Here is a 72,089-nt window from a genome sequence, read left to right on the forward strand (position 1 = left end):
CTAGGTTTTCCTTTGTAAGTGGTTACCAGTTGGAGATAGCTTCTGGGTTAGAGTTGGGGCTTGTGTCCACTTTCGGTCTCAGACCCTACGTGACCTAGACCCATGCAGGCCCTGGAATGCTGCCACACTGTGAGTTCATATGTCCACCACTCATGTTATATGTAAAAGGTCTTTTATCCTTAGTGTCCTCCATCCCCTCTTGTTCTTACAGTCTATGTGCCTCCTTTTCCACAGAATTCCCTGAGCCCTGAGTAGAGGTATTTGATGGAGACATCCCATTAAGAACGGAGTGTTCCAAGCTCTCACTCTTTGCGTATTGCCTAGCTATGGGGCCTTGTTTTTGTGCCCATCTGCTAGAGGAGGGAGCTTCTTTGATGTAGCCGGTCAAGGCTCTGCTCTATAAGTACAGTGGAATATAATTAGGTGTTATTTTGTTATGTTCTTTTAGCGGAAGAGTAGTATTTGATTTTCTCCCAGGTTTCTGGCCTATATAGTCTCAGGATCTTGGTCACTTTAGTAGTGATGGGGCGGGTTCTATCTCTTAGAGTAGGGGTTAGGTCCAGTTGGATATTGTTTGGTTGCTCCCACAAGCTTTGTGCCACGGTTATTCCAGCATACCTTGAGGTATGTCATCATTATAGATAGAAGGGTTTTTAGTTAGGTTGGTGCTTACACTTCTCCTCTGGTAGCATGCAATGCACCTTCGAGTACCATGAACACTAGTTAGTAGGTATGAAAGCTTTAGTCACACACCAGCTTGAATTTTCCTGTTCAGTAAGTCGTGTAGGCATTGTCTTCAGCAATAGCCTTACCATCAGTTTGTGAAGAACAACCAGTAGCCTTGGCAATAGCCTGGGTTTTTGGGGATTGTCAGGGGCCCCTTTGGTCAAGAACTCTATTAAATGTAACATATTCCCAGAATGCAAGCTTCGTTTGGTAATGAGAGATGTCCACATCCAGATGGACTTTACCCTCACCTCCGTGTTTACACAGAGTGTAGGCTGTTTATAGAAGACTTAACCACTAACATCCGTATATAAGTGAATACATACCATATTTGTTTTGAGGAGGGAGGGCTACCTCACTTGATATTTTTTTTAGCTCCAACCATTTACATGAAATTTTCATTTTTTTAAGCAGCTGGGTAATATTACATGGTGTAAATGTACCATGTTTTCTTTATCCATTCATCTGTCAATGAACAGATGTCTGTTTCCAATTTCTGACTATTATGAATGTAGCAACAGTGAACATGGTTGAACAAGTTCTCTGTATATATCCCAAGTATGGTGTAGCTGGATCTTAAGGTGAGAGAAAAGGGGACTTTTGATCATGGCTTTAATTTATTAATTTTGTTATGGGTATTCTGTATAGTTCAGAGAATGATCTGTGATTATTCAGATCATTTTGAATGAGTGAGCTCATTAAACCTACAGTAAGCAAAGGCAAAACAGCAAACAGCAAGTAACAAAAGGAGCAGGTGGAGAGGAAAACACCATCAAATTGGTCCTTACAACATCCAACAGAGATGAATGGAGTAGTGTGACTGAAAGAGCAAACAAGAGAAAATGTCATCAAGTCAGGGGCTTACAAACATTCTGCAGAAACTGAAGCATCCTGGGGAGTTCCTGATTGAGCTTTTCTGCACAGATGAGCTTCCAGTGGCTGAGTTTTCTGCTTTCTGTTCCCACTATGGGCATCTCTATGTCAGGGGATGGACAATAGTGATGGTTTACTGCTAGCTGCTTTTAAGGAAACAACATTTTCATCCAAGGTGTTTTCTTTTTCCTCCTGCTATAAAGTTTGGGGGCTTATCCCAATACCCATACAAGGGTATTGGAGAGCACTTAGAGACAAGTGCAACTGGGTCTGAAACAAGGGAAAGGGACAACACTGTTTCCAGGACCATGTGCATGGTGAGATCAAGCAGCACACGGTAACTTACCAATGTAATGTATGTTAGAATACAGTTGGGCTTTCTATATCTTTTCAATCAATATTAGTAATTTACATTTCTTAACATAAATTGTCATTTCTGCCTTTCTTTTGCCAATAATTTCCTGAGAAATGCTTTTTCTGACTCAAGATTTAAACATTTTGTGTCACTTTGAAGTAGCTTGTGAATTATATACAATTAAGTAAACACAACTCAATCTAAGAATACTAACCTTAAAATATTATTTGTGTGCATATGTATTTGTGTGTTCACATGTGCATGTGTGTTCACACGTGTGTGTTGTGTGTGTGTGTGTGTGTGTGTGTGTGTGTGTTTGCCACAGCATATCTGTGGAGGTTAGAGGTCAATTTTCAGAAGTTACTTCTCTCTATCTTTCACTGTGTATTCCAAGTCATTGGGTCTGTGTGACAAGTGCTTTTTCTTACCAAAGCCATCTTGGTAGCACCAAACATTTTATTTTTCTTTGTGACTTCAGGCATCTCATCCAAGAGACCTAAGAGCTTGTATGGAGTGATCATCCTACTTTATCTAATCTGAGAGCTCCTGTGGTGTGATCCTCTCATGTTGTCTGTCCTGGGAGCTTCTATGGTGTAATTTTCTTCACTTTATCCTTTTGTGACTTCTGGCAAGTAGGTGTACATGTTGTCCTTAAGAAAGCATTCTAGCATCACCTTCTTTGGGTCGATATTTAACCAAGCAAAATTCTTTATTGTCTAGATGAAGAACATTTCTCCATTTTTTCTTTTTTTAATCATTTTAAATTATTTAAAACAATTTTAAAATTTAAGCATAAATTGATCATAATCTTCCACTCTCCCAAGTGCTTCTAGATCCTCTTCCCATCCCTACCCACCCAACTTCAAGTTCTATCTCAAAAAAAAAAAGAAAACCACCAAAATCCTAATACAACACCAAAGCCTCCCAAACCAAGAAAACAAAACAAAACAAAAATTATACCAAAAGTTAAAACAAAACACAAAACTGTAACCAAACAATAGCATATACAAAAAAATGTGGAGTCCATTATATATTGGTTAACTACTCCTAAACATGAGGCCTACCACTCTATTGTCACTCTATTGAACAGGTATAAGTGACAGTTGTTAACCTTTTCCTTTCTTCCTTCCTTCCTTCCTTCCTTCCTTCCTTCCTTCTTTCCTTCCTTCCTTTCTTCCTTCCTATTTTCCTTTCTAAAACTATAACAAAATAAAACATAATAAGATAAAACAAAAACTATCACATTGAAGTTGGACAAGACAAGCCAACAGAAGGAGAAGAGACCAAGAGAAGGCACAAAATAGAGCCACACTCAGAAATACCATAAAAACTAAAGTAGACGTCTTATTATATACACTGAGGACCTGGTGCTGACCCTTGCAGGCCCTGTGCATGTTGCCTCAATCTCTGAGAGTTTATATCACTTTGTTTGGTTGATTTATAGAGCCTTGTTGTCCTGGTACCCTCCATCCCCTCTGGCTCTTATATTCTTTCTGCCTCCTTTTCTATGGGGTTCCCTGAACTCTGAGGGGAGGGATTTGATGGAGACATCTCCTCCATCAAAGGTATCTCACTGTCTGCATATTTGACTGTGTTTGATCTCAATGTTTGATCCAATCTGCTGTAGGAGAAAGCTTCTCTGATGATGGCTGAACAGCACACTGATTTATTTATAAGTATAGCAGAATATTATTGGGAGTCATTATTACTTTTCTTTAAGTATTATTTGGTTTTTAGTGTAGGTCCCTGAGCTATCTAGTCTCTGGTTCTTGGTTACTCAAGCAGAGTCAGGTATAGGTTCCATCTCATGGAGTAGTCTTATGTCAGGTAAGTTGTTGGTTGGGCACTCCCACAAGCTCTATGCTATCATTGTCCTCGTATTTTACAGGTGAACACCGTTGTAAAAAAGGGTTTGGAGCTGGATTGCTGTTTACATTTTTCTTTTGAAAGCATCAAGAGTACCTTCCTGTACCAAAGATGCTGAAGCATAAGGATGAAGGCTCTGTGTAGACACTAGCTTGACATCTTCCTCTTCAATTATTCTGTTAGTGTTTTAAATAACTTTGCCAATCCACTTTCACACTCTTCTATTTATTATTATTATTATCTTTTCCCTATCTTTCCATATTTTGAACCTATCAACTAAAAATCTAACTATCAACTAAAAAAACTAACAGTTGCTCTTAAAAGCCTTTAAATTTCGATGTTACTAATTCAACTTCAGTATTATAACAGGACACTTAAATTTGTATTTGTCTATGATAACTAAATTTATTTTTTTCCCACATGTGGTACATTTTAACTTTTGTCTGAATTCCTAGTCCCACTTCTGACTATCAGGAACTAAAGGTGCTCAGGCTTAACACAGTTTCATTGGGTCTAGCTGAAGACAGGTGAAGGGTGAGAAATTTGCATTCATTGTAATAATAATAGTGTAGGGGGTTGGATTCCTTTCCTACTTCCTGGAACTTAATTTTCAAAGAGTGACATAGAGAAGTCTTGATGATATTTGGAAATATAAATTGTCACTTCATAGGATAAGATACTGAACTGAGAGATTCTGAATCCCTTATAATGGACATTAAGTGTTGTGGTTCTTAGTGTTGTTTGTCAACTGACTGGACATGGATGATGAAGAGATTGGTTTGGGGGAACATATTAGATTATATGGATTATGTTAAACTCTGAAATTATCTTGTTTACATTAATTGATGTGGCAGAATACATCCTAATTTGGACAGGACCATTTTCTGGGCATGGGATACTGGGCCATATAAAATGGAGGGAGTAGACAGAGCATTAGCTAGTCCGCAGTTCATGCACAATGTGGATGTCCTCTAACCAGCTGTTTCAAGTCCCCTCTGTCTTGATTTCCTAACCAGAATAAGAACTTCCCCCTTATCTGTTGTGTTTTTTTTTCCAAAGAATTTTATCACAGCTTAAGAAGAAATTAAGACAAGTGTGGGTGATCTCTACTTGAAAAAAGGTCTTCTGTTTTCAAGACTATAAGAAAACTGCCCTTTCCTTCAGCAGACAGTCTATAAGGTGATCTCTATGTCTGCTTATAAGATATGCAGAAATATGGCTGCTTTAAAAAATGTTCTAATACCAACACTATCTTCTTATCTATAATATTGCTAGTTATGATGGTTAATTTCCATGGTTGATGTAATTGGATTATGAAATATCTTGGGCTCTACTGAGGCACTGATTACCAGTGAGAATTAAATGAATTTGGAAGAAATGCCCTGAATCTGGGCAGTACTATGTCACAGATTGGGGTCTTAGACTGAATAAAAATAGTAAGAAAAAAGGCCCAGTTGAGTTACAATTCTCCCTTTGCAACTTCCTGAGCCATAGATTGTGCACAGGCAGCTTTCTGTTCTTAGGCCATGCCTTCCTCTTGTTATGGACTACACTCTCCAACACTGAGCAAAAACAAGCCTTTCAACCCTTACATTGTTTTTTTTTTTTTGTTGTTGTTGTTGTTAGTAGTGGTGGTGGTGGTATTATTTTCATTAGATATTTGATCACAACAAGGAAAAGAATAACTAATACAGTTATTTAAAACATTGATTATTATCAAACTCACAAAATCATTACTAAGTCGTCTGCATCTGATTCTGTCACAGTGTTCTAATTATGTTTATTGCTTTAGCAGTTTCATCTGAAGGAGTCTGAAATTTGTGAGCTTTCTAGATGCCTTCTTTAAAAAGAACTTATTGATTTGTGTTTTGATTGCATATAAAATTCTAGACTAATAGTTATATTCACTTAGCATTGTTTCTTTGGGTATCCACCATGGCTTACATAGCTCTGCTGTCTGTTCTGTTATTGAGGTTGCTTTTTTTCTGCAGCCTTTTCAAAGTTTTCTTTCAACTGATAATATATAATTTTACTACAACTAATGGAGTGCATCTTTTGTTTTTGCTTGCTTTATTTTGTTTGTAGTGATGAATTTTGGATCCTGGCTTTTAAGTGTTCTGTCACACAGCTACATCCCCAGTCTAGCTTGTTTTCATGGGGTTTTGTTTTCTTTCTTACTGTCTTCCTTCCCTCCTTCCTTCCTTTCTGCCTTCCTTCCTTCTTTCCTTTTACCCATCCATCCATTCATCCATCTATCTATCTACCTATCTATCTATCTATCTATCTATGAAAGACACTCTAAGGCCTAAGTTAGGATTGAAGTCTTCTTATTTAAGGCTCTTAAATGCTGGCTAGAATTGTAAACTTGAATTATGTCTGGCTTAGAGCTTGCCCTGACGGCTTGCCTTAAAAACATAAATGCTTCATTCAGTTTCTCCTGGATATTAAATCTAGGAGAAACCAATCTCTCTCCAGTTCTGTAGAATTTTTAGTCACTGTCTATTTCACTATCACTCTTTTCTGTGTTCTTTTTCTGTTCCTTATTTCAAGACAGATCAAAAATACTTTACCTCTTTGTTTTCTGTTCTTACAATCTCCATTTTTGTCTTTGTGATATCATGGGAAGCATTCTTTTTATAATTTTTATTTTTTATATTAATTATAGGTTATTTACTTTGTATCCCAGCTGTAGTCCCCTCTCTCATTCCCTCCCAATCCCACCCTCCCTCTCTCATTTCCTCCCTGCCCCTCTCTAAGTCTGCTGATATGGAAGGTCCTCCTCTCCATTCATCTCTCCCTAGTTTATCAGGTCTCATCAGGACTGGCTGCAATGTTCTCCTCTGTGGCCTAGCAAGGCTGTGCCTCCCTCAGCGGTGGAGGGGATGGGAGGCATTCTTAATTTTATGTTTCAATTCAATTCCACTTAACCTACATAAATTCACCATCTCACCTATGTGTGATCTTCATTTTAAATTATAATATTTATTTATGTAATAACTGTATTTTATAGCTAAGTCCTCATCTTTATAATTTACTTTACAAGTTCTGACATCTAAAAATAAAAACAAAAATAGCTAAAAGAATTATTTCAGAAAAAAATCTCTTATTATTATTCTCTAGCTACCTTTACTTGGAGTCTTTTGCTCTAATGTGCCTGTCAGTTGTCATTTATAATAGTGAACTACTTCTGTTTTTTCATTTGTTGCCTATTTTCATCTTTAAGCCTTGGTGCTCATGTGCATTCAGCTCCACCTAAGCCTATCAGTTGTTTAAGCCTTCTGATTTGCTCAGTACCTCACATCTGCAGCTGATGGGTAGTAGTTTCATTTTTCAAGAGATGTTTTGTTTCATTCTTCACCTCTGTGGACTCTTCTGGTTTTAATGCTACTTGAAAACTTCACTTTGGGTTTTGGGATAGAAATGAGTATTTGGGGGTTTTAAATTTCTCTTTGTCTATGACTTTGGGTTTTGAAGGAAGACTATCACTGTTTTTAATGGGTATTTGATCAGCCATATTTAGCTTATACTATTCCTTAAAGAAGATTTACAATGGAAGTATATGCGATTAATGAATATTAATATCAGTGAAAAATAACAAGGGATTGTCTAGGGGGAAACTCACAAGTATTTGTAGATAGAGAGATGACAACACCAGAGAAAAGCAATGTGACAAAAGAAAATGCAGGAAGAGTGTCATGGATATAATCTAAGTGGGATTTATATTGTATTTGAAAGATACAAATAGAGATATGAGGACAATGAAGTATCCTGAATCCCAAGGCATCTGTTTAGGGAGCTCAGGGTTGGCCATGTTGAAGTTATCAAATATGAAGAGGCGGAACCTTATGTTGATGCTCTTATACAGAACTAATTCCTCAAGGAAGAACCATTCAACTCACAAGATTGATGTATATACCAGAATACCAAGTGTTTATAATATTACACATACATTTAAGAAGGTGTTCTGTTTTGATTTATAAGACAGACATTTAAAAGTCCAATTATATAAATAGCACATTGGCTGATGAGTAATGAGTTCAAATTACAAAAATAGACTTTGGTGATTTTAATGGTTCTTGAGATACAGTAGTTCAAAGAAATATGTAAGGTTGATATCTATCAAGAGTAGATAATTTAGACTCATTCAGGGAACAGCAGCAGCATAATGAGTCATAAGTGCCCTTTGACATCATTTTTTCTTGTGCTTTGCTTGTTATTCTGACATATGTATTGAAACTGACAATATTATTATGGTTTGTATCTTAAGCACTTCTCAACAGCTCATGTAGTGAAGGCTTAACCTGTAGTTGGCGATGGTATTATTAGAGTATATGTATACACATGTGCAAACAGTGAAAGTTGGACCTTGTTAGAAGTAAGTTACTGGGTATGTGATTCCGGTACCTCCTTCTCTTTCATTTTTTCTTCTTGGGTACTGTGGTGTAAACAGCTTGCTCCACAGAGAATTGGAACCTTGGAGACCATAAGCCAAAATAAACTTCCTTTTTCCTTTTTAGATCATTTGACATACTTTGCTAGAGCAATGACAAATATAACATAAGCATAATGATTACTACCATAACTATTACTATTTCCACAGTTAGAATTATAGCCACCACCTATTGTTAATACTACTATTAGGTTATGGATAAAATCTCTCATTTAATTTTTATAATTACATAAAGTAAGTCCCACTAACGTACTTCACAGATGAGAAAAATGAAGCAGAGAAAAGTTAGAGAAATTGAACAAAGTTATGAAAAATTACTTTACCCAGCCCTTAAACCTGGTTTATTAACCACAGTCCTGGACAGACACAGTTCTCGAGAGGTCACTGAGAGCAGAGTTTGATGTTCCCGGGGAATAGTTTTGTACTTGCACAGGTGACTGGTTTCATTAATTACATTTCTATCTCATTCTCAAATGAAAGCTTCAAGTTTTGAAATACTTCATTGACACCCCAATCTGGTTTTCAGGAATATTTCCAAGAGCAAAGGAAATCTGTATACTTCTAAAACAATCATCATGATGGAAGGAAGGGGAAACAGAGTTGAAATTGGAGAGAGAAAAAGAGGGAAGCAAAGGAAGTTTAGGTGTCGTCATGCCTGTTTCCTGAGATGCAGTCAGTACAGTCATCTTTTTGTTCTGACCATAACGTTTTTGTCTTTAAGTAATTTTAATAACAGTTGATAACTAATTGCTACTAAAAGAAATAGAAAATACATACTTAGAAAGACTGCACAGAATGCAAAAGAGCTTGCCAGGCAAGCATGAGGACTTGAATTCAGATTGTCACTACCATGCACAAAGCCTGTTGCATTAGCCTGAATCTGCAATACTAGCATTGGGAAGATGGGCACAGGAGCACAGTTGGAATTGGTAAAGATGCAGTGAGTTACTGTCTTAAAAACTAATATGGAGAGTAATTGAGTAAGTCAGATAATATTCACACACGGGGACACACACACACACACACAAATCCATGTACACACAAACAAATGCACACAGATGCATGCATGCTCCCACACATATACACAGGCATGTTCACACACGCACTCACACACATGCACACAAATAAAGTACAGGTGAAAATAAATTTGTAGCAATTTATGAAGCACAGCTGCAGAACTGTTTTTAGTTACTGTTTGACTTCTAAGAAAGTAGGCAAATGAGCATGAGATGCTGGATTCTCACTTGTGTTATGTATCTCCCTCATAAAAGATATGTTGGAATTCTAGAATTCTAGCATCTGAGAACTGACCTTATTTATAAATCAGTTCTTTAGATAAAAGCAAATTGCAGTCATTTGGGCAATCCCTAATCCAGTCTCCCTACTGTCTTTATAAGGAGAAGAAAATAGCATGTCAACACAGGGGCATGAGAAGTCATGTGATAACAAAGGCAGAGAGAGGCTGGATTGAGGTAGTTTGAAATTGTGGACTGACAAAATTGGCAACTGTCTTGTGTTTCTATTACTGTGATAAAATACCATGACCAAAAGTGTTTATTTCAGCTAACAGTATATAATTCATCATGGAGGGAGGTTGGGGCAAGAACTCCAGGCAGAGACTATGAATGGATGCTGTTTACTGGCTTGCTCACTCATGGCTTACTCAGGCTTTTTTTCTTAACTGTTCAGGACCACCTGACAAGAGTTGATTCCACCTATAGCTATCTAGGCTCTTCCACACCAATCAAGAAAAATGCCTAATAGACTTGCCTATAGGCCTTTCTTACAGAGACATTTTCTTAATTGAGAGTCCGTCTTTCCAATGACCCTAGCTTGTGTCAAGTTAACATAAAAGCTAACCAACATGACACCTTTGCCCAGAATCTGGGAAGAGGTGAGAAAATGTTCCCACCACCACCACCAGCAGCATTAGTCAGCACTGTGCTGACAGTTGATTCTGAGCTTCTGGGCTCTGAGCTGTGACACTGCAGCTTTCTGCTGTTCTAAGCCACTTGCTTTGTGGTACATACTTCCAATAACCTTAGGAAACAAGTATGTGTTTTGTTTTTTGTTTGTTTGTTTGTTTTTAGCAGTTATATTTTCCTTGAAATGAGTTTTAGATGCCCTTTAAGGCCTTTACGTGTGGTGAAGAACTCAAAGTTGTTATTGAGAGCAAGGATTTTTAAAGAGTGTATTAGCTTCTATTGTCCCCCCCCCACACACACACACAGCTGAGCACCTTTGCATAGACTACAAACATGAATATTGGTAATCTACAGGAAAGAAGACATGATTTTTTTCACTATGAGTGGCACACTGCTGAGGAGAGACTGTAGTTTACTGCCCCATTTACCATGCTTGACTTCCCTATCCCCAGTTCCCAGAAGAAAATTATGGGATTGTGTTAAAAATATTATTTTATTTTTTGCATTTTTTATTAAATTTTATTTTTTGTATTGAAAAAAATAAAGCTACATGGGAGAGTTGTATATTAAGAAGGGTATCTGATGAGGAAACCCTTCTGGAAATGGATCTCATTCACTAAGACGGTCATTCCATCACATCCCTCCAACACTTGTTAAATGAACTGCTGCTTTACACTGCAATAAAAACGACAGGTCAGAGTGAAAGGAGGCTTCAGCATTTTCACTAGTCCTTGTATTAGAATTTCTGTTGGGATCACAGTTATCTGTTTTTCTTTCAAAATACTTGTGACAATAAAGCAGTCTTGTAATGTTGTACTGAACTAAAAAAATAAAAAAAAAAAGTGAACCAATTTTTTATTTTGTTTCTTGTCTTCTCCTTGCCGCTCTATTAATGCCATATCTTCAAAGAGTTGAACAAGAGTGAACACTTAATTTTCTTTAGATTCTACCACCCCTTTACATATACATACATATACACATGTACATGTGTGTGTATGTGTGTATGTATATGTAAAGGTATAATCTAACCATCAGTAAATTTTCCGTGTAGATAATAGCTCTATATCATCTCTCTTCTCTCTGGGAAAGTAAACTCTTGGACTGCTTTAAAATGGCTTTGAGTGGGAGAAAGCAAAATCATCCTGCCCTTTTTACAAAGCACAAAATGAGTGACTGCTTAGAATGATCACATTTATTTTACTTAGTCATTTTTCCCAAGAGAGTGCAAACATAGTTCTGATTTTTTTTCCATTGACCCCCACCCACATCCAACCTGTACTCTTAGTTATTTCTCTCAGCTGCTGGCCCACCTACTTAGCTCTAATCAATTTTCAAAAGAAAACTTTGCATAAAGGAAGTGCTTACATGTGATGTCACTATGAATTGCAGATGATGGGCAGTGTGGCAGGAAATAGAAAGTGTTTGTTGAATAGACTTTAGGGAGTAAAGAGAGCTGAGGCAGAGAAAAATGTCCCCTGATGTCATGTCCAGGCCTCCTGCTTTAGGTTCTTGCCACTCAGTGCAATGGTTGGGCTACAGGACTCAAGATTAAAAGTTACAATTAGGCCCCTGCTCAAATCCTCCTCTAGGTCACTTTGTTTTCCCTGTCCTTTCGGGAAGTTCACATTAACCTTTATGACATGCTGAGTTTGCCAAGTTTGCCAAGTGTCTTTGGTTTAATTTCTGATTGCTTTTTGAAATTTCTTAACTTCTTTCAGCCCTGATCAGTTTATCTACAGTAAGAATGATAATAATCATAACAAGAATATCTACCTTGCTGAGTCACTGAAAAGATTATATGATACAAATTTCCTTCATGTCCTTGAACAAACACTCACTAAAAGGGTAACTGCCATTATTGTGTGTAAGATCTATCTTTGTGTGTGATGTTTAGCTTTTGTCAACTTGATATGAGCTAGGGTCATCTGGGAAGAGAGAATCTCAATTGAGAAAATGCTTTTATAAGATGTAGGCAAGTCGTTGGGGCATTTTCTTAATTAATGATTGATCACCCATTCTGGGTGGTGGAACTGTGGACAGGTGAACCTGTGCCATATAAGAAAGCAGACTGAGCACAACTAGGAGCAATGGTTAGAAAGCCAATATGCTACATTCCTCCATGGCCTCTGTTTTAATTTCTGACTCAAGGCTCCTTCCTTGAGATTCTACCCTGACTTCCCTTCCTGATAAATGATAACCAGTATGTTGGTATAATGTTCTTTTGAAATGTATACACCTTACCCTTGTTCATTCAAATGCTGATTTCTCCTCCCCCCTCCCCACTCTCTGGTTTCAATCCAGATATTGCATTGTGATACTTATTCTAAGCATACTGTCTCAACTTTGTGTAAATAGGCCAAAATAAAGCAACTGGCCACAATGTTGAGCAATGGGAGGAGCCAGAGGACAGGAAAGAGGGGAGGAGCCAGGGGGTAGGAAATGAGTGGGAGGAGAAAGGAGGAGGAGAGAGAGCTAGGGGGCAGAGCTAGAGGATAGATATTGGAACGTCCTGGAGAATGAACTAGCCCTAAGATTTCACAAAAAGCAAGTAGGATGGGTAAAATCTAAATGTTAGGAAACTATGAGGGCTTGGAGGTTTAAGAGGGAGAAACTAATCTTGCATATATACCACAGGCAAACCAAGGAGACCAACACCAGAAGGCCTGCTAACGCTCCCATGCCCGCCCATTCCTTCAGATGATTCATGGCTGCAGCAATCCATGTTGATAATCCTGTGGCTAGTCCTGCGTCCACTCTGGTAGAATTTACTGTGACAATGGCCACTCTCAGCTGCTCCATCGTAGTATCGAATTCTCCAGTCCAATTTCCTAAAATATAGCTCGACAATTGTTTAGACAGATTTGCAGCACAGGAAAAATTCTCATGTTGTATGCTAGTGACACAAAGTCCAGCATACTTTCATTGACAGCCAGGTTGAGCGATTTGTGCAGCCATGATCATTCAGGCCTTTACAGCCATTGAAGCAGGACATTCTCCCCAAGCATGGTTGGATACCATAAAAAGCTAAAATGATACGTTCAGGATGCGAGGCTAAGCACTGCACTCAAGGTCAGCCGCTTTCGACCCAGAGAAGAGCATGTGTGATTGCATGCGGGTTGATGCCCCAGGTCCCGCCTCTGAGAAAAAGGTATTGGACGGGTCTGATGCTCTTTGGGTGGATGACACCTAAATGAACATCGGTACAAAGTCCCAATTTATTTCTAATATCAGAGATCAGACCTCTACTCTTGCCTGATGCGTCTAAAACAAAAAGGGGGAACTGTAGAGAGCTGCGGAATGCTATGCCTTAAAGATGGAGCTGGTTTCCGCCTTCCACCTTCCTGATGGTGAGTGCTCTCTGTCACGAACAATTCCACATTTGGCTAAGGCCGAGGATCTGGCTTGCTTCCATGTATGTGGACCTATCTACATTGCCCACGTGGCACGCCTGGGTTGGCTACCCAGAGGCTATTTAAGCTGTGGGCTGGCTTTCCCCGGGGTCCGAGGATTGTTCAAGGTTCCTGAATAAACTGCATTAAAAAAAAAAAAGAGAGAGAGAAAAAAAAAAAAAAGAGGGAGAAACTATTGCCCAGCATTGTGTTCTAGGTTAACTAAATAAACCCAGTCCCTGTGTGGTGATTTTGTTATACAGCTGCTTTGATTAACAGCAGTTTTACTTAAAGATAATTAGTAGTAAATATTAATTGTCACCTACAATTAAGATGAAATAACCACTAAGATGAAATAACCTTTTTCTTCCCCATGCTGTTCTTGGTCCTGGTCCTTAGCTCAGCAACAGAAAGGAAACATAGACACCACTGTACTTAATTAGATGTGATTAGTAGCATTCTAGCTTAGGACAGGTTCTTAGAGATGTAATTAAAAAATACTATTTTTCTGCACATCAGGAAACGGTAACACTGTGTACATGCGAACAATTTTGTTATTTATTCTGTGGACTTGGGGGGGGTACCTTTCCCTTTCAAGTGGTAACATCATAGGCAGGCAAGTAGCACAGCCCTCCCTGCCTCTTGCTCTGCCAGGAGCCCTTGCTGAGGTTAGAAGTGCAGAAAACAGTGGCAGAGGGACAAGGTTAAGGCTGGAGCTGGGACTAGAGAGCAATGAGGCTGTGGCCACAAGGAGACCTTGCTGAGGAACTTTAAGTGCCCAGCTACACAAGGACCTAGGAAGTAGCTGCTTGATGCCAAGTTTCCTACTGCTTAAATGCTTATTATGCATGTCTCAGTAAGCCTCTATGAAGTTGCTATAGTAACTGTATAGATGGAGACACACTTTGCTCAGCTTTCTCCCTCCATAGCCAGCCAGCCAGCTAGATAGAATGAAAAACAACAGCTGAAGAATTTCTTCCAGGTCCCTCCATAAGGACAGCGTGCTAAAGGTGCTTTGATCAATGACCCTTTCTCTGTAGCTCTAAAATCGATTTAAAATTACACAGAAATGAATATGATCTGCATTTACACAGAGATGGAGGAAAGTTTTTTACCTTTAAATGAAAAATTTTGAAAATGATAGTTATAAAGTATTATATTAGATTTTTATAGTTGGTGAGGAATGACACTTCAGTTGGTTTTGATGGCTTGTGGTTTACCACCATTTTCAGATTTCCTTATCCTTTTCTATGTCTCTTAGTAGGTTTCTGCAAAACCAAAGCTTTCTCCCATTCCTTTCACAGCACTGTTTTTTTTTTTAAATAAATAACAGGAAGCAGCAGAGGGATTTTATTTTCAGATGTTAATTTTTTTCTGTCTCTTCAATCAGTGGTTTGCTGATCTGTTAACTTCACCTTATCACAGATAAAAGTGGAGTGAATCTTTATAATATATACTGCCATTTAATTCAACTCTTAAAATTAACCATTAAAATTAATATAGGGCTTAAAGAAACAGCCTGTAAGCAAGAGACTGGATTTAATCCCTACTCGTGTTTTTAGATTTATTTTATCTATACTTTTGTGTGTGTCTGTATGTATCATATATATATATATATATATATATATATATATATATATATATATATATATATATATGCAGGTACCTACAGAGGCCAAATGACAATGTAAGAACCTATGGAGCAGGAGTTATAGGCAGTTTTAGCTGCCTGATGTGGGTTCAGAGAACAAAACCTGGGTTCTCTTCCCCAGCCTCCCAATATAAGGCAACCACTGACTGGCTTTTAGTCATTATCTGTTCAATTTTCTTACATTAATACAAAGTGAACATAGTCTCTGTAGTTGGCCTTTCCTACCTACTTCCTTCTGAGAATTTTCTGTATTATTTTACGTAGCTATCCATTGCTGCTTTTTCATTGATGAGTAGAACTCTGCTGTAGAATTGCTCCCATGTTTTCTAGCCTTGTATCAGATGACGCTCATCTCCTTTGTATTTGTGAACACATGTTTGCTTTATTTTTTGGAGCTGAAGGGTCATAAAGTGAGCATGTTTGCCTTTGTAAGAGGTGACCAAACTGCTCTCCAGAGTGGTGTGAAGAATGCACTCTTATGTTCAGTGTCCGAGGGTGAGGCTGCCTTAGTGTTTTTAAACGTTTGGCAATTTCAGCTTTTTACATTTTAGCCATGTTAGAGCAGGGTTTTAGTAATACAATGATTTTAATTTGCATTTTCTTAATGGTTAATCACATTGCTTATCTTACATTTATTTTTCATATGGATATATTTGCTGAGTTGCTCTTCAAATCTTTTTTAAGTAAGTTTTTGTTGTTGTTGTTAAGTTGTACATGGTTCTTTGTAGGCTTAGATTTTTCACCATACCTACTTTATTTAGGGTGCTTAAGCACCTTTACCTCCCTTCCTACCTCACACAACCTTAGGTAGGTGATTAGTAAGGAAAAGGGGTTTAGTTCTCTTTTATCTACTTCCTGTTGATTAGGGTTGGGTCGATGGGTCTTTAGGGGATTACCAGACTCAGTCATCAGGATACCAGAGTCTAGTCCAAAGGTCAATACAGAGTAGCAACACGAAGTCAGAGAAAGCTGCAAGACTCAGTTGGATTGCCCAGAGAAGCTCTCTGGAATATTTCTCTTTGTAAAGTCAAGTGTGGAAGCACAGAAGACAAGCACAGCCATGTCGACCCAAAAAAGCAATGTCTCATTGTACATGAGCCCATAATATATGTCCTCTCCTCAGAGTCCATTCATGGATGTTCTCAACAGGCCAAAATCATGCCTATCACACATGAGAGCTCACAGGAAAATATCATGTGCCCTCTCACAAGCCAACCTGGGCAAAAATATCACATGCCCAGCTTGCAACAAAAGATCATCACATGACAAAACTCAGTCTTCAAGGAAAACAGGTATTTCCACTTCAGTTCTTCATGTATTCTAGATGAAGATCATTTAATAGATATATTCCATATTTTTCTCCTTTTACTGTATGTATGTATGTCTTGACTTTATTAGAAAACATTTTGAAAAAAAATTATTTTAGGAGGGCCAATTTATTAGTGCTTGTGCTGTTTCTGTCTTATTTATGAAATAAGACCTGACTCATGAGGTTTACATCTCTATTTGCTTCCTAGAAGTTTTATTAGACTTGGTATTACATTTGTAGGTCTGTAACCATTTTAGTTATATTTTATATATGGTATAAAACAAATCAAGGTCTGGTTGTTTTTACTCTGTGTTTGTAGTTATCAAAGAAATGTTTATTAGAAAGAATATTTCCCAACTGAATTACCTTGGCACCATTGCCATTGTTGTTTCTCAACTAAGCTGTTTCTGCATCATTGTTGAAAATCAGTTGGCTATGTGTGTAGGGGGGAGGGGTGTATTCCTAACTTTTATTTATTTCTGTTTATTTGAACACCTATTTTCATACCACACTATGTGACTTTGATTGCTAAAATGAAATGAGTTTTAAAATCAACTTGAGTGAGCTAGCCTGGCATGAGTACCACACCAAAAGAAACAAGAAAGACCCAGACTCAAAACAAAATGGTCAAGAACAAACTCCTGAAAAATTGTTCTCTGATTTCTACATGTACACTATACATGCACATACTTGTATGAACACACACAACATATACTAAACAATGATCTTAAGAAATATGGACTCTTTTTATCAGGCAGAGTCACTATGAATTTCCAGTTCCATGAGTTTTATTATAATATGTTTCAAATTCAACAAACTATTTTATATATCCATTGAAATGTGCATATTTTAATATATTTTAAGTAGTAAATTATATCACATAATTTGTGAATGTTGAAGTAATCTTGCATTTTTGGAATACATTATTTGACTATGCTATATGTATTGTAACTAACATTCTTTTTTATATTATTGGATTCAACCTATATTATGCAAAGACTTCTGCATCAGTTATGAAAGATATATTGGTTTCCTTGATATTTGGCAAATATTCCACCTGCATTTGAAATGAAAGTATAGCTTCTTGTTTGCTCTATTGACTTTATTTGTGTTATATGATTTAGTGTTTTTGTGTCTTCAAGATTGCTGCCAGTTCAGTGCTTTTTTTCCCTCTATCAAATATTGATGTAGATATATTGAAATATTAAATTGTGATTGTAGATTTCTTTCAGTTCTATTTAGGTGCACATATATCTGTGTCATTTTAATGAATCAAAAAATCTTACAATTTGTGATAGAACAATTGTTTGTCTTAATAAAATCTCTCTGAAATGCACTATTTGTATAGTATTTCTTCTATTACTGTGTTTTATTCTTAAAGTAAACTTTTAAGGTTTATGACTTAGTTATATATGACTGTGGTTTTACTTCTTTATTAAATTAATATACGACTTTTAATTAGAACATCTAAACTATTCGGAATGCACACAAACATTGTTAGTATTTTGATCAGCTATACTATGTTGATATTTATTTTTTATTTTATGTATTTTTTTGTTAAATTTCTTCCAATTTTCTTGTCTTCCTGTAGATTTTTTGAGCATTTTCTTTTTTCTAATTGATTTTTTAAAATTTTTTGTTAATTACACTTTATTCACTTTGTATCCCCCCATAAGCCCCTCCCTCCTCCCCTTCCGATCCCACCCTCCTTCCTCCTTCTTCGGCATGCCCCTCCCCAAGTCCACTGATAGGGGAGGTCCTCTTCTCCTTTCTTCTGATCTTAGTCTATCAGATCACATCAGGAGTGGCTGCATTGTCATCTTCTGTGGCCTGGTAAGGCTGCTCCCCCCTCAGGGGGAGGTGATCAAAGAGCAGGCCAATCAGATTATGTCAGAGGCAGTTCCTCTTCCCATTACTATTTAACCCACTTGGATACTAAACTGCCGTGGGCTACATCTGTGCAGGGGTTCTAGGTTATCTCCATGAATAGTCCTTGGTTGGAGTATGAGTCTCTGGGAAGTTCCCTGTGTTCAAGTTTTCTGGTTCTGTTGCTCTCCTTGTGGGGTTCCCGTCCTCTCCAGCTCTTACTAAAAACCCACATCTTATATAAGATTCCATGCACTCTGCCCCACAGTTGGCCATAAGTCTCAACATCTGCCTTGATAGTCTGCAGGGAAGAGGCTTTCAGAGGCCCTCTGTGGCCGGTTCCTAGGTTGTTTCCTGTTTTCTTCTTCTTCTGATGTCCATCCTCTTTGCCTTTCAGGATGGGGATTGAGCATTTTAGTCAAGGTCCTCTCTCTTGATTAGTTTTTTTAGATGTACAGATTTTACTAGGTTTATCCAATGTTATATGTCTATATGAGTGAGTATATACCATGTGTATCTTTCTGCTTCTGGGGCAGCTCACTCAGGATGATCCTTTTCAGGTTCCACCATTTACCTGCAAATTTCATGATTTCCTTATTTTTCATTGCTGAGTAATATTCCATTGTGTAGATGTACCATAATTTTTGCATCCATTCTTCAGTTGAGGGGCATCTGGGCTGTTTCCAGCTTCTGGCTATTACAAATAAAGCTGCTACAAACATGTGAGCGAATGTCCTTATTGTGTACTTGAGCCTCTTTTGGGTATATGCCTAGGAGTGGTATGGCTGGATCTTGAGGAAGCGCTATTCCTAGTTGTCTGAGAAAGCACCAGATTGATTTCCAGAGTGGTTGTACAGGTTTATATTCCCACCAGCAATGGAGGAGGGTTCCCCTTTCTCCACAACCTCTCCAGCATGTGTTGTCACTTGAGTTTTTCATCTTGGCCATTCTGATGGGTGTAAGGTGAAATCTCAGGGTCGTTTTGATTTGCATTTCCCTAATGGCTAATGACGTTGAGCATTTCTTTAAGTGGTTTTTTTTTTTTTTTTGAGCATTTTCAAATGGACTTACTTTTTACTTGATTGTTGGCTTAACAGCTACATAGCTTTAAATAGTTTAAAATTAATATTAGTTTAATAGTTAAATAATTTAAAATAAGTTATTATCATCTATGTTAAATTGGTAATATAGCGCTTTGCACATTATAAAGAAACTTAAAGTCAAAACACTTTTGTTCTAGTATTATTCCTGTTACTATGATAAAAATACCCTGATAAAAGCATCTTTGGCTAATATCTGTGCATATAAGTGAGTATATACCATGCATGTCTTTCTGGTTCTGGGTTACCTCACTCAGGATGATCTTTTCTAGTTCCATCCATTTCCCTGCAAATTTCATGGTTTCCTTGTTTTTAATAGCTGAATGATATTTCATTGTGTAAGCGTACCACTATTTATCCATTTTTCAGTGGAGGTCATCTAGGTTGTTTACAGATTCTAGCTATTACAAATAAAACTGCAATGAACATAGTTGTATAACCATACTGAAATCCACAGACCTAAAGAAGCTAATTAACAAAGAGAACTCTAGGGAGGGTGCTTAATTCTCATTCAGAAGGCAAGTAGGATAGACACTGGCAGTGGCTGAAGAGAGGAACAGAGCCTATACATAGATGTCCTCTGAAAGAGCCCACCCAGGGGATCAAAACAGATGCAGAGACTCATAGACAAATTTTGGGGAGAGCATAGGGAGTCTTATGGAAGAATAGGGCTATAGAAGGACCTGTAGGGTACAGGAGCTCCACAAGGAGACCAAGAAATCTGGGCCCAGGGGTCCCTGCAGAGACTGACACACCAACCAAGAACCATGCATGGGATTCAAATCTACCATCTTCAATAAAGGATCTGTGATCTTAGCTCTCTGGGATTTATATTCCTTTTTATTTAAAGAAATAATTAATATGATGCTTTCTGGATTGCCTCCTTGTGACTCTAGCTATTCCCAAAGAGAACTCTCATTCTACAATGCACATGGTACAGGTCCCCAGACCACACATTTGAGAGTCAGGATAGGCCATATAATGGCTGATGTTGATCACCCCTATTGAAGACACAGAGCCAGTTTCAAAGTCATGACTTTTGCTTTACTAATCTGGATAAAGGCTAGATATATGAAGGTGATAAGTTTTTCATGATCGACTAACTACAATAGATGAATGATATTCACATTAAAATTTGTGTGTGTTTTGTTTCCTGGTACTCTGAGGGGTAACCTCACTGTGGTACATGGCAGATCTAGAAATATACCCTTTTGTCAGGCAAAATCTTTATTGAGCTGGTCAGTGTTTGGGTTCACAAATGCTTGGGTTCACAGCTGCCTTCCTTCTCAATAGTTCCCTAAGATCATAGTCTCCTGTTTCCTGTGAAATATTTGCCATAGTCAAATGGGTCTTTGCTTTGGCATTAAAATTTGAATGAGCATTCTTTAGACGGACTCAGGGAAGAAACTGTATACTCTCTGGAGATATGGAACATTGTGTAATACTATCCCAGGCCCTAGAACTATATTTCAGAGATTTGGATTTTGGCTGTCATTTTAGAGCTATGACTTTATCTCTTCTTTGCCTCAGTTTCCTCACCTAAAATATGAGTATAAAATAGTACTTTCATTAAAACCTGTTATATGGAATAAACAAAATAAATACATTGAAGAATGATATAGTAAATATGTAAAATAAGTCAGGACATGAAGACTTGGGAGACTATCTCTTACTGAGAAAATGTTCTAATTTTGGCCATTTAAAAGTTATCTGTCTTCCAATGTCCTTCCTGTTTGTCTTTCTAAGTGAGGATTGATCCTCTTACCCCACGTCCTCCTTCTTGTTTAGCTTTTTTAGGAGTAAAGATTTTAGTATGTTTATCTTATCTAGGACAGGAGCCTACCATTGAGGGCCTCTGAATGACTCAACCTAGCAATGTATCAAAGCAGATGCTGAGACTCATAACTAAACTTTGGGCAGAGTGCAAGGAATCTTATGAAAGAAGGGGGAGTTAGTAAGACATGGTGGGGACAGGAACTCCACAAGGAGAGCAACAGAACCAAAATATCTGGGCTCAGGAGTACTCCAACCAAGGTATATTCATGGATATAAACTAGAACCCCTGCTCAGATGTAGCCCATGACAGCTCAGTATCCAAGTGGGTTCCCTAGTAAGGGAAAGAGGGACTGTCTCTGACATGAACTCAGTGTCTGGCTCTTTGACCACCCTCCCCCAAGGGAGGAGCAGCCTTGCCAGGACACAGAGGAGGACATTGCAGCCAGTTCTGATGAACCCTCATAAGTGACGGTCAGATGGAAGGGGATGTGGACCTGCCCTATCTGTGGACTTAGAGAGGGGCATGGGAGGAGATAAAGGAAGGAGGGTAGGATTGGGAGGGAATGAGAGAGGGGGCTACAGTTGGGATGCAAAGTGAATAAAATATAATTAATGTAAAAAAATTAAAATTTAATTAAAAATTTACACAGAAAAAAGTTATCTATATGGCTGATACTCTGTTAGATAGGTGTCATAAACTTTTAGAAGTAAGGTGTTATTTTCTTGATTATATCTCTCTCTGTTCCTTTAGCATCCAGCACCTGTGCCCTATCCTAGAGAGGTTGGCTGTCGGCCTAACTTCTGAACCACAAATTGAATTGACAGACTAATTCCCCAGTGACTTAAAATATTTCTCCTTCCAGAAATGTTACATTTTCTGGAGGACTCTAGAAGACACTTAGTGCTAATAGCTAATTGTTTGCTCAGGACATTTAGCAGACTACTGTGGAGTGAAGTACTTGGCAGACAAACTGTTTAGCAATGTCCAGTCTTGTCCATTGAAACTTTTGGGATTATAGAAAGGTCAAAAGAGAGAGCTCAAATTGCTATCGTGTGCTCTTTTATCCAATTTCCATCTTGGTTATTGGTCTACTTTTTAAAAGAAGATTGAAAATTCACAATATATTCACTAAACCAGTACATATTTATGTCTGAGGAATGTCTTCATAAGGTACATGGAAAAGATATTCTTCTCCATATGTCTCTGGTTCTGAATGAGCTAGCCTGGTTTAGGAAGATTCACAGGATCCTTATGATCAAATAGCCAGCCATTTCCTCTTACACAGGATTTTGGGGGGAGGAGTCAGGAGATTTGAACCCCATAAAGCACAATCAAAGCCGATGGCATTTTGTGATTTACACAGTGATAGTTGGAGACAAGTGAATTCCTCTAGTGAATTTCCAACTGCAGATATATTTATGTAGCAAATCAAAACCAAATTCACATAAAGCCATTTTTTCCAATTTTAAAACAAATAAAAGATAATCCTTCACAGTCTTCATCCTCAGCTTAGTTTTGGTATTATACTTTCCAGTTTTCTTTTCTGCATTTACATAGCATGCATACTCTTAAATATTTAAACATTGATGTTTACTGTCACAACTGGAGGACACCTCACAAAGTCTAGCTTGAGCACCTGTTATCCAGGAAGAGTTTCCGCCGAGTCCTACATTATAAAAATGCTAGAAATGGAAACTTGTTGTAAGATCTCTGTAAAACCCTGAGCACAGCCTATACAGACTGCATCTAAAATCACCGGAGGTAAGTTACATAAAGTGCCTAAGGTGGTATACTGTGAAGCCTGGATTTTCAAGTGAAAGTGACAGTATATTAGTGGTGGAACTGCTATGTGGAAAATACACCTGTGGTGCCAGGCATTTTCTTCCTTGATCAAAAATCTTATTTTTCCATCTGTGACTATGCTTAACCCATTTCTACTTTTCCAATAAATCCAAGAATGTTCATTACATCTTACATTTTCTCTGGTCCCTAGTCATAAATCCTCAATACAGAATGCATGTGCTTGGTTAATTCATATGGCTGCACAAAAGACCCAAGTAGGTTCTTGGTTGTACTTTCATGGATGAAAGATAGCAGGACCTGCTTACAATTAGCCCCTTAAAATCATCCCAAAGGGGAGGTGAACAGAGAGTAGTGAAATAGACTAGAATACTCATGAACAATAAAAAGGGAACTAAAATTAGTTATGCTGCATCTTTCAAAGTTGAATTTTTGTGTCTCTTACCTCGCATATACATTGGTACAGCAGGCTAAGATGACCTAGTTAGCCCATAAGAACCATCATGTGGAGCAATGGCCCCTTGAATTAGAGGTGGTCCTGGACTCATGTTAATAAGTTAAATCTGGTGTAACAAATCAAGAATAATAACTTACATGTATATCTGAAGTCTTTACTTACTCTATTGACCTTTAAATAATGGTGATCTGAGTAATCCTTACCTTTCAACCAAGACAGATCTCTTCCCAGGTGGCATAAGGCTTGAATATATCTAAGGACTGAATCATGAACCAAACATAAATTAAGTGTGTGTTCATAGCAGGACTTGGGTAACAGAAAAGCAATAAACTTTTTATACTTGCCCTTCCCTGGCTTGTTTTGTGTACAAATCCCTTTTCCATCTGCCTTTCAGATATCTTTATAAATGCCAGTCTCCCCTCTTGCTCCTCAGTTCTCTTAGCTTGAGCCAATGTCTCAGCTTTTATTGTACCTTTGCAAGTAGACCTTGTCGTGGTGTTGACACTCAGAGATGGCCTGTCTATTTTGGCAGGCTTTTAAAAGAGAATTTGATAAAATATCATTTGTTTAAAGTTGTTAGTTCATATATTAAAAAAGAAGACTGCATGTTCAAAAAGCTGTATGTTAGAACTAGATATTTATAGAGACATGTAAGTTTCCTTATAGTTTTTCAAACATCCTTGGTGTTATTTCTCCCCTCCATCTCCTTCTCTTTTAACCTCTCACTCCCCTCCCTAGTGAAATCCCACCTTTCCTGTCTTTCCCTCTTTAATGAACCTTTGCCATGCTAGCTTCTTCTCTATAGCTCCCTCTTCCCTTCTGTGTTGGTTCTATTGTGTCCTTGGCCTCTGTGAATATTTCTGTTTTTATACTCGACCTAAAGATTTAGAGCTACGGTCCACAAATAAGAGAGACTATGTACTATTTGTCTTCCTGGGTTTCTTTACTCAGTGTAACATTTTCCACTTCCATCCATTCACCTGAAAGTTTAATTATTTCATTTTTTGTTATAGCTGAAATGTACCACATTTTCATTATCCATTTACCGGTTGATGGAAATACAAGCTGTTTCCACTTCCTAGATCTTGTGAATACAATAGCAGTGAACATGACTGAGTAGGTATCTGTGGATAAGTATCAAATCTTTGGGGGATATAACAAAACTTGGTATCATTAGGACAAATTGTAAATTTATTTTCAAGCTTATTGATTGTTTTCCATACTGATTTCCAGAGTGCCTGCACCTTCTTGTAACCTCCCAAAAGTGAATGCATGTTCTTCTGTCTTCCGACGACTTTGCAGTCTTATGTTGTTACTTGTTTTTATTTTTTTTATTTTTTAATCTTAACTAATGAAAGATGAAATCTCAAAATGGTTTTCATTTGTATTTTCCTGATTACTAAGGATGTTGAACACTTTTAAAATATTTCTTAGCCATTTTTATTTCTTCTTTTGAGAACTCTCAGTTCAGATATTTAGGCCATATTTACTTATAAATTGGACCATTTATATACAACAACACATAAATGAATTAATAAATCAATAATAAGTGGCAAAAAACCCACAACTCATCTTCCACAAACTTAACAATGAGGAAGAGAAGGAAGCAGAAAAGAAAAGAAAGGAAGGAGGTAAAAAGAAAGAGGAGGAGGAGAAGGACAGCAAGGAGGCAATTTTATTGATCGTAACTGGGAATACCAAGGAGACTATGACTTCCAGGATGCTGCCGTGAATCCAACAAGGCATGTCATCTTTTTTCTTTCTCATTTTTGACACAATTCTAAACCCGGCTATGCTAGGTCCATAAGTTTTCTAAATTGTGGGTGGCTTTTTACTGCCCCACAGGGTGAAGTTGGTCTTGTGACACAGTAAATTACACATACATAGAGATATCAAGATTAATTCCATATCACTTCCTTGGTCTTCTTGGCAAAATGCTTTTCCCAACCTGGAATAGATATATTAGACCAGGAATATATACATAAAGCCACAGAGCAGACATACATTTGCCTGCTCTGAGTGTAGTTTCAACCTGGTACGATCTAAACTATACCTTGTGTGACTAGGGGAGTGTGAGTTGGATTTGTCAAGTCTTGGTTTCAAGGCTGCCCTCTGTCTCCAGAGAGTGGAGTCAGCTTGTTATAATTGATGACTCCACCAGGATAGATAGAGAAGACAAAGGAAACTCATTAACACAAGTGGGGTAGGAATGCTTTGCATATTAAAGATACCTCTCTGAGAATATTTATACATTGGAATCACCCAACCTTAGATATCCACAAAATATTGATTTCTGCGTCTCAAGTTTTGGGAGATGATGTGAAACACATACTGGCTGTGTGAGAGTAACTGGGCCAGTGCTAGAGTTAGAAAAAGTGACCACAGAGTGTTGGCCTATTTTTCTTTTTTTTTTTTTTTTTGGCTTGGAAGCAAAAATAATTGTAGTTTTTGGAAGTACTAATGATTTTTATTGAAGTAAATGAGGGAAGGGGCTCTCCTCTCCAGATATACTTGAACACTTCTTGAGAACGCCTGGCAATTGTCCTGGTAAAGTAGTTATGAATTCATCCTTCCTCACACTTTTATTCCAGAATTAGTCTGTGAAATGATGAACTGTCATTTCCTAAATCTTGTGCAGATGTTACTGTTGCCGGAGAAATGTCACTGTTAAAGATAAAGGACTATTATTCTACAGAGTGTTTCAGACTGACTGAATCAGGTCTGAAACATTATTGAAATGGTAAGATAAACTCAACTGCTTTCAGGTAAAATAAAACTTATTTTTAAAAATGTAGTCTCTGCTGAATCATGGGCAAATGTCACTGACTCATTTTCAATGGTATTTTATCTGTTAATGGGGAGAAGATGGGACGGGGCCCTGAGCCTCTCTTGGGAGCCCTGCAGCTGAGGCTTGCTTCCCCTGAGATCTCCCATGATAGTAGCAGCTGAAGCAGAGGTCATTAACATTTTGAGAACACTGCAAACTGACACTGTGTAATGTTATGACATTTCATCTCAAGACATTTAATCTCTTTTAATCAGTGTTTATGTTGGTGATACTTCACAGCTATTTGCTTTCAAATGAAAATGGAACACTTCAGGCATGCCATTAACAAGACTGATTTATTATTCATTGAGAATGTTTTCAGTTCTTTTTTTTTCTCCTTTTATCCATTTCTCTTCCTCCTCTTCTAGGGCCCTCCCTCCTTTCTTTTCTTCTTTCTTTCTTTCTTTCTTTCTTTCTTTCTTTCTTTCTTTCTTTCTTTCTTTCTTTCATTTCTGCTCTTTTCCAAAATTGTCCCTTTGATGATATTATCCCTGGCCAATTAGTGGCTTGCTTTATTATGCCATTGTCTTAGGAGACTTCAAATGTAGAGTTTGGGGAAAAAATAAAGAAAGGAAAGAAGAAAAAAGAAACTGTTTCTCTTGATCTAACTGTTCGCGGGTCCCATTGCCCTGGCTTAGAGACGACCTCCCTTGAAAGTCATCCCATGTGGCTTAGCTTGCAGATGTCACTCCCGATCCTCTGTGCCATCTCCCCTTAGGACTCTTTTAAGTGTCTCTCACCTTTCTTCATGTTTTCTTTTCCATTTCCTTCTCAATAGTGGATGCTTCGTAATACTATCAAGCCTATTATGCTTCCCTTCTCCCCCCCCCAAAAAAAAAGTTATATTAAGTGCAAAACTGACTCGTGATTATTTTAAACTACAGAAATAAGATTCAGTTGTCTCTGAATAATGTCTTTTCTAAAGATTTGTTAGTGAGTGCTCTGTCTGTATGTGAGCCTCCATGCTAGAGAAGGCATCAGATTTCATTATAGATTGTTGCGAGTCACCATATGCTTTGCGTGGAATTGAACTGAACCTCTGGAAGAGCAGTCAATACTCTTAAATGCTGAGCCATCTCTATAACCCACGAAGGATGTCTTGGGACAGTGTGAAAGGAACACACTCAGCAGTTGTATTTCAGATTTTGAGTTACACATCTGTTCCAGAGTATCAATGTGATTGCTCCTCTTTTGATGCAAGGAAGAAGCAGTTAAGGCTGCAGCCCCTCATCAGTCAGCAGATCCCAGGGTGGAAGGCTGCTGACGGACAGTATGCCATGCTGCTAAGCTCTGATCCTCAGCATGTTGCATGCTGCATGGATGAAGTGCACTGATGACTTCATACTGTTTTCAGTTTGTTATGTGGGATGTGACCTGGTGTAAGTGTGCAACACCTCTGTTCCTGCCCTTAAGAAAAAGAAAGTTACTGTAGATATCCTCTATCTACAAGATAGGGTTTTCTTTATTTTTAAAAATAGCTATAATTTCTTTTACAGATTTCTTGCTTTATCAACAGTCAAAAATCACTCAGTGTTGGCCATAGTTTCTCAAACTCGATCAGGCTGACATTTGAGTCTGGATAATTATTTAAAGGGAACAATCCTATACATTGTAGAATTACCTATTATAGACTTATCAACATCTTTGATATCTACCTGCCAGATTGAATTTTGTCTTCCATTCCTAAGAAATAATTCTGTCTCCAGACATGTCTAAATGTCTCCTGTAAATTAAAGAATTTCATGTTGTGATGTCCTATATTTGCAGAATGCACTCTGTTTTCAAGGAGCCTCCCTAAGCTCTGAGCAGAAACAGAGAAAAGAGGGAGATGATCAGTACTTGACATGCTTCTACACTGACACTGAGGCTTTTGATTCTGCTGCATCTACCATAATCAGACTTCACTGACAGGTTTAAATAATCCATCCAAGTGTAGAGATTATCATTGTATAGCATGGAGTGAAGTTATAGTGCTGACAGATTTAAACAATCCACTGAAATAGAGCCTGTTCTTGTACTGTAGCTCCGATGGCTGTCATTGTAGTATCTGTTCTGCTAGTAGTCCACATAGATGAGTTGCTGTAAAGTTATGCATGAGGGACAAAACTATCATTTGTCCCTTTTATAGTCTAGTTTTTCATTGTTGTTTATACAAATCATTCTAAACTTTGGTTTTTTTTTTTTTTTTTTTTTTTTTTTTTTTTTTTTTTTTTGCTGTGTGTTTAATACTGTGTAGATGACCAAAATTAATTTGGTTTTGTTTTGGTTAGTTTTACTGTCCAAGCCAGAAGAGCATCTGGGCTTGAAAGGAGTCCTTGCCTTCACTATCCATTTTCATTTTATTTTATTTTTTAAACACCTATTTCACTTGTTGAGAATGAATCAAAGGCAATGTTAGACCATGGCTTACCTTGCAATTCCACTCTGTATTAACCCATTTTTGGCAAATGTACACTTTTTAGAGCACACCCAATGGGGTCTCCATGGCTTTTCTGAACAGGAGGATGGGTGATTTCCTAGAAAGGTAAAGGTAAGTGGGATGACTGGGACTTGGCTGATCTGACAGGAAAAGGGTAAAAAATCTTGTTCCTTTTACTCCCTCTTTGCTTCCAACTATGGTTACTGAAAATTGAATATTGAAAAAGAATAATGCTTTAAAATTCAGCTATTATAAAAACACTAAGGCAGAGCTTGACAAAGACATGCTTGTGATTTTAGCTCGCACAGGGTTTGTGCATGCTGTCATAGCTGCTGTGAGTTTGTATGTGCTGCTACCTTTCTTCTTTCAGAAGACACTGTATTCTTTTAGTCATCTACTGCCTCTGGCTCTCTTTCTGTCCTTTAGTCCACAGTGATCCCTCAGCCTTGAAAGGAGGGGGTATGATATAGATAGGTCATTTAGGGATTTAGGAATAAGGACTCTTCAGGCTCTTATTCTCTGTACCTTGACTGGTTGTGGGTCTCACCACCTACTGCAAGAACAACTTTCTTTGATGTAAGCTGAGAACTGCATTAATGAGTGGACATGATGATAAATTATTAGGACTTGCTTTAATATGATGTTTATTTAGCAAAATAATGGTTCTAGATTCTCCCCTAGGGCCTAGGGCCTGTCTAGTCATAGTTTCTTAGTGTGGAAATGGTACCAGGTATAAATTTCATTTTGAGGAATGGATACTAAATCTCTGAAATCCAATTGGAAAGTGACTGGTTACACACACACGCACATACACACTAGTCACTTTCCAATTGAATATATTTGTATATATGTATGTGTGTGTGTGTGAATGGACTCAGCAAGAGGCCTGTGTGTGTGTGTGTATGTATATGTGTGTGTGTGCGTGGTGTGTATGTGTGTTTGTGTGTGAGAATGCTTAGAGAACAGGAGGCCATGAATTTGAGAGTGAGTCACTGGGGCATGGTGGAATTGGAGAAGGAAAATGAGGGGTAAATGATGTAAGTAAGAGAATACATATATGAACTGTTTTTGAAGTAACTAGAATAAACCATTTATGATGAAAGTACAATGAGCCTTCTAGAAATCATCATTGGCTACTTCCATGATGTTCTTGCCACAATAGCAGAGTGTTACTCTCAGAATTTACAGCTGAGTGAAATGGATGATTACTCTCTTCCTCTGGGAGTGTGCATAACATCTTTGAGCATTATGAAAAATTGTCATCAAAGATAAAAATTTCATGCCGGTGCCAGGATGTATATTTCACCATGTTCTGTGACTCATGTGGTACTTCTACAATAGAGTCTTACAATCAAGTTCTGAAGGACAACAAAGAACATTGACAGTAACCTGTAATGTTTGTGTAAGACCTCATTATCCAACAACTCCAAAAGAGGCAACTTAGTCCTACCACTGAGATTTTTATTCATTAAACTATGATGTCTAGTTGAGGTATTGTTACATACAGGATAGCTCTAGTTTAATTCCTTTTATGTATGTGCATGTATATATATATATATATATATATATACATACACACACATGTATATATAATATGTATGTATTTTTATTATATATATGAAAGCTTCTCTGGTACTACAATAACTTTCTAGTATCATAGAATAACTTTTAGAAAGCTTTTTAGTGTTGTTTATCCCCAAATAAAACTGATTTAAGATTTATTTTCTTAACTAGAAGCCTAAAACATTGACTTAGCCACATTTTAAAAAGGATTGTTATTGATTTAAAAAGCCAATAAGTCATTCTCACAATTATTAGATGTTTTAGGAGTAGGAGAGCCTAGATAATCATCTCCCCATGTGGCCGATATCCATGAGGATGACACTGTATCCTGGACCAGAAGCTACTGCTTTTTGAGAACCAGTCTAAACAATAGGACTATCTTAAAACACCCGTCAGATCAAGACTGAGGCAGTGATTAATCAAGTAACATTTGATCAAGACTGTATGAATGACTATTTTTTAAAGATTTTAATTATAGTATAAATTAAAAGGAATTTGAGCTAAATTGAAAGATTTAATTAATATGACCATCTAATTATAAGTTAATTTTTACTATGTCAACAACATAAAAACGCAAGCACATTTTATGTATATATACATTTAATAAATATATATGTTCACACATAGTCATAAACAAAGATTAAATTTTAAATGAATTTTAAAATAAAATCTGTTGTGTGCCAGCCTGTGTAAAACTGTATGTCTTTAAGATCCCAGGTCTTGTAGTTCATGTTTTTAGAAATATACATTTTAGATTAAATATTGCTTATGCTGTTAAAATGTGATCTGAGCAACAGTCTGATTTTCATCTGTCAAGTGATACAAAATTTTTGGCAAGTGTCATATGAAGTGACCCAAGCCCAGGGAGCTAGAGCACACTTTCTCACTCCTATGGGGATCCTAGTCTGTAGAGCGTGAGTGTGTGGGGAAGAACAGCAGATTTCAAATTTTGGTGGATCCTGTCGTAATTAGTGTTTCTAGTTCTGTGAAGAGACATTATGACCACAGTCACTCTTAATAAGGAAAACATTTAATAGGGACTGGCTTACAGTTTCAGAGGTTTAGCCCATTATCATCATGGCCAACAAGAAAGTGGCATGCAGGAAGACATGGTGCTGGAGAAGGTGAATCAACACAGACCCAAAAGGGGGAAAACAAAATGTAAAAATAAGTAATGAGAAAAGACGGGAGGGAGCTGAACGAAGGGTACATGGGACAGAAAGGAGGAAAAGAGAGGTATTACAGAGGAATCAGGAAGAGCGGGCCTGGAGCAGATGAGCGGGGCTGGAGCAGATGAGCAGGGCTGGAGCATATGTGAGGAAAATAGAACCCACCGAAACGCTTTGCTTGACAATTACACCTAATACCTGCGTGCTCATTTCTTTGAAGTTAATCAGCTCACACAAGCTTCATTCTTCCCAAGGGACCATGTGTATTGCTGCTTTTGTCCCTCCTGACTTTGGTCTCCTGCTTCTTCTGCCTTCCGGAATGAGTCCTACCAGGAAGTTTCTAGGACTTCAGTGTCAGAGTAGGACAATATCTTTGACTCCCTTGTTTAGAGGCTTCTGGCTTCTTGGATTGAGGAGTTAAAAAGCAGTCTCAACAGATAACCATTTTTGGACTACCCAGCCTGCTATGCTGTAAGCCAGTCTAGCAAATCAGCAATATATACTGTTTTTTCCCCTCTAGATCAGTTGTTCTTAACCTGTGGATCATGATCCTTCTGTGAGTCAAACAACCCTTTCACAAGGGTCACATATCAGATAGCCTGCATATCAGATGTTTATGTTATGATTCATAACAGCAGCAACATTTCATTTATGAAGTAGCAATGAAAAACAATTTTATGGTTGGGGAGGGGTCACCACAACATGAGAAACTGTATTAAGGGGACACAGCATTAGGTAAAGGGTTGAGAACCACTGCTCTAAATAATCCAGAGTAGCACAGCTGAGTAGGATTTTTGAGGACCTTAGGAACTCAAAAGAAAACAAAGAGGTTGGGTGATAGTAGGCTTCCACGACCTACTATCTATAGGTAGGATTCCTCTGAGAGAGGCAGGAATCCAGGATGAATTGAGGACTCTTATTTGTGGTCTGTGTATTATGGTTTGTTCTGTGTTAATGAGCTAAAGCTTTCTTAGCCATCTGGTGCAATGTTGGTCAATTATCAGCCATTTGTCTCTGCAAAGCCCCTTGATTGCTCCTTTCTCCCAATTCCCTAACACATACTTTGTGCCTTACTCTGGGGTAAAACATTGAACTATGCATACACGATACTATGTTTTCTTAGTTTTTTGTTTTTTGTTTTTTTTGTTGTTGTTGTTGTTGTTTTCACTGAATATTCTTTTTAGGATCTGGTAGGTCTAACATGACATTATCTTTGTTTCAAAATTACATTTCTCGGATTACTAATGATTTAATCATCTGTTTACATATTTTTGTGAAGCTTTTGGGTTTATTTAGCTGCAAATTGACCCAAACATCTTTTTCCATACTTAAATGTTGGGATTTCTTTTTCATGTGAGCAAATTTTAAGTATAGTCTGGACAATATTTTTCTTATAGTTTTTGACATGTAAAATATCTCTGACATGTTTCTGTATATTTTACCCTCAAAAATATTTCCTAATTTTGGTGTGACTGAATCTAGTAACTGATGCTTTGTGATAATTATTTGAAAGTTCTTCTTTAGCCCTAAGGCATAATATCTTTGGTCTTTATGGGTTTCCTTGATTTATTTCCTTAATATTTCTGCATACCATTTTGGCATGTAATAATGTAGGTGTAGGTTTTCTCATTTATGAGCAGTTTTCCTATCACCATTTGCTAAGCAGGATGATGAGTATTGCCATCTTTGTTAGGAATTAAATTCTGAGATATGGCTATTTCACAGGTCTCATGGTATGCAAGTCAACAGTTCCTTTTAAAATAAACATCAGGCTATTTTTCATACCACCATCTTGTGGTTCCTCTTGCAGTTGTTAGGGTAAGTATCCATGTCCTTTATAAAGCATGGTGATGTTATCTGGAGTTATAATTCGAAAATGCTTTGAGATTAACAAGTGTGGACTATTTCTAAAATCACAGCTCAGTCTTTGGGGGATGGGTAAATCAATGGAGATAGAAATATCAGATGTATTTAGTCTATTGCACTTCAAAGCAGGGCACTGACATTTGGTAAAATTAACATTAAATGAAGAAAGACACTTTAATTTTGTGTTATAAGGATTTAAAGCCACATGATTAAGAAAGTACTAACTTTTAGAAATCCTAGGACTAAATACTGTAATTAATGAATTTGAAGCTTAATGAAGTTGTTATATAGGTTAAAACGCAACTAAATTGGGGAAATAGGCTGATGAACATGGAAATGGAATGATATTGGCCAATATTTATCTAATCAGAATCCCAAAAGGGTGAATTTACCCATGGGCTGGCAGCAAGGTGACAAACAACTACATGAAGCAACAGCTGCACACTGGCAGGAAGAGAGCAGGAATAAACAGCGAGGGTGCTTGTATTGTCAGGCTTTATATTCCCTCATAAGCACATTGAAGACAGAAATGGCCACCAAGCCTCTAACCAGGGACATTCCAATGATAATCATTATCCAAAGATAATCATTGGATCATCTTTGGTATCTTTCTGTGTCCATCTATGAAAGCCCATATTTTTCTCCAAACCTCTTCTCACTCTGAGTACTGCCTGAACCATGAATCATTTCCTATTCTAATAAGGTCTGTTAAATTTATTTTATCTAAGATATTTAAAAAATATATTTTGGGACAAAGAGAAAGTACAAAGAAAGGCAAAGGAAGCATACACGACTATTCTGGGAAACAATGTAAAGCAGCATGGATCATCTGAGCATGCGCCCTGAAAACTACACTATTTGTAAGAGAAATCCCTAATATGAAACTACTCAGAGAACAAGGGGAGAAAAACAATAAGCCATCGGATCAAACCAGGTAAACCTACTGACTTTTGAGCTACAAAACTAACAGTTTCATTCAATTCTAGTCATATATACTACCAGACAATATAGGCAGGAAACGTTCAACATGAGGATCACTTATTAGTACAGTCTCAAATCTACCAGGATAATAGACACATTCAGGATGCAATAGCAAAGACTAAAAATATAAAAAGTAAAATTGAGCAAAATTCCAGGGGCAAACAGAAATACCCAGTCTCATCAGCTTCTGCCATTGTCCCTTTGACATTTGATGTGGCAGTAGCTATTTCCTGTTGCCAGACGTGAGGTGACATAAGCTCCATTATTTATTTCCTAAACATTTGCTGACATAACTAAGTACCTTTTCATTGGAATAATTTTATTTGAACCATCTGGGACAAAATTTTTATTCCTGCCAAAATTTTGTTATGCATTTATTCTGTGGCACTCATAGCTGTTTCCCAACATCTAGAATAATGCTTTACACATTAGAAATAAGTCAGAAGCAAACACAAGCATCCTTGATCACTAAGTATTTAAAATTTTCATAAAAACTTAAGAGTTGGAAAGATCTTGAGAAGTACATAATAATTCCCATATAGATGTGGAAATGGGGATGTAAGAAAGTCAAGTTTTCAGGAGAAGAAATCTGGACCCTCAGTCTAATCTCTAATAGTGGTAGATAGCTTCTTATGCTGGAATGGGCAGGTAGAGGGGGTTCCCCTTCTCCGAGGAGTGTGGGGGAAGAGGAAACATGAAGGGAAAGTGAGACCAAGAGAAGGGGAGAAAGAGGAATGTAAAATGAATATATAGGTAGAGATAGATAGATAGATAGATAGATAGATAGATAGATAGATAGATACTAGAGGGGAGGAGAAGAACAGCATTAAGGCATTAAGAAAGTAGAATTTGCTGGGTGCAGTAGCACATGCCTGCAATTCTAGCACTCAGGGAGGCAGAGGTAGGCAGATTTCTATGAGTTCAAGGCCAGCCTGGTCTACAGAGTGAGTCCAGAACAGTCAAGGCTACACAGAGGAACCTGGTCTCAAAAATAAGAGAGAGAGAGAGAGAGAGAGAGAGAGAGAGAGAGAGAGAGAGAGAGAATAGAATAGAGTAGAGTAGAATAGAATAGAATAGAATAGAATAGAATAGAATAGAATAGAATAGAATAGAATAGAATAGAATTTGTTTCTGATCACTGCTCATGGCACCCAAATGGCTTGACGCATCACTGAGACTCCAAGCTGGTTACTTAGTATCCTCTATGAGAGTATAAATTATTTGGAACTGCTCTCCTGTTTTGATGTTTTTCTTCCTCAAGTTTACTGATACCTTCATGTCTATTTATGTTTCTCTGGCCATAGTTCATGATGGTTCCTTAAAAATATCATGCCTGTTTCCAATGCAAGACTTTGGCATTACCTGCCTGCTTGGAATATATGGAGTTTATTATTTTTACTTACTGGACCTAGAGCACTCAAAAGTCACAATAATAATGTTTAATTTTAATTATTTTTTTTTCACAATTTATTCATTATATATCCTTATTGAAGTTCCCTTCCTCAACTCCTTCCAGCCCCACAATCCCTCCATCTTCCCACCATCTCTTTCCCTAGCACTCTGAAAAGTGGAGTTTTTGATAAGTCTTAATGCCCCAGAGCTAGGCAGATATTAACTCTAAGCTATCTTGTCTATCTTCCAGTCCAAAACCCCCATAAATACTTGAGCATGTTCTCCATCTGGGCTGCTCTGTCCATCATGCCAATCCTCCGAACAAACTCCTCTGGCCATGTGCTTCTAGTTCACAATAACCTGTTGAAACCTGCTCTTTTCTTCCTCTCTCTTCTTGTGGTCCTTCTCCAACCCCCAATTCCTATGAACCTGGGCTCTGCCTATCTCTCTCCTGCCCAGCCGAGTGTAGGCAACTTTATTTGCTAATCAGGGAAAATTTGGGAGTCAAGGTTTAGACCATGCCATTTTGGATATGTGAGAGTTTGCTCATAAGGTCTTGGGTAGCAAGCAATTAACACTTGAATGCATAGCAGCTCCAGGTCAACCCCAACAGTTCATCTTTTCTGTTTAATTTAATGTTATATATTATATTAATGTTATTTATTATATTATGTAATATTAATATAATAATAAACTATATACAGTAAGAACAATTATGAAACAATCATGAAAACTATATATAAAAGTTACAGTCACAATGTTTAGTTATTTGCATTTAGTAACCTAGAAGAAAATACTATCTATCCTATCTTGGTGAACTTAAAGTGCTGTACTTAAACCATTCTTTATCATATCTTGTGTTTATCAACCTGAAAATATCTTCCTAGACCTTAAAATATCTTTTTAAATCCTGAAATAACTTAGGCCTAATTGTGAAACTATTACTATGTAGTCTTCAACCCCATCAGAGACTTGAGAAGAAATAAAATGATTGAGTAAGCAGGAAGTGCATGCAAGCAGCATCCAAAACTACAGAGATGACAGAGACAGTTTACTGCCTGGTCAGTCTCCCAAAGTCTCTCTCTAACTTTGGAGAATCATCTTCAGTCTTCTGGCCCAGTATATCTGGCAGACATAATCGTGAAGCAGGAAATATGAAGGCCTTGCTTGCCCTGTCTTTTAAATTTTAATTTTCTTGTAATTTATTCTCTCCTAAGATCACTTAACAGAATTTTAAAATCTAATTTTGATGATTTTACCAAAAATTTATTGATGCTTAATTTTCCTTTTCTTTCCTGTTACAATTGTGTGAACCTTGATTCTAGCAGGAGGTAATCTTAAAGGCAAGCTCAAATATAAGAAAACTGTATTATATGTAGTTTTGCAAAACAAGTGACCTAACCTTTAAATGGAGAGCTTTTGTTTTTAAAGTTTGCAGATACTAGGAAAGGACATGACATAGAGATCTGTAATTTCTTTCTTCCTAAACCTTGATCCTTGATGTTCAAGCTCTAGAACTGAGTTGCTCAAAGAACAAATCATGGAGGGAGAATCAGCTCAGCAGGGAAAGATGTCAGAAGATAATATTGTAACACACAGAGCAGGCAGATGAAGGAGACAACAGGCATAAGGGTATGGAAAGAACAGGTGGCTCCTAGATGCATTCTTTTAGATGTAGTCCTAAAAGGGTGTTTAGTATGGGAGGGATGTAAGGGTATCATTTATCTTGATTGTGTCCCAAAGCCCTTAGCAGAATATTTTCTTGAGGACGTTTTTACAAAAAGTGAGTTCAAATTGCCTTGAAAATTGGCTGATGAGACCAACAGAAAAGTAAATGCACATATTTCTAGAAAAGCACCTGAAATGACAAAAGAATTTATGTCATTTTTTTCCAGTCTTCGCACATTCGCAAAAGTTACCTGAAAGTAATTTTTCTTTTTCAACCACAGAGTAATTTAAACTTACAATATGTTCTGCACTGAATTTGATACTCTGGGTGCAGTGGGCACATTGCAAGCCAAAATAAAGGAGATCTTTGAATTTTTGTAGTCAGACTTATTGGGATTCCTGACTTCTCTATTTTATACAGAAATTCCAGGACCAACTTCTAAATGAGGGTAATTCTATCCATATTTGGCATATTCTTTAGCTAGGAGATATGTACTTCCATTTATTAAGGACGTTAGTATCATATAGAGAGAAAGCCAAGTGAGGTTCTCATGTGCCACAAAATAAGAAAACACAGAGGAAGCATGCATGACATCACTTCCAGCTGGGTTCATTCTTTTTTTCTCCTCTTTAATCCTTCCTTCTATATGACCCTAGAAAAACACAACCTAGGAATTATATTACATCTTTAACACTCTTCAAAGGTTTCCCATTGCACTTTGAAAATTGGGCAGAGCACAGGGAGTATAATGAAGGAAGAGAGTGGTGGGAATAGAGTGACATAGAGGGGACAGAAGTCCCACTAGGAAACCAAAAAAAAAAAAAAACCCTAAAAGCTCTGAGCCCTGGGGGTCCTGCAGAGACTGATGCACCATTGGAGGACCATGTATTGACAGGACTTAGACCCCCTGCTCAGATGTGACCAATTGGCATCTCACTCTCCATGTGGATCTCTGAGTGAGGAGATCAGGGGCTGCCTCTTTCATGAACTCAGTGGACTGCTCTTTGATCACTCGTCCCTGGTGATGTGGCCTTGCCAAGCCATGGAAGAAGGAAGTCCTGATGAGACTATGGGCAGATGGCTATAGTGGAGAACTCTTCCTTTCAGTGGACTAGGGGAAGGGAATACGGGGGATGAGGGAGGGAGGGTGGGACTGGGGGAGTTGAGGGAGGGAGCTTCAATCAGGATATATAATGAATAAATTGTGAAGAAAAAATTAAAAAAATAATTCAAAAATCTAGTTATGCTTTTTACCATCTCTGACCCCCACTGACTGATCTGACATATTATTGGAACTCTGCTTCAAGGACAGAAAGAATGAAAGAGTGATGAATAAATACGCATAGATAAAACTTACTACAGAACATTAACCTCAGAGTTCTGTTATTTTTATTGTACCTAAAATATCCTCTTTTCAGATAGTTACAAGAGCATTGATAAAAATAATTATAGAATATTAGCATTAAAATATCAAGCTGTGGGCTGCCACAGTGGCTCTCTGGTTAAAGGCACCTACTTCCAAGCTTGCCAGCCTGCATTCAACACCAGGGCCCACCAGGACCCCTTCTCTGGTGGGAGGAGAGGGCCTGCTCCTCTGAATTCTCTTTGATATCCACACGTGTCACAATATGAGTTCATGTGTGCGTACTCACATGAACACAAAAAGAGAAACGAGAAAATACAAAAAAACAGAGCAATAAAGTACAATAAAAACTAAAACTTTAGGCTGTGTTTTTAGGAAATGGACCAGATTTGTATAGCAGAACCACAAATGCATTTGTTTTAACCACATTATAAATTCTGGGCTAGTTGATAAGAGTATGCAAATTATAATGTTTGGCTGTTCAGGGGAAACTTAAGAACTTCTTCATATGTAATAAATCTGTAAGTTTTAGTACCTTGAAAATAAGATATGTTTTATGCATTTCAAACAGAATCAGAAATCGATCTATACTTATTGGTGTAATAAAATTTTAAAATAATTGTGTGTTATACATGTTCTTAATTTGAAGTGATTTCAGTTCACAAACTAATAGATTAATAAATCATAATTATTAAATTTGTTTAATAATTCAGTTTTCTTAAAAAGTCAATCTGGCAATCATAAAATGACTCCTACTTAATTTTTTTTTATTTTAACAGAACCCATATGTGCACTCATTCATTCATTTTTGAAATAAGACTCAGGGATATTCTTTGCATGTGTGTCTTCTGGTAAAAGTTCAAATTTCAGGGATCCAAGATGGCCGTGACCAGCGTGCACCGTATCTGAGGGGCAGAGGATCTGAAACTCTGAAAATGGTGAGTGGAGGGGCAGCTGAACCCAGAACATTGGCGTTGAGGCTTCCTGGGAGAAAGGGAACAAACCCTGAGCTGAGACCATTAGGATTCAGGTCAACTGGGAACTTCTCCACAGACTTCTCCTAGGGACTCAATTCCCAGGCACTTCCTGTTTAACGGGCCTCCCTCCTCAATAGCAGAGGCAGCAGAGGCAGCCCACAGTGCACACAGCTCCTAGCACAGAGCATAGTGCTGGCTGCTCTTAACACAGAAACCCCTGCTTGAGATTTGAGACAGAGAATACTCAATCCCCAGGCTTCCCTTCTCCCTCCTTGGCAGAGGCAAAGGCTGCTGAGGTAGCCCACAGTGCCCACCACAGAGCACAGTGCCTGGTCCAAAGTGGCCACAGTCCTAGCACAGAGTGTAGTGCTGGCAACTCCACCAGGCCAACCAGGTCCATGGCTCCTCAGGGCCTTCCAAAAGGCATATGTTCCAGCAGCCTCCTAGTTCTGCCACAGTGGCTGGATTCCTAGTGAACCACAACACCAGCCCCCAAGTTCTGCAGCAACAAAGGGATTCTTGGGACAGCATTATCAACATTGAAGACCCCTGTTCTGCGGGTCTACCAGTGAAACCCAGACAAAGAACTCCTGGAGCCCAGACAGATCTGAATACCAGAATGACAGTCTGACAGGACTGTAGACCACTGAGGCATTCAGGAAATTGGTGCAGGTGTGTTGCGCCCAAAACAGTGCCTGCAAACAGTGCCTGCAAACAGTGCTAGCATCTGCAGCTCCTCCTGCGCCTCCCACATTCCAAGCATCTACATGCTCTAGCACTCTGTCCTTCAAGACACACTTCCACACACACACACATGCTGGCTCCCTTGCAATTGTGATTCTGCACCAGCAGTTCTGCCTCCCTTAGGTACAGCTGAAACACCAACACACACTCTCAAACCAGTGGACCTTTCTCATCTTCCTGAAGAATACTCCAGGTGATTACCAGAGAAAGACGGACCCAGTCTGAAGTACAGACTCCAGGAACAAACAGTAAAGGTTATGGATAAGCAGATGGCCAGAGGTTGGCATAAGAACACACCAAACAAAAGTTAGGACATCATGGCTCCACCAGCAACCTCCCAAATCAATGGATATTTCAATTCATAGGAAACACAGGAAAATGACTTCAAAGCTATGCTTATCCAGTTATAAGAGGCACATAAAGAGGAAACGAATGAATCTCTCAGAGAAATAGCCACAAAAGTAGAGGCAAATAAAGAGGAAACAAACAAAGCTCTCAAAGAAATACAGGCAAATACAACCAAAGAAATAGAGGCACAAGTAGAAGCACAATTAGTGGCATATATAGGAAATGACCAAAAATAAATAAATAAAAACCGTCATAGAAAGACAGGAATCCACACTTAAACAGATGAAAGAAATGGTGCAAGGTATGAAAACAGAATTAGAATCAATAAAGAAAACACAGAGAAAATCCTAGAATGGGAGAAGTTAGAGAAAAGATCAGGAACCACAAAGGTAAGCATCACCAATAGAATACAAGAGATGGAATAGAGAATCTCAGGTGCTAAAGATACACTTGCTGAAATTGATACTTCTTTCAAAGAAAAAGTAAAATCAGAAAAGTACCAAACACAAAACATCCACGAAATCAAGGACATCATGAAAAGACAAAATATAAGAATAATAGGAATAGATGAAAAAGAAGATTTCAGGCTCCAAGGTCTGGAAAATATTTTCAAGAAAATCATAGAAGAAAATTTTTCCCAACTTAAAGAAAGAGATGTCCATAAACATACAAGAGGCCTACAGAACACCAAATAGACTAGACCAGAAATGAAACTCTTCATGTCACATCATAGTCAAAACACTAAACCTACAGAACAAAGAAAAATATTAAAATAAGCACTGTAAAAAGGCCAAGTAACATATGAAGGTAGACCTCTCAGAATCACACCAGACTTCTCAACAGAAACATTAAAAGCCAGAAAGTTCTGGACAGATGTCATGCAGACTTTAAGATACCACAGATGCCAACCCAGACTACTCTACCCAGCAAAGCTTTCAATCAACATAGATGGAAAAAGCAAAATATTCTATGACAAAACTAAATTCAAACAATATCTACCCAGCAACCCCAGCCCTACAGAAGACACTAGAAGGAAAACTCCAATCCAATGAAAATAACTACGCCCAAGAAAACATGGGATACAGATAACATTCACAACAAAAATTAAAAGAAAACAAGCATTGAATCACAGTAACACCACCAATTCCACAATAAAAGGAACTAGCATCCATTGATCACTACACTATTATCTATCAGCAGCAATGGACTCAACTCTCCAATAAAAAGACACAGACTAACAGAAGGATTGCAGAAACAGTATCCAACATTCTGCTGCATCCAAGAAACACACCTCTGAAAAAAAGATATACGCTATCTGAGAGTTAAGGGCTGTAAAATGTTTTTCAAGCAGATGGAACCAGAAAACAAGCTGGGGTAGCTATCCTAATATCTAATAAAATAGAGTTTCAACTAAAATTAATCAAAAAAGATGAAGAGGGGCATTTCATTCTCATCAAAGGAAAAATCCACCAGGAAGACATCACAATTCTGAACATCTATGCCCCAAATACAAGAGCACCTATATTTGTAAATGAAATATTTAATTAAGGTTTAATAACCTTAAATCGCACATCGATCCCAGCACCTTAACTGGACTTCAACACTCCACTCTCACCAAGGGACAGATCATCTAAACAGAAGCTAAATAGAGAAATAAAGGCATTTACAGAGGTCCTATATCAAATGGACCTAATAGATGCCTACAGAACTTTTCACCCAAATTCAAAAGAATATACCTTCTTTGAAACACCTCACGGAACCTTCTCCAAAATAGACCATATAGTTGGTCACAAAGCAAACCTCAGCAGATACAAGAAGATTGAAATAATCCCTTGTATTCTATCTGACCACAATGGAATAAAGTTGGACCTCAACAACAAAAACAGGAAAAAGCCTACACACAAATGGAAAATGAACAACTCGCTACTCAATGACAACTGGGTCAAGGGAGAAAGAAAGAAAGAAAACAAAGACTTCCTAGAATTCAATGAAAATGAAGGCATGACATAACCAAACTTATGAGACACAATGAAAGCAGTGCTAAGAGGAAAATTCATAGCACTAAGTGCCTTCAAGAAATTTGAAATAACTCATACAAGCAACTTAATGGCCCACCTGAAAGTCCTAGAAAAAAAAGAAGCAGACACACCCAAGAGGAGTAGATGGCTGGAAATAATCAAACTCAGGGCTGAAATTAATCAATTAGAAACAAATAAAACTATTCAAAGAATCAATGAAACAAAAAATTGATTCTTTGAGAAAATCAATAAGATAGACACACCCTTAGCCAAACTATCTAAAAGGGAGGGAGACACTATCCAAATAGGCAGAATCAAAAATGAAAAGGGGAACATAACAACAGACACTGAGGAAATCCAAACAATCATTAGGTCTTACTACAAAAGCCTATATGCCACAAAATTCAAAAATCTAAAGGAAATGGACAATTTTCTTGATAGATTCCATCTACCAGAATTAAGTCAAGATCAAGTAGAAAGACTGAATATCCCTATATCCCCCAAGGATACTGAAGCAGTCATCAACAGTCTCCCCTCCAAAAAAAGCCCTTGGCCAGATGGTTTCAGCACAGAATTCTACCAGACTTTCAAAGAATGCTAACACCAATTCTCTTCAAAATATCCCACAAAATAGAAACAGAAGGAACATTACCAAACTCATTCTATGAAGCCACAGTCACCTTGATACCTAAACTGTACAAAGACCCAACCAAAAAAAGAGAACTTCAGACCTAACTCTCTTATGAACATTGATGCAAAAATACTCAATAAAGTACTGGCAAACCAAATCCAAGAACATATAAAAGATATCATCCACCATGATCAAGTAGGCTTCATCCCACACATGCAGGGGAGGTTCAACATACGGAAATCCATCAAACCACATAAACAAACTGAAGGAGAAAAACCACATGATCATCTCCTTAGATGCCGAAAAAGCATTTGACAAAATCCAACAACTATTCATGTTTAAAGTCTTGGGTAAATCATGGATACAAGGCAGGTACCTAAAAATAGTAAAGACAATATACAGCAAGCCTATAGCCAACATCAAACTAAATGGAGAGAAACTTAAAGCAATCCCAGTGAAATAAGGGACAAGGCAAGGCTACCCACTCTCTCCATATCTCTTTAACATAGTACTTGGAAGTCCTAGCTAGAGCAATAAGATAAATAAAGGAGATCAAGGAGATACAAATCGGAAAGGAAGAAGTCAAAGTATCATTATTTGCAGATGATATGATAGTATACATGAGTGATCCCAAAAATTCAAACAGAGATCTTCATCAGCTGATACACACATTCAGCAAAGTGGCTGAATACAAAATTACCTCTCCCCCAAATCAGAAGCCCACCTGTATATCAAAGACAAAAGGGCCGAGAAAGAAATTAGGAAAACAACACCCTTTACAATACCCAGTAATAACATAAAGTACCTTGGTGTGACTCTAACCAAGCAAGTGAAAGACCTGTTAAAAAAAAAAACAACAAAAAACTTCACGTTACTGAAGAAAAAAAAATGAAATCAGAAGATGGAAAGATCTCCCATGTTCATGGATCGGTAGGATTAACATAGTGAAAATGGCCATCCTGCCAAAAGTAATCTACAGAATCAATGCAATTCCCATAAAAATACCAACACAATTCTTTACAGACCTTGAAAGAAAAACTCTCAACTTCCTATGGAAAAACAAAAAACACAGAATTTCCAAAACCATCCTGTACAACAACCGATCATCTGGAGGTATCTCCATCCCTGATCTTAAGCTGTACTACAGAACAATAGTAATAAAAACTGCATGGTACTCGCATAGAAACAGAATGATGGCTCAATGGACTCGAATAGAAAACCCAGAAAGACCCAGAAATAAACCCACACACCTATGGATACTTGATTTTTACAAAGATGACAAAACCATACAAAAGAAAAAAGACAGCATCTTCAACAAATGATGCTGGTCTAACTGGATGTCTACATGTAGAAAAATGCAAATAGATCCCTATTTATCATGCTGCACAAAACTAAAGTCCAAGAGGATCAAAGACCTCAACATAAAACCAGACACACTAAACTGGTTAGAAGAAAAAGTGGGGAAGATCCTAGAACTCAATGGTACAGGAGACAAATTCCTGAACAGAATACCAACAGCACAGGCTCTATGTTCAACAATCAATAAATGGGACCTCATGAAACTGAAAAGTTTCTGTAAAGTAAAAGACACTGCCATCAGACCAAAATGACAGCCTACAGACTGAGAAAGGATATTCACCAACCCTATATCTGACAGAGGGTTAGTATCCAGAATATATAAAGAACTAAGAAGTTGAAAAACAACAAATCAAGTAATCCAATTAAAAAATGGGGTACAGAGCTAAACAGAGAATTCTCTGTAGAGGAATATAGAATGTCAGAGAAACACTTAAAAAGATGTTCCATGTCCTTAGTAATCAGGGAGATACAAATCAAAATGACCCTGAGATTTTACCTTACACCTATCAGAATGGCTAAGATCAAAAACTCAAGTGACAATACATGCTGGAGAAAGGGGAACCCTCCTCCATTGCTGGTGGGAATTTAAACTTGTACAACCACTTTGCAATTTAATCTGGCGCTTTCTCAGACAATTAGGAATAGTGCTTCCTCAAGATCCAGTTATACCACTCCATATATCCAAAATATATGGATATATATATATATATGGATATCCATATATGGATATCCATATATCCAAAATATGCTCAAGTATACAAGGACATCTGTACAACCATGTTTGTAGCAGCTTTATTCATAATAGCCAGAACCTGGAAACAACCCAGATGTCCCTCAGTTGAGGAATGGAAACAGAAATTGTGGTACATTTACACAATGGAATACTATTCAGCAATTAAAAACAAGGAAATCATGACATTTGCAGGCAAGTGGTAGGAACTAGAAAAGATTATCCTGAGTAAGGTATCCAAGAAACAGGAAGACACACATGTTATATACTCACTTATAAGTGGATACTAGACATACTAGACATATAATATAGGATAAACCTACAAAAATCTGTACACCTAAAGAAGATGAGCTAGAAGGAGGACCCTGGGTAAGAAGATTAATCCTCACTCAGAGAGGCAAACAGGATGGACACTGGAAGAAGGAGAAAACAGGAAACAGGACAGGAGCCTACCACAGAGGGCCTCTGAAAGACTCTACTCAGCAGTGTATCAAAGCAGATACTGAGACTCATAAACAAACTTTGGGCAGAGTGCAGGGAATCTTACGAAAGAAGGGGGAGATGAAAGACCTGGAGGACACAGGAGCTCTACAAGGAAAGCAATAGAACCAAAATATCTGGGCACAGGGGTCTTTTCTGAGACTGATACTCCAACCAAGGACCATTCATGGATATAACCTGGAATTCCTGCATAAATGTAGCTCATGGTAGCTCAGTATCTAAGTAGGCATCCTAGTAAGGGGAACAGGGACTGTCTCTGACATGAACTCAGTGGCTATCTCTTTGACTGCCTACCCTAATGGAGGAGCATCCTTGCCAGGCCGCAGAGGAGGACAATGCAGCCAGTCCTGATGAGACCTAATCAGCTAGGGTCAGATGGAAGTTGAGGAGGACCTCCCCTATCTGTGGACTTGGAGAGGGGCATGGGAGGAGATGAGGGAGGGAGGGTGGTATTGGGAGGAAATGAGGGAGTGGGCTAGAACTTTTTGGGGTACAAATCGATAAACTGTAATTAATATAAAAGATAAAATTTAATTAAAAGAAGTTCAAATTTCTTTTGTCATGTTCCTCTGCAGCCTAATTTCTATATTCTTTAAAGAGAAGTGAGAAATTGCATATGCTTCTTACACTGTGTAAGGATGATACTTACTGTTCTTCTTGGCTTTTTCTTCCTCTTATACGTGTTCCTTTGTTGTATCCCAAACTAGTAAGACAGTGACTTTTTAAGTCTTTCCCATAAAGAACCTTTTTTGGTGAGGGATAAGAGCTAAATTTATCTGTGGGCAAGAGGATACATTCAGAATTCAGTTAGAAATTATATTGGCATAGGAAAACGGCAGCAGTAAGTTCTCCTCTAGGATCTATGACCTCAGCAGCCAGGAGAAATTGGCTAGGTTTACAGTATCAGGCATAAATCCCCTGCTACTGGCTGAGCCTTAAATCCAATTATACAACATAAAAGCACTACTATTGTACCTTTGGCAATATCTTCACTGGGCCAAGTGTCCATGCCAGCATGATCTCACAAGGTCTCACCTCTAGATGAAGAGCTAAAGGCAGCCGCTGGTTGTGAAGGTTGGAGAGTATCAGTTTTCCCCAGGAACAAGCTACCTGATAGCTTATCCAATCTCAAGTGATCAGCTGAAAACATATGTGCTTATGAGCAACACTAAACAGACTTAGCAGTATATATATATATATATATATATATATGTATATATGTATGTATATACATATATGTGTGTATATATCAATAATAATGGAAGTCATGAATTTGAAAGATAGTGGAAAAAGACACGAGTGGAGGAGAAGGGTAAGATATAATAATAAATATAGTATACCCCAGGTCCCGCCTCTGAGAAAAAGGTATCGGACGGGTCTGATGCTCTTTGGGTGGATGACACCTAAATGAACATCTGTACAAAGTCCCAATTTATTTCTAATATCAGAGATCAGACCTCTACTCTTGCCTGATGCGTCTAAAACAAAAAGGGGGAACTGTAGAGAGCTGCGGAATGCTAGGCCTTAAAGATGGAGCTGGTTTCCGCCTTCCACCTTCCCGATGGTGAGTGCTCTCTGTCACGAACAATTCCACATTTGGCTAAGGCTGAGGATCTGGCTTGCTTCCATGTATGTGAACCTATCTGCATTGCCCCTGTGGCACGCCTGGGTTGGCTACCCAGAGGCTATTTAAGCTGTGGGCTGGCTTTCCCCAGGGTCCGAGGATTGTTCAATGTTCCTGAATAAACTGCATTAAAAAAAAAAAAATAGTATACCCATAGTATACCCATATAAAATTATCAAATAAAATAGTTAAATTAAAAAAGTTCATCTAAACCACTGAGCCTCAACTGGTGAAAACAAGTCTACCTATTTTCTCACTTACATTTACTTCATCAATTTGAAAATTAAAGTATATAATTATGGTTACCAATAGATACACAGTAAATTGATTGAAAAGAAAATTAGTCTACTTTATTCCTAATATCATTGTGGGGAGTGTCAAACATGAAAATATCAAGAAAAACACCAGCTCAACAATTTTTGAGCCAAATTTGAAGCAAGCTTTAACTATATACTGGCTAGGATGATAGACTTTAGCCAAGCCCATTCCTAGATTCCCAGAGAATGACAAGTCACATTTTGCAGAGGCCTACAAAGGCATACCAATAAGGCCACCCTATCACCCATCAGGTCTAATCAGGGGCAAGCATGTATCCTGACATACTTCCTGCCTGCAAACCTCCCACCTACATCCAATCGGAGGCAAGCACATATCCTGACCTATTTCCTGCCCATGTACCTCCTGCCTACATGTGATCCAGCACATCCAGGGCAATTGAGTCAAACTTGTTTAGGAGAACAAAAACTTGTGGATTGTTACCTTCTATAAACACTAGCCTCCAGTGTTACAGGAAGTATCTGTCCTTGGACCAGGGGCTTACAGCTTAAGGGCATTTTTATTTCATGGATCTCTTAGCCACAGTAATTAAAACTTAAAACATAACTTTGACTCTCACAGGAACCCACCAGAGATATTCACTCAGATACTGTTTATAGCCACTTGAAAGTCTTTATTCCAGCTGGCTGGGACAATATTCAGGTATTCCAGTCCTAAGAGTGACCTGGACATTTAGATCTAATGGCTGTTAAAGGCAAAGACCATATCCTGGTGTCTTCTCACTTTGAAGCTGAAGGGGAGTTTGCACAAGCAAACAGGAAGCTAAAATAAGTGGTGAGCTGGAAGAGATTCTGCAGAAGAAACTAAATTAGTTCGCTAGGGCATCTTGATCTTGGGTTCATAGAATAGAGTTTGGTAATTTTCCCATGAAAATTCTTCATCAAGGAGATAAAATTCTAGTCAAACCTTAAATTGCCTCAGGAGGAATACAAGGTGGAGGAACCCCTGTACTGGCTCTGCCTGTCACAATATTACTCAGTAGTTGGGACAGAATGTCAGTATTCATGATCCAGAAGGAGTTGTCATCCCTTATCTCGTAGCAGAGAGGGAGTGGGGGAAGAATTTCTGTTGTTTTGTAATCACCCAATTAACAAGTGACATCAAAATAAATGAATATAATGTGAATGACCAAGGACAACATACTTTGAGGAGCTGCCACCATCAATATTCAGACTATAATGAGCCTGACACTCTGGGTCTCAGACGGAGCTTAGCCTCCTCAGGAGAGGGCTATGACTACAGTGAGCAGTCCTGTGCTTGTGAACCACGATGCTTTATGCATCCTTTTCTTTTTTTTAATTCTTTATTAATTACACTTTATTCACTTTGTATCTCCCCTGTGTTTCCCTCCCTCCTCCTGTCCCAATCCCTCCCTTCCTCCCCCGTCTGCATGCATGCCCCTCCCCAAGTCCACTGATAGGGGAGGTCTTCTTTTCCTTCCTTCTGATCCTAGTCAATTAGGTCTCATCAGGACTGGCTGCATTGTCTTCTTCTGTGGCCTGGGAAGGCTGCTTCCCCCTCAGGGGGAGGTGATTAAAGAGCAGGCCAATCAGTTCATGTCAGAGAGTCCCTCTTCCCCTTACTGGGAATCCACTTGGACGCTGAACTGCCATACTGCACAGATGTAGCCCATGGCATCCTTTTCTTAAGATGTGCTGACTTTAAAACAGGTGATTGAAGCTGGTTTCCAGAGCAAACGGAAGAAGTGTGAGTTTAAAATAAACTTGTGGAATTCACAAGCATTTACACAGTGTTGTCAACGAAAGTAACTTTTTCGTTCTAGCACATTTGAAGGGACTTTCAGGAACGCTGTTGAGGAGACTCTAGCACTCCTGAGCATGGTAAACATGACTCTAGCAGGCCTTGCCCTTCTCATGCCCTCTACCTTGCTGAAAACCATTAGATTACATTCTTTTTTTTTTTTTCAATGCAGTTTATTCAGGAACCTTGAACAATCATCGGACCCTGGGGAAAGCCAGCCCACAGCTTAAATAGCCTCTGGGTAGCCAACCCCAGCGTGCCACGTAGGCAATGCAGTTAGGTCCACATACATGGAAGCAAGCCAGATCCTCAGCCTTAGCCAAATGTGGAGTTGTTTGTGACAGAGAGCACTCACCATCGGGAAGGTGGAAGGTGGAAACCAGCTCCATCTTTAAGGCGCGGCATTTCGCAGCTCTATAGTTCCCCCTTTTTGTTTTAGACGCATCAGGCAAGAGTAGAGGTCTGATCTCTGATATTAGAAATAAATTGGGACTTTGTACCGATGTTCATTTAGGTGTCTGATACTTTTTTCTCAGAGGCGGGACCTGGGGCATCAACCCGCATGCAATCAGACTTGCTCATCTCTGGGTCGAAAGCGGCTGACCCTGAGTGCAGTGCTTAGCCTCGCATCCTGAGCATAACATTTTAGCTTTTTATGGTAGCCAACCATGCTTGGGGAGACTGTCCTGCTTCAATGGCTGTAAAGGCCTGAATGATCATGGCTGCATTACGCTGTTGTGAGACTCTAATCTTGCATATATACCACAGGCAAACGAAGGAGACCAACACCAGAAGGCCTGCTAACGCTCCCATTCTGAAGTATAAACAATAATACTGAGTCTGAAATGCTTATTTTAAGTCTTATACAAATTATGCTTTGAAAATGGCAGCTATTAGAATCCCATAAAGTGTTAGGACTAGAGACCACAAAGCAATTTATAAGCACTCTTGAAAAAGTATTCGAATATTGACTTTTCTAAGACCTTGGGAACTTTAAGCACTCTCCAAAGGCAGGCAACATGGGCAAAAGAGGGGACTTTATACCTCAACTTCTATTTAAAACAGAATGCTTTATTTTATGGGTCATATTTTGAACTTTGAAGTTTAAAAATAATATAAAGAAAATATTGTGCAAAAGAAAAGTGTTTGAAATGTTCTAGTATGATTTCCTAATTTCATAAAGAAGAAACCAAGGCACAGGAAGTGATCCACCTCATTGTTGCTATGATCAGCTGATTCTGAGGTTGCACACAGGGCTCATTCACTGTCTCCAGGTAGATTCCCAGATACAGGACTGCCATGAAGAATGGCCCTGACCTGCTTTTCCCACTCCAGGGATCAAACAGCCTTCCCAGTCAGAGAAATTTCTCAATCTATTTCTGAGGACAGTACACAGACAACTGAAGAAAACAATGGCTCTAAACCCAGTTAGGAGACAAAATGCTAAACTGTAGATTGAAGCATAATTCAACAAAAAGCAATTCTGAATCATAAAAAAGGAGCTTTGAAATGAGTTTCTGATTTTCATTGGAAGTTGTTAAGACCCTTAGTCAAGTGTGATTAAGAAAATCAAGTCTGTTATGGCCCAGTTGTAGATGTCACTTCCTCATTCAGGCACTGCTGATGTAGCACATCTCCTACCCAAGACTAGAATGACATTTTTCTTTTCTTCAATCAAGATTTTATTCATAACTACAAAGAAAGGTTTAGTTTCTGCATCTGCAGTTGCTCAAAGATTATATGGTAAATCAACTGATTTCTAAAGAAGCTCTTATTCTGGAAAACAAAAACAAAAACCCACCTGTTGCCCATTCAGTAATCATAATGACATTAATAGGCTGTGTCTATTGAGCCATCGGGGGTTCAGCTGGGATACAGACTGACAGGAAGAAACTCACTCCCAACACACATGCTGTAAGGTTCCATTAAGTTCCTGATTTAATTTTCTGTGGATGCAAACTTAATCAGAGGGGAGGTTGCTGCACAGGAGAGAAACAGATGTGGCTGATTTGGCATAGCTTTCTTGCCCAACCCCACCCCCAGACTGAACAGATGTCCATAGATTCAGAGACATTAGCCACATGAGGCAGACAAAGGAATTACTGTTGCCATTCCTTGTTAGCAAGTGGGCCTCCCATATACAGGTGAAGGACTTATGTCACAATCTCTTTGCCTCTTAGTCTCAAAACTCAATATCTGCAAAATTTCGTCCTCAGCCACTAAGAAAGCAATGTGAATGCCTAGTTTGCCCCAGAATGAATTTCTGCTTCCAGGTTTCCAAGATGCTAGGAAGCTCATTCTGCAGTAATTTTCATTCTAATTCACTATGTTATCAAAGTTACTGTCATGTCAGTAGAGTGCAATGGTATGTGATCCCAGGACTCACAAGAATGAGGCAGGGAGATTTGAATTGGAGGTCAGCCTGGGGTATATAGCAACCTCCAGACCAACCTGGGCTACAAGCAAAACCCATCTCGGTGAAGGGGAAAAAAAAAAAAGAGTCAATTGGTAAAGTATTTACCGAGTAAGCATGAAGAACTGAGTTTGGTTCTTAGCAGCATCTACATAAAACCACATGCTCATGGCAGGCCTGTAATAATAGGGCTAAGGAAGCAGAGGATCCCTGCGTCTTGCTGGCCAGTCAGTCTAGCTGAGCTGGAAGCTTTGAGTTCAATGAGACTTGAACTCAAAGCCACTATGTCCCTCAACATAAGTAAATAAAGTGCAAAATGACTGAAGCAGACTCTTAATATCAACCTCTGTCCTACACACGTGCTCAAACACATGCGTACACACAAACTGGTGCACACTCATTTTAATTGAAGCCAAAAACTTCGTGCTAATATGAACTCAATGTGATTGGTTTCTGTTTTGTCTCCAATGTAAAATGGCTACAATGGGTCACTGAGCAAGTATCATAACCTATTTCTTTTTGTGAGAGTGGACAGTGGCAGAGTGGGGTCCACAAAGGTCCTTCTTAGAAACGGAGCTAATGGGAATAGTGATAACTGGTATTTAACATCACTCTGGCACTCTGGTTATTATTGAACTGACTGATTGCAAAATCAATACTCCAAGAGAAGAGAGGTTGTTTTTCATAGACATTTCAACAGAGCTGAGATGTTGAAATTGAAAAGTGTACTGTGCTTTCCTTTCAAACTCTTAATTATATTAGTCAGAAACTTGAAAAAAAAAACAGACTCCACCTCAATAAAGAGAGTTTAATAAAAAATACTTTCTAGGCGAGGGAACAGAAAAGATTTAGTCACTTAGATACAAGCAACACTACAAAGCTTAAAGAGGAACATGAGGAAAACATGGTTATCCTATAATTACAGTGCTTGAGCAATGAAGAGGGATTTCCTGGAGGGAGCTTTACTATTGCAGAATATTTCTTTTACTCTGTAGAGCTCTTACTATGACCTAGCTAGCCCTCCTATAATTGAGACAGAGACCAGTCAATTTATTTAAACCACTTTAGCACAATAACAGTGTAGGTACAATTTAAACTAACTTTATAAGCTATGCTGGCTACTTCCAAGCTACATTCCCCAAGTTACTTGTCAATGAGTCATCCTGTCTGGGATGGATCTGCTCAATCAGACCACATCCTCTTTCTCCATCTTCTTCCTTCTCTCTCTCTTCAGCTTCTCTTGGACTCATGGTCCTTACCTGAGACCCACATCCCAGGAACTGAAGCTCCACCTACCTTTAGCAAAGTTTACACAACATTACTTGGTATACATGCAAATGTACTTATCTAGACAGCAACTGGATCTTGGGGGCCAGTATTTGACATTTGAATACACAGCAGCACAAAACCAAACTCCAACAGTGTAGACAGTGGAAACATATCACCTCACACCAGGCATGGAGAGGTTAAAGTGTCCCCCACATCTTCCTCCCCATTTTCATTCATTTTCCCTTAATGCCTTAGTGGTTGCAACCACAGTAAGTAATGAGGGTGAGTCTAACTGTGCAACAGGAAGCAGTGTCATGAGGCACACAGAAAAGTCTCAAATGGTTAATAGCAGTATTGGGCAGGTAAAATTGGACAAAAGGTAAACATTAGTTTAGTTTGTTTTTAACTTTCCATAGCTCACATACTACCAAGGTGCTTTATCCAATGACATGGCTAAGGAAGCTGGTTAGCAAAATCAGAGAAAATACAGATTGTTCTGTACACTGACATTTTCACTATCACTTATACAAAATTATTACTGTTTATTCAGTATTATTCCACCTCAGTAAAGAAAGATGAATTTCATTCTCACTTTGTATCATAATAAAAACATTAAAAGCCATATTTCTACTAATGTGAATATCATTTATCTATTGATATCTTTATTCTCCCACCCACCCAAAATTTTAAGATGAGAAAGAAGCAGCTAAATGTTTTAAACAATCCTCCAGAAGCAGTATCAAAGACAACAAGAAGAATCAGTGGGCATTTATTTAAGTTGCTTTTGCACGTAATTTTAAGATCTGGTTAGGGAGATTGTCATTGATTTGATATGATATGATTCATGGCCACTGATGTGAACATATTCCCTAAAGAGATGACTTATCTATCATAGACTATGTATTTGTTTTCCATGTGAATAATTCATTGGGATGTTATCACCTGTGGGATTCTGGTAGATAAGGAGGGTGGGGACAAGGAGAGTGAGGGAACAAACCTGTCCCTGAGGATGACCATATATCGAGATCCCACTGAGGCAGCAGAGCACAATGTCACTTTACATACCTCTATTAGTTACTTGTTTCATTATTATAACAAAATACATGAAAAGAGTATACTAGTGAAGGAAGGATATAATTCTGGTTTGCAGTTCAGTGGGATACAAAGCATGATGGTAGGGGTGGCATGGAGGCAGGAATAGAACAATAACTTCTCACGTTGTATTGATATAGTGCATTCATCTCAAATTTGATTGATTGACTGTAATTTATTCACTATGTAGTCTGGCTGTAGCCCCCTCCCTTGTCTCCTCCCAGTCCCACCCTCCCTCCCTCTTTTTCCCCTATGCCCCTTCTCTAGTTCTAGACCTCCTCCCCTTCTGCTTGACCCTAGCCTACCAGGTCTCATCAGGAATGCCTACCTACCTCATCTTCCTCTGTGGCCTGGCAAGAATGAACCCCCCAGGGGGAGGTGGTAAAAAAGCTGGCTATTGAGTTCATGTCAGAGACAGCCTCTGTTCCCTTTACTAGGATACCTACTTGGAAACTGAGAAGCCTATGGGAAGGTCTAGATCCTCTCCATTCATGGTCCTTGGTTGGAGTATCAGTCTCTACAGGCTGCCCTGGGCCCAGCTTTTTGGCTCTGTTGATATCCTTGTGGAGTTCCTGTCCCTTCCAGGTCTTTCTATCTCCCTCTTCTTCCGTAAGGTTTCCTGCACTCTGCCCAAAGTTTGGCTATGAGTCTCAATTCAATATCTCCTTTGATACCCTGATGGGAAGAGTCTTTCAGAGGCCCTCTCTGGAAGGCTCCTGTCCTATTCCCTGTTTTCTCCCTACTTCTGGTGTCAATCCTGTTTGCCTTTCTGAGTGAGGTTTCAGCCTCCTCTGTAGGGTCCTCCTTGTTGTTTAGCTTCTTTAGCACTGTTGATTTTAGTATGTTTATCCATGGCTAATATCCACTTATAAGTGAGTATATAACATATGGGTCTTTCTGCTTCTGGGTTACCTCACTCAGGATGATCTTTTCTAGTTCCCACCATTTGCTTACAAATTTCATGATTTCCTTGTTTTTAATAGCTGAGTAGTATTCCATTGTGTAAATGTACCATAATTTCTGTATCCATTCTTTAGTTAAAGGACATCTAGGTTGTTTCCAGATTCTGGCTTTTATGAATAACTCTACTATGAACATAGCTGAGCAAATGTCCTTGTTGTATGGTTTAGCATCTTTCAGATATATGCCCAGAAGTCGTATAGCTGGATCTTGAGGTAGCACTATTCCTAATTTTCTAAGAAAGCACCAGATTTATTTCCAAAACAGCTGTACAAGGTTACATTCCCATTAACAATGGAGGAGGGTTCCCCTTTCTCCACATCCTCTCCAGCATGTCTCATCCCTTGAGCTTTTTATCTTAGCCATTCTCATGGGTGTATGGTGGAATCTCAGGGTCATTTTGATTTGCATTTCTCGGATGACTAAGGATGTTGAGCATTTCTTTAAGTATTTGTCTGCCATTCGATATTCCTCTATTGAGAATTCTCTGTTTAGCTCTGTACCCCATTGGATTACTTGATTTGTTGCTTTTCAACTCCTTGAGTTCTTTATATCTTCTGGATATTAACACTCTGTCAGATATAGGGTTGATGAAGATCATTTCCCAGTCTGTAGGCTGTCATTTTGGTCTGATGGCAGTGTCCTTTACTTTACAGAAGCTTTTCAGTTTCATGAGGTCCCATTTATTGATTGTTGCTCTTAGAGCCTGTGCTGTTGGTGTTCTGTTCAGGAAGTTGTCTCCTATGCCAATGAGTTCAAGGCTCTTCCCCACTTTTTCTTGTAATAGATTTAGCGTGTCTGGTTTTATGTTGAGGTCTTTGATCCACTTGGACTTTACTTTTGTGCAGGGTGATAAATATAAAATTTCAAATAGAATATTTGGATTTTTCTACATGTGGACATCCAGTTAGACCAGCACCATTTGTTGAAGATGCAATCTTTTTTCCATTTTATGGTTTTGGCTTCTTTGTCAAAAATTAAGTTTCTGTAGGTGTGTGAGCTTATTTCTTGTGGCAAGCCGTGGCTATTAGGCTATTAAGTTGCCGAGCCTAAAAGATGGCGCCTACTGGATGTACTGACTGCTGATAAACAAGTCCATGTTTGGTCAAGGCGAGCGTGGCACCGGCCCATTGGCTGCCTGCTGCAGGTCTGATGAGTAAGCGTGGTTGGCTGTGATTGGCTGATGTGGTTGCCTATATAATTGGGAAGGGCCCGGGGTACGGGGAGAGAAGAAGCTTACAAAGGCCTGAATAAACTGCTTGAGGAAGAGCTGGTGGTTGTGTCTTCCTTGCTGGTCGAGGCGGTTGCGACGATTTCTGTGTCTTTGGTTCAATTCCATTGATCCACCAGTATGTTTCTAAACTAGTTCCATGCAGTTTTTTTTACTGTTGCTCTGTGGTACAGCATGAGATCAGGGATGGAGATACCTCTAAAAGATCTTTTATTGTACAGGATTGTTTTAGCTATTCTGGGGTTTTTTGTTTTTGTTTTTACATATGAAATTCAGAATTGTTCTGAATGTGAATTGCATTGAATATGTAGAATGTTTTTGGTAAGATAGCTATTTACATTGTGTTAATCCTACTGATCCATGAGCGTGGGAGATCTTTCCATCTCCTGATATCTTCTTCTATTTCTTTCTTCAGAGACTTGAAGTTTTTTTTTGAACAGGTCTTTCTCTTGCTTGGTTAGAGTCACACCAAGGTACTTTATGTTAATTTTGGCTATTGTGAAGGGTGTTGTTTCCCTAATTTCTTTCTCGGCCCATTTATCTTTTGTATACAGGAGGCCTTCAGATTTTTTTTTTTGAGTTAATTATCTAGCTTCTTTGCTGAAGGTGTTTATCAGCTGAAGGAATTCTCTGATTGAAATTTGGGGGTGATTCATGTATACTATCATATCATCTTCAAATAGTGATACTTTGTCTTCTTCCTTTCTGGTTTGTATCACCTTGATCTCCTTTAGTTGTCTTATTGCTTTAGCTAGGACTTCAAGAACTATGTTGAAGAGCTAAGAAGAGAGTAGGCAGCCTTGCCTTGTCTCTGATTTCAGTGGGATTGATTTTAGTTTGTCTCCATTTAATTTGATGTCTGCTAAGGCTTGTTGTATTTTGCTTTTACTGTGTTTAGGTATGTGCCTTGTATCCCTGATCTCTCTAAAACTGTAAACATGAACGGTGTTGAATTTTGTCAAATGCTTTTTTGGCATCTAAGGAGATGATCATGTGGTTTTCCTTTTAGTTTGTCTATATGGTGGATTACATTGATGAATTTTTGTATGTTGAACCACCCCTACATGCCTGGGATGAAGTCTTGGTCATGGTGGATGATATCTTTCATGTTTTTTTTTTGTTTTTTATTCAGCTTGCAAGTATTTTATTGAATATTTTTGCATCAATGTTCATAAGTGAGATTGGTCTGAAGTTCTCTTTCTTTGTTGGTTCTTTGTGCTGTTTAGGTACTAAAGTGACTGTGGCTTCATAGAATGAGGTTAGTAATGTTCCTTCTGTTTCCTGTGTTTCAGCTGCAATAGAATATCCATTCATTTTTGGAGATTCTGGTGAAGCCATGATGTCCTGATTTTTGTTGCCTATATTCTTAGGTTGGCCTCTAGCCATCTGTTTGTCTGTAGCCTCAACTGATTATTCCTGGAGCCTGTACTGCAGACTGGATCTACCTGTCTCTGGAGTCTTGAGTAGTCTCACCTGGATTCACTGTCTCTGTAGGTTCACTGTTTGAGACCGCAGGTAGCTGGGGCACAGGTGGAAAGATCTCTGAGTCTAGAGCCGTTCCAGTGTCCCACAGGCTTCCTTAAGATATTGGAGGATGGGATTTGGATCCCAGGTCTGGCTCAGCTCTGCTGTGCTGGCTCAGCACTGGCTGTGCTGGCTTTGTTGTTTCCAACCCAGGTAGGCTAGGCTGTTGGGGAGCAGACAGAAAGATCTCCAAGCCTAGAGCTGCTCCAGGACCCCATAGATGTCCTTGAAGAAAAGGACAATGAAACTTGAATCAGGTGCCTAGCTAAGCTCCACTGGGTTCTCTGTCTGTGCTGGTCTTAAGGACCACCTGGAAATGAGAAAAAAACAACTGTGATTATTTGAATTGAAGCCAGGTGCAGATAGCACTTGAAGGGCAGGGTGAACTGTTCTGAGAAACAACCAGCTGTAAACTATCTACAACCAGCTGTAAACTATAGAGCAAAAGTGATCTGATTTTCAGGTATAAAATCCCTGTACTTTGCATGTTCAGGGTCATCTCCTGTCTTTGGAGGGGTGACCCTATCGCAATAGCAATAAAACCTCTTGCTTTTGCATCAAGTTGTGGTCTGTGAGAATTCCTGAGAAGGGCGTGATCCTGAGCTCCTGAGCAGTGAGACTCCAGGTCTTACAGTCTAGCTGATTCTGGCCTATGTGAGCCAGGCTGCTGGGGCACTGGCACATAGAGCTCTGTGCCTAGAGCTGTTCCAGTGTACCACAGGCTTCCCTAAGATGGTGGAGAATGGAACCTAGGTCCCACAACCAGCTCAGTTCCCCTGTATTCATTGTCTGTTCTGTGCTGGCTGATTCTGACCTGTGTGAACCAGACAAGTGTGGAGCAGGCAGAATGGAGCCTCCGCCCCCCCCCCCCCACATACACACAGTACCAGACTGTATCCCCTCCACAGAGCAGTGAGTGTGAGTGCCACTAGCCACCAGAAAGGTGTCCATAGGTTGTTGAGTGTGATCTTCCAGGTTTGGAATCAGGAGCCGTTAGTACCCAGAAGATGTCCATGGCACTATGAGAGCAGGTGCCCAGGTTTGGAGCCTCACCCTCAGTACAGAAAGGTATTCACTCCACAGGCAGTGAGAGTGAGTGTCCAAGGTCAGAGCTGCCCGGCTCTGGTTCTAGGAAGATATCCACAGATGGTGGGTTCAGGCAGGTGGCCTAAGGCTGCAGGGTAGGAGGCCTCTGTGTGAGCTGCTGCTGGTCCCAGAAAGGTATACACAGATGGTGGGTTTGGGCCGGTGGTCTAGGGCTGTGGCAGTGCCAGGTGGGAACCTGGGAATTGTTCCTGGTATTAGCCTGGTAGCCTGTAGATGGACCTTTGAGTATCCCTGTGGATTCTTCTCTCGCCTAAGAAACACAGATGTAGGGGTTTTGTGGCCTACAGTACCGCCTGCCGGTCACCCTGCTCTCACTGCTAAGCTGCTGCTCAGATACCCTGTATGGTCGGTGTCACCATTTTATATCCTCCAGAAAGCTCATCTCAACTTTCAAAGTCCACATGGTATTTAACACAACACTTTTCAGAAGTCAAATTTATCTTCTGAGACTCAAGGTAATTTCGTTACTATGCATCTTTATACATTGAAAACACATGTTAGGGACTTCTGTCATAAAACATCACATAAACATGCCTATTTCCAAAGAGAGGGATAGGGCCATTGCAAGGATAGATTGGACAAAAGCAAGACCAAAACCTAGCACGGAAAATATCAAATCTTGCAGTTCTGTGTCTGACATTTGTGACTCCTAATGGCATCATCTGCTATTCAACTTCCTTCAGCATACACAGCTTCTTGGGCTGGCTGTATTTGTGATATCTTTCTTCAGTGGATGCTCTATGGCTCTGGCCTCTGTAACATCCTTGGGGCTTCGTTATAACTTAGTATTCACCTTCAAAATTCCACGAAAAGTTCTCTTGGGGCCTCCCTGTAAGGACTTCACCCTTGCTGCATATTGTTTGTCTTTGTATCTCTGTGGAACCATCAAACAAGATGTCATAACTTCTTTAATCTTGTATTTTTTATACTCTCAAAGCCAGTAACTTTCGTACAGCTCTACCAAGTTCAGCTGATCCTTGGGGTGGAGTTGATACCCTTGAACCACAGTTACAGCAGCCTTTGGGTGTAGACCTGGGGAAATAATTTCCTAGGAAGTTGCTTTCCAAAAGTAGGAAGCCTTGTCATTCTGAGTTTAAGCTTTCTCCTTTCAGATAACTTTGCATTTATACAACTGAGCCTTTGATGGGTGCATCTTGCACTCAGGACACCTTTCCTGTCACCTCAGAACAGAGCAGGAGGTTCCCTTTTTACAGTTAGAATCTCGCCACTTGTACCTTGGCTGACACTATAAACATGTATGAGTTCTTTGCCTTAACAAACTGCACATTTTTCATACCCTTTGGTCTCACCTATGGTTTTTTTTTTTTAAAAAAAAAAAAACAAAACTGTAGCTATGCATAATAATAGTAATAACCACTCCACAGAATGAAGGCTAACCTGTCTCAAAATTTCCATCATCAAACCCATTAGTCCATCATTTTTAAGTTTATCCTCACTAAAGTTCTTGGGATGTGGGCACAATACATCCAGAATTATTGGCAGAATGAAACCTGAATAGCTTTAAGCCCATTTCCCAATAGAGTACTTATTCCCTTTTGATTCTTCATGAACCAGGCTTCCACTCTCTGTCTTTCTTAGCATTTCCATTTTCCACTCTGCCATGAAAATGGCCAGTTAATTTTTGCTTACAGCATTTTAGGCCTTCTTTTGCAGACAGCTGTACATTTTAATTTTCTTTTGTTGTTGTTGTTATGTTAATATGCCTGGCAAGAAGTATATCAAAGGAGTAAGGGTTTATCCTGGCTTACAGTTCAAAGTAACACAATCATTCATAATAGAGAAACCAGGGCAACAGTAGTGTGAGGCAAGTTTCTCTCATTGCACCTACAATAAGGAAGCAGAGTATGATCAGGAATTAGGGCCAGGCTATAAAGATTCCAGGTCCAACGCAAGTGATCCACTTCCTCCAGCAAGCCTCCTCTTCCTAAAGGTTCTACAACTTACTAAATAGTACTGTCAGCTGGGGATTAAGTATTCAAACAGGAGCAAATGAGGGAAAATTTCACATTCAAACCACAGCACCTTCAAGTTTCTGTACCATAATTTAAGATTAGATTGTGTGGATGTTCTCCTCATTTCCTTTGCTGTTGCTCAACTCCTTGCTCTATGGGTCATCAAGACCCTAACAGGGTCTATAACAATAACTCTCTAATTCTGTTGGGATGTAGTTGATTAACTGAATCAATATAAATCATAGTACAGAAAACATTAAATCTTTTCTCCTACAAATCATGTCACATATGAAATGTACACATATGCATTCCACTCTTTGTGTCTTTCTTAGCATTTCCATTTTCCACTCTGGTAGAGTTTAGATTGATATCTATAGCACCTCTTGTTTGTGCAGATACTTAACTGGTGTGTGTGTGTGTGTGTGTGTGTGTGTGTGTGTGTGTGTGATGCATGGGATGGTTAGTATTAGTTGTCAACTAATAGAATCAAAAGTCACATGGCATATGTCACTCTGGGGATGCTTATCTTGATTATGTTAATTGAAGTGGGAAGACGGCTTAATTATGAGTAGGGCCATTCTTGGCAGTGGATGCCTTATAATCAGCTGATTCAATCTCCTGCTGCCTTAACATCCCCCCTCATGATAGGCAGCCTTGAAATGTAAGCCAAAACAAATGGTTCTCCTTTAAATTGCTTTTGTCAGGTGTTTTATCACAGTGACAGAAAAAGAAACAGAGACGTGTGTGCTGGTGTGTGTGTGTGTGTGTGTGTCATGTGTGCTGGTTTGTGTGTGCGAGTCCATGCACACAGGCCACAACACAGGTAGAGGCCAGGAGATGCCTCAAGGTCAGTCCCTTTTCTCTGCTTTGTGTTGTGTAGCATCTCCTTACTGTTTTGCCAAGCTAAACAGTTCATGCACTACAGGGAATTCTTTGTCTCTGCTGTCTTTCTCACAATCATGAGATCATTCAGATATGATCTACCATGCTCAGCTTTTTCCATGGATTCTGGGAATTCAAACTCATATCTTTACACTAGGGAGACAAGTATTTCATCCACAGAGCCCCTGTATTTTAATACTAAATTGTTTTTTGTGCCTTAGCATTTTTCCTGATTGAACAGAATTAAACATGTGCTCCGTTCTATTGTTTCCTTTCATAAATACAAAAAAAGATGCTGAGAAATATTTTATGGAGAAATTAAGCTTAGGGAAACATTTATGTTATGTATAATTAAAGTTTGTTCTTTTCAGTATATAGCATATTTTATACTGAGAATTTAATGATACTCCTTTGTTTTTAGAAATGTCAAATATAATAACAGAAGAAAACTCATGACAAAGATTTCATCTAATGTGATAAATAACAGAAGCATAAATGATTTCTTTTCCTGGATGAAGGCGTTCTGAACCAAAACTCATGAAAGATGGATCAAATGAATCTGAAAATTTTGTTTTTCATGGACAATTTTCTGAAGTCTTTATTTGAAAGATGTATTTGTTTGTTTGTTTGTTTGCTCTCTTAGCTGTGGAACATGATGAAACAGAGTAATGTTATACAAAATGGTGTCTTTCCTTAGGCACAATAACGGGTACATGATTACAATAAACAAGCCTATTTGGGAAGTTGACTTAAAGCTAATGTAGTTACATTCTTAGGCTTGGTTGACTGAGGACAGTGTGTCCAAACTTTGCTTCTGCCATTTACTAACTAGGTAAGCAACTTTGGTCCAGTTACATAAAACTTCTTTAGCATAAGCTGTTTGGGGAGAGGATGGCAGAGGTGAACTCTACACCTGGTACATAACAAGAATTAAAAGTTCTAACATTGATTAGGGTTTCTAATTTTAAAAATCTGAGCAATCTATGATCTCTCGGTGCCTTCAGAAAGTTAGCCCTAGGACCCCTGGGAGATGCCAACACTCATGTGGGTGCTCAAGTTTATTATATAAAGAGTCACGGTAGTGACATACAACCTACTCATACCCTCCCATATACTTTGAATACTCTCTAAGTTACCTATAATACAGTGTAGATGTTGTGCAATTATTTGTCACATTATTGCTTAGGAGATGGTAGGTCATGAATTTTGGACATTACAAGTACACTTTAAAAATATTTTTGGTTTGCAGTTGATTGATTATGTGGCACAAATGAAGTGACAATCATGCCTGTATAACAGTGTGATGGTTATAATTAGATAATAAAACATGCTTAGAAGGCATAATTCATGTCTTATACTTGTGCAGTAAGTGGTAGTAACTACTATTGCCATAGATATATAATCCATCCTAAATTTTCTTGCTGAGAAACCACAAGAGCCCTCAGTGTCCAAGTGAAGTATAAATTTGGCATGCTCCGTTTTGCAGCTATAGCATCATGAATGCTGTAATGGTGAAACTGACCCTGGCCATTTACCACCATTTAACAAACAAAATACAAAGTTTTGCATGGCTTCAGTAACTAGCCTATCACCAAACATTTTAGAGATCCCGTGCTTGTTGATTATCTATAATGACTTGACTTCACCCATGCCTGTCCTCCATACCCCACTGCTGTGCCCCTACCCCTGAGTTTCCATCTCTGTTATAAGTATGCCTCTTCTCATGAATATTTCTGATTCATGCTCCTTTAACAGGAAAGCTATCATTGATGAGGTGTGAATTCGATGCTGTTTTTAATACAAACAGAGGCACCCTCTGGGCACCATGCATTTATCAGATCAAGCATTAAAATAGAAAACTGCAAAAACAACTAATGAAAACAAAATGAATATTGTTTGCTAAATTAATGCTGTCATCTTCCCCAAATGTGTCTTCAAACTGAAACAGTCCAGCAGCAAAAATAGAACAAGCTGGGAACACTTTGTTCCACAGTGTGGGGGATTTGAAACTCTGACTTAATTTCCAGTGTGTTAAATTGTTCAAGTGTCAGTGGAGAATGGAATGTAAACATGTTTTCAGCCCCTCCCCTCCCCCCATTCCAGCATCTCTTTCTCCTCCTGTGCTCCTGAAATTATGGCAACAACAATATTGACAAACTAAACCTATATTTTGGTGCCCAACCGAGTGGTGAACTCTATGCTGCATGTTTACCTGTGTTCTTCAGCAGTTTTAACTCTGATGTCACTGAATCTTGCCAGTGATGAAGTTATTTGTGTTAGTGGCCTCTCCAGCTTTGCTTCATACAGAGCATGAATTCAAATACAAGTGAGAAAAACATACTATCCTGTGTGTGTGGAAGGTAAATGATGCTGTAGAAATTAGTGAAATTACTTATGACCTCTTACACTCGCTGAACTTTGTAAGACTGTGCTCTTCTTCGAGTGACCCCCACTCCCACTTTAATGCTTCTGCTCTCTGAGAGTACAGAACTAGTCAAAGACCTGAGGCAGTTAGTTCCAGAGTTTAAGAGAGTGTGTGTGAAAAGGTGCTGCTTCTGATTCCTCTGTTGTCAGTTCAGCATGTCTTAGAGAGGATGGGATCCTGCTGCAGGAAACTGGGCCAAAAACATGTAGTAGGGTGGCATTCTGCTTTTAGGAAAAGTACTTTGCTGCTAAGGCTAAAATGATAGGTTCTCTGATCAGTCGACACATGAAGAAACCTGGCCTGAAAGGTCAGCTAGATAACAGAAAATGCACAGTGATTACGACATGCTCTCCAGCTAAGTTTAATGACTGCACTTATGGAATGTATGCTCTGTAAACAAAAGAGAAATTTGAGATTCTAATCTGAAGAAATTACTGTGCTAGCTATTTTCATGCCTTCAAGTCCAAATATTGTTGATTTGCCTTTTCTTGAGAACTTGGAGGTAGCAAAGGCAAAGGGTCACAGACAAGTAGAAAAAAAAAAGATATTACAATATAAGATGGGCAATTCTGTAAGGTCATAGAAAAAAGGAAAAATTATCTCTTAGTGAAGGCTCTAAGGAGTGAGAAGAACAATGTTTGGTAAGGTTTTTCAAAAGTGACAGCAAAATGTTATGTTAGAACAAAATTTCTGAGGCTGAGTACTTTACAAAGAAAAGTTGTTTAGTAAGCTTACAGGTCTAAAGACCCAAGAACATGGCATTGACATTGAATTCTTATGAGGACCTGATAGAATATAGCATCATAAAGGGGGAGTTACATGTGAGAGAGAGATAACATCTCAAGAGAGGAAACGAGAGTCTGAGTGCTTTTCTAACAATGTAGTGTGGGTCCTAAGCCACGCCTGCAAGATAGAGCCCACTTGGCAAGTCCAGGAGTGCTTGGTGTTCTTGGTGGCAGTCACGTCAAAGCAAACTCCCTTGGACTCTGCCTCTTTAAAGCCCTACCATTTGACAGTTCTGTTCCTGGGGCTCCTAATCTTCCAACATGTAGATCTTAGGAGGACAAACTCTAAGCATAGAGGAGAATGACTGACACCTGAGCAAATTCTTGTGGAATAAGTAGTTATTCTCTAGACTAGGTGGAAAAGAATCAACATAAGAGAGGATGATGGAAGAGATGCTACTGGTGAACACTGTGATGAAAATGAGTGGTTTGAGGGAATTTTGAAAAAAAATTTAGATTTATTTATTATTTATTCAGTGTTCTACCTGTATGTGTGCCAGCTGGCCAGAAAAGGGCAGTGGAACTCGCTATAGATGGTTATGAACCACCATGATGGTTGCTGAGAAATTGAACTTAAGACCTTTGGGAGAACAGCCAGTGCTCTTAACCTCTGAGCCATCTCTCCAGCCCTTTTTTGAAAAGTTTAAGATAAAGTATTTTGCTTTCTGGCCTTCATTTTATTTTACCTGGAGGAAAATTCATTAAAAGCACATGTATATAAATTAAGAAAAAAACATAACATATACTGCTAACCTTTAGAATGTAAATATATGTCATCATAAAAATCTTGACATATACAGGTCACATTCCATGTGGAAACTGCAGGACTATTATTGGCCACTGTCACTTCAGTCATGACTAAAGCCAAAATTTATAAGAAAATTTTATGTTTAGAAGGAAAGGATGTTTTACGTTATTTCACACCAGTGTCCTCTTTCCATTATAATGACTATTGTTTCATAAATGACTCAATGATAGACCTTATTACATATACTTCTTAGAGTGATATGGAAGTTTCCTAGGAAGAGTTTTCAGTCAGAGCCTACATTACTTCATATCCTATAAAATTTAAAAAGTGACTATACACACAAATAATGTTTTCTGCATTTGTGAGAACATCCTTTGAGTAGGTCTGGAGATGTAAATTAAAAAAGAAAGTGCTGATTCACAGGCTTAGAAAGCCCCTGTAAAAATAAACCATTACTTAAAGATAACAGTCTCTTGGACTTGTTTGTGGCAGTTGATGTGGTTTGTATTACTTTAAATAAGAAAGGCCCCCTTAGATGCAGGCATTTGAACACTTAGGGGGAGTTAGGCAGTACAGCCTTTTTGGAGCAAGTGTGTTACTGTGGACAAGCCTTACCTTATTTTTAATTTTCTTTCTGCTTTGTGCTTCCTGCACTTGGCTCCATGCCTGCTACTTGTTGCCATGGCTCCCACCATATTGGACTCTTACCCCATAAGCCAGTATAAACCTTTTTTTTCTATGAATTGATTTTGGTCATGGTATTTTACTACAGAAGAGAAAAGTAGCTAATACAGTTTTTTTTTATTTTGTTTTGTTTTTAAATATGTTCTAAATATATTTTGAAGATAGTATAAATAGAATTTAGTGATAAATTAAATGTATGGTGTAAGGGAGGAGAGGATTCAAAGTTTTAGCTATAGCTTTGGGCTGGGAAGCTTTGAGATAGATTTACTATTAACTAAGACTGAGAAGCTATCTCGGAGTTTCTATAGCTGTGAAGAGACTCCATGACCACTTTTATGACAACTTTTAAAAAGGAAAACAATTGGGGTTGGTTTACAGTTCAGAGGTTTAGTCTGTTATCATCATGATGGAAAACATGGCACCATGCAGGGAGACATGGTGCTGGAGAGGTAGCTGAAATTTCTACATCTACATCAGCAGGCAGTAGCTGGAGACAATAACATTGGCCCTGGTTTGAGTTTCTAAAACCTCAAAGTGCATCCCCAGTGACACATTTCACTCAAAGTCAGCCCTCCTAACAACAACAGTACTCCCTGTGAGTCTATGAGGCATTTTCATTCAGACCTCCTCGGGAAGCTCAGGCAGGACAGGTATGATCTCTTTGGTTAAATGTCTTATAAACATAGAAGTGGAGATAGGCTATGGTTAATTGCATACAGACCAGTGTTTTAAGAGGTAGGGCCGAGGTAGAGAAAAAATTTGTCAGCTTACTAGGTGTGTCACAAAACTGAAAGAAATCACCAAAGAGTTAAGACTTGGCACAAGCCAAAAGTTGCTAAAATGAGATGCCAAGTGACAAAATTCATATATAGAATTTAAGTCAATAGATATAAAAATTGCAGAGATTAAAAAAAATATCTACTGTCATCAATTTCAAATAACGAAAAGCAAATATAATGAGATGAGCTGTAAATGAAATGACTTCCCTGCCTGGCTAGATGATCTAGTCTACTTGCTTTCTTTACTATCCAGACAGGCAATGACTTTGCAAAAATGCATAAAATCAGGCACAGCGTGTCATCCAAAGGAAAGCTCTCAGTCAAATGAATGGATGAATTTATTCAGTGAAAATTTCTCCCATTAGATTTTGTTGAAATTGGGAAATTCACACACAAAAAAGGAAAAATAGAGAATTTCGCCATTTTCTGTCATCTTTATAATTTGCTTGCTCAACAATTTTATTGTAGGTGAACTTTTGATTACTGATAACCCTAGCTATTCAGAGTTGTGTGACTCTGCATGCTCTGACATCTGAAAGGTTGGGGATCCACTCTGAGATGCTGGACTTTGAAACCTTCTGGTCTAAGGAATCTTAGTCCACACAGTTTCATAAGTAATAATTTTTTATAATTTTTTTATTTATTACAATTTATTCACTTTGAATCTCCCTCCTTCATGCCTTCCTTCCCTCCTCCCCTTGTGCCCTTCCCCCAGTCCACTGATAGGGGAGGTTCTACTCCCCTTCTATTTGACTCTAGCCTATCAGGTCTCATCAGAACTGTCTGTATTGTCTTCCTCTGTGGCCTGGTAAGGGTGCCACCCCCCCCCCAAGGGGAGGCGATCAAAGAGCCAGCCATTGAGTTCATGTTAGAGATGGCCTCTGTTCCCCTTACTAGAAAATCCACTTGGAGACTGAGCTGCCATGGGCTATATCAGTGTAGGAACACACTAAATCTGTTAGAAGAAAAAGTGGGGAAGAGCCTTGAACTCATTGGCACAGGAGACAACTTCCTGAACAGAACACCAACAGCACAGGATCTCTGAAACTAAAAAGTTTCTGTAAAGCAAAAAACACTGTCATCAGAACAAAACGACAGCCTACAGACTAAGAAAGGATCTTCACCAACTCTGTATCTGACAGAGGGCTAATATCCAGAATATAGAAAGAACTGAAAAAGTTAAAAAGCAACAAATCATGTAATCCAATTTAAAAAATGGGGTACAAAGCTAAACAAAGAATTTTCAATAGAGAAATATCAAATGGCAGAGAAACACTTAAAGAAATGCTTAATGTCCTTAGTCATCAGGGAAATGAAAATCAAAACAGCCCTGAGATTTCATCTTACACCCATCAGAATGGCTAAGATCAAAAACTAAAGTGACAACACATGAGAGGATGTGGAGAAAGGGGAACCCTCCTCCACTTCTGGTGGGAATGTAAATTTGTACAACCACTTTGGAAATCAATCTGGTGCTTTCTCAGACAATTAGGAATAGAGCTTCCTCAAGATCCACCTATACCACTCATAGGCATATATTCAAAATATGCTCAAGTATACAACAAAGACATTTGATCAACCTATTACTAATAATTATTAAGCCCCCAATTAAATCTAACCTAAATTTTATAAAATTTGTCTATTTCCTTCTTGTTTCCCTTCTACTCAATACAAAAAAGTGTTATAAAATTGGAAAAATCTAGTTTAAGGTTTTAACTTATGCCTGATCTGTCTGTCACATGCTATATTTTAAATATCAAATATATTTCTACGGCCTGAGAAGCACTATCATTTTTCACCCTCAGAAAATTGCAGACACTTATGACATACACACAGATACAGACACATGGGATGAACATATGAAGTGTCTGTATGATTTCAAGGAAAGTTGGATTTAGGGTCATAAGTAGAGACACTCTAACTACCTTAGTGAGTAAGGGCCTTTCACATTCAAAGATTCTTTCCTGTCATGAAGAGGGAAGCTTCAGTGGCTTCCAGGCCACCCTGAGACCTCACTGCAGGAAGTCATGGACCTGGTTGACATTCCTGACACAGCAGGATTCTGGAAAGTGTTCATTTACAGGCTGTCCCCACTAACCTGCCTTTCAGGGGTCTAGGGACCCCTGATGTCATTACCTGCCACCACCTCAGGTGTGTGCTGGATAAAAGGACCTCACCAGCTTCTTATACTCTGTCTTGTTTTCACTCACTCACTCTCTTTTTCTTTCTGTGTCTTGGGTGCCTTCCTTCCTCTCTTCCCACCCCCCCCCCAGTTTCCCACAGTGAAACAGGATTTGGCGGTTCCCTTTTATACCAGATCTGTTGTGTGGCAATAGGTTAATAAATCATTATTATGACATTGGTGCCACAAACACTGTGGCTCTCCTGTTGTCTTGGTACACCCCTGTGACAAATTTGCTTTCCGGTCTTATGATCACTACTTTTCTACATCCAACACTGGTCAGAACAAGAGGAGATGACCAGCTGTTTTCACTGGCCTTCCTTTAGACCCTTTCCCTGGTGATACTCTCTCTTCTACCAGCATGATTTCCTCTCTCTTTTTTCCACATTGAAAATTCTAGTACTAGGTGGAACCCTGACTGCTCAGGCATCTTCCCACCGTCCCTGACAAGTGCATGATGGGCTGTTTGGCCAGCTTGTACCAACTCGTTTCTAGTGCCCATGAGCCCTTTGTGAAACCATGGGGTCAAGCTTGTGACATTTATTTCTCTCTTCATCCATGGGAATGGTGTCCCCATTGTGACCTCTAAGTTCCTCATCTGGATGCTTTTTAGAGAACCTCACACCCCTCCACCTGCCTGGCTTCTAAACTGCCCAAGCAGTCGGGAAACTGCCAAACCGTGCTTCACTCTAGTCCGGTCGCTCCACCACGCTGCTTCTGGAGTGGGTCACTGCCGGATCTGGATGGCAGCACAGACTGTAACACGCGCGAGCTTGCTCCCACAAACTGCTGCTCTTACGTAAGCAACTTTCCCAAGACTACTCCTGAGCTTTGTGCAAACCACTTGTCTGTTAATTTGGTTTCACATTTTAGTTCTAGTCCAACCCCTCCACGCTTCTCTCTCCACATGGACCCTTTCGGCACTCGCCCCTTCCACTCCTGCAGCCAGACTGCAAGCCCAGGCTCTTTCCCCTTCCCCCCTTAAAAGGACACTCTATTACAAAAACCTGACCACCCTCAAAGGCAAAAAACAAATTTGGTATGCCAAATTTCCAAATTCTTACAACCACAGACAGGTGATTCCCAGATATCTAAGTTCTGTTCTACCCTCCAAAGCCTCTCATCTCTGAGGCTCTACCTCCCAACTCTTAAAAATCTTCTCTTTCTGATTTCTTTCCACTCTGCTCTTAGAAGAAGAATATATTTCTTAAGATTATACTGTGAACTCTTACATAAGGATTAATAATTTGCTTATTGGGCATGGTGTTTAAAATCCAACTCCAACTCTTGTTTATGGCGGAAGTACATGTACATAGGCAGCCAGGTCGACAACCTGCCATGTGACTTCACCATCTTAAGATGACCATGTGGGATAAAGCAACAACTATAAAGTCTCTTAGTCCTAATGGATTCTATTATTTTATCTCTTTTAGACTAAGAAAGCAACAAATCTCATTTTAAATTAGTATGGATTTTTATAGAAATTCAAAGTTATACTTTCACAACATACTGTATATATAATTCAACCCTGGTTCAGAATATTCTTTATATGATGGTGAACTGTCAAGGTTATAAAGGTCTATTCAGATGAATAAGCTGAATAAGCTGATGAATAAATGTATGTCTAACTACTTATGTCTTTGCTGCTTCTTGGATGCATAAATGAATGCTGTTTATTTCTCCTGCCACTGGCTACTTTTGGTAGGGGTTTACCTTTAGACTTTTTGGCCAATGGATTTGGTTTAATAAATGAAAATGTAATTTTAAAGTTTATTGTTCACCCCTTCTCAGATCCAGGCATGTTTTAAAGTCCAGGGTCAAAAATAGGATATGGTTAAACTCACAACTAGGGGTCAGCAGTTAAATGCTTATGCTTAAATAATGTTAAAGCATATGACATAATTCCAAAGATGCCTTTAAGTTGGGATATATTAATTCTAGAGATATTTCATTATTTACAATGTTAGAATTTAGTTATTATGTGCTATCTTCACTCTCCAAAGATTAAAAATCACTGCTCAAAAGCATGTTGTTTTTGCTAATGTTACTAATCTATATTATGGCTTTAGATTTTTATAAGCCATAGATGCTTTTTTAAAAATAAACATACAGAAAACTGTTATGCTCAATAGTGGTACATTGTAAAAAAGCTCAATAGGTTCCCAGTCTTTTTATGGACTGTGTTTATGATTTCTAAGGCTACAACATAACAG

Source organism: Meriones unguiculatus, chromosome 20, assembly GCF_030254825.1.
Source record: "Meriones unguiculatus strain TT.TT164.6M chromosome 20, Bangor_MerUng_6.1, whole genome shotgun sequence".
NCBI classification, from domain to species: Eukaryota; Metazoa; Chordata; class Mammalia; order Rodentia; family Muridae; genus Meriones; species Meriones unguiculatus.